The sequence below is a fragment of the Hetaerina americana genome, unplaced genomic scaffold (genome assembly GCF_022747635.1).
Source record: "Hetaerina americana unplaced genomic scaffold, ioHetAmer1.1.p SCAF_3, whole genome shotgun sequence".
Taxonomy (NCBI): Eukaryota; Metazoa; Arthropoda; class Insecta; order Odonata; family Calopterygidae; genus Hetaerina; species Hetaerina americana.
In genome coordinates this window covers 26,334,860-26,406,948 of record NW_027286874.1, presented here as the reverse complement: position 1 = coordinate 26,406,948, position 72,089 = coordinate 26,334,860, and the positions used below count along the sequence as shown (strand labels likewise).

At 41.8% G+C, this 72,089-nt stretch overlaps 1 protein-coding gene across 1 annotated transcript; it reads right to left on the bottom strand.

The window, feature by feature from the left end:
• Nucleotides 1-16,910: 16,910 nt before the first annotated feature.
• Nucleotides 16,911-71,692, bottom strand: LOC139689969 (homeobox protein caupolican-like; the record flags this gene model as incomplete). The annotated part of the gene is made up of 5 exons (XM_071587126.1): nt 16,911-20,069; nt 20,121-20,521; nt 25,088-25,506; nt 69,089-69,198; nt 71,339-71,692. Coding segments are annotated over 5 exons (2,433 nt in total), but the record flags the coding sequence as incomplete, so codon positions are not given.
• Between the last annotated feature and the right edge of the window lie 397 nt (nt 71,693-72,089).

Below are 72,089 nucleotides of genomic sequence, written 5' to 3'. Positions count from 1 at the left end.
TTGAGTATTATTATGCTTCTAAAGTTGATCCTTGAGATATAAAATATTGAGGATAGTACACGTATCTAATAATTATTAATACCGGAGAAATATCAAATTTTGTATCCAAGTGTTTTTGACGAGTGTCTTCCGGTATAGCATTTGCGTCTGTACCAATAGTATGAAAGCAGTGCTGTAATTTATTTGTTTACATATCATTCTCAAAATCATTCTCTAGATTGAAATGTTGTTCAAATATTTACCTCGAACTTACCTGACTCTTTTTTATTCCTCTAACCTACGCACAAAGGGCCTTCAATTCTCTATTAAATTGTTGCGAAGGGTGAAATTGAATAAAAAAGTTTACTTTAAATGTGACGACACTCATTTATCTAGCCTGCAGTGTGCTACCATTATTTATTCAGTGGAAGCATGAATTAACGTAATGTTGTCGATATACCTATATATCTCATGTATAAAACTCTTAAAAAATCATTAAAAAAGTAGCTATTCTTCAATCTAAATATATATAAATCAATTCACTTTATAATTCAGTATTTCTGCTAAAATACTTCCGCAAAAAATATTAATCATAACCTGGTTTTCAGTGTGATGATGACGAAGCTGTAAAATTGATAACTAGGGCGTGAAATATAAACACTTCGTGGAAATGGATGTGAAGGTATTTCCAACAAACATAAACTGAATGGCTTTCAAAAACCAGAAGACATATAAATGTAACTGGAAAATTATTTGTCAGTCTTTGAAAAATGTGTAAAAAATATTTGTCGCAGTCCTCGCTCCTTCCAGACTTTGGAAAAAATTATTAGAACAAGACTGTATAATTAATTTCCTTTTCGGAAAACTACGGCGTCTTCCATTCCTCCGAGGTCTCTCCTGCCGCCACCTCTCTCAAACCTCATAACCCAAAAACGATAAAGTATTTTGCAGCTTATTGTGTTCGCATGCGCTTGACGAGACGGAAAACGAGGAACGAACGAAGCAGGCGACCGCGGCGAGGGCGGTTTTATTAACCGCCGTGTTTATTCCTCACTCGTTTCGGGGCGAAATTTATTTGAGCTCCCTCGCTCCCCGTTTATATTTTTTTGTTTTCCCCAAGACGTCTTCCCCGCAACTGAAACGCATACGTTATTATAAAGAGACTCAACCGGCCGCCCTCTCGTCCTCTCCCCTTCCCATCCGAATCCCCTTTCATGTACGTTTTTACCCCCATCGTTTTACCACAGGGGTGACGTTCTTTCAAACTGTGTCCGCTCTTTTATTTCCCTCCGAAGCATCCATCACCTTCCTCGGTCTCCCTTCCCTTCGGCCGTCCTGCGCCCGCTTTCTCTCTCTCTCTCTCTCTCTTTCTCTCCCTCTCTCTCTGTCTCTCTCCTCCATCTCTCGGATCCTTCCTCTCTCACCCGTGGGATCGCATTCCGCGTCGTCCCCCTCCTCCTCATGCCTCTATGCGGCCCTCCTCCACCATCTCTCCCCACTCTCCTCCCTCCCCACTCTCCCTCCTAACCACTCACCCTCCTCCCCCGACTCTTTCCCGGTGTTGATTCAGCAATTATGGCCGACATTGCATTCTTAAAATAAACTCCGCCCGTCTCCTTCGTCGTCTCCGAAACTCCTTAGCAAGAGGTTAAAGATGTGCGAGGCGTGTGGGCCGAGAGAGGTTGGGCGGTGGGAGATGGAGGTGCGATTGGGGACCAGGGGGTGGGGAGAAATCGGGAGGAACCAGTCCGCGGGGATGGGCAGGAGAGGGACGGCGGCGGCGACCCCCCGAGGCGGTCCCGCGGGTTTGTGTGTGTGCGCGTGTGTATGTGACGCTGGTTAATCTCTCGACTCGCGGCCGCTGCCGTTCATCCCGACCCGGCCTCGACACTATCCTTATCGGTTCCGTGCCTTCCCTCTTCCCCTTCCCCCTTTTTCGGAGTAAGGCCCGATGTCGACAGAATACAACCTATTTCGTCGATGAAAGGAATTCCTAAGGTTTTTCCGCCCTTCGGAAAATAAATAGCCTTTAACACCTTGCCCATTTAAACGTTTTGCTCACCGTGACCTTAAGTAATGCTGAAGCCATGATATATATTTGTTTCTTGTCACAATCAGATTACTGTGAAAATTTGACTGCAGAAAGTTTCATATTTCATTCCTGGTGTTAGGTGAATTTTTTTAAAGAGGGTTTCAAAATCATAGCTGGTTTTGATTAGAATTTGGTCCAGTTTCTCACAAGAACGGTAATACCTCCGAGATGCACCTCAAAAAATTATATGCATTTAAATCCGTGAATTTGAATTATTTACTGTTTTAGATTAGGTATATAGGGGTTATTACTCATAAATAAAGTGTATTTACTGGTAAGTACTTGTATTAAGGTTATTTTTTCGCCAATTCAAAGGGCATGGTAACTAGTATCACTTCCCGGATTTTTATGTACTCTTCGCCCATCAGACTTTTCATTTCCTGAGCGTCTTTCCCGTCAGTTCTGATTTTCCCTCGTGAATTTCAGCTCTCCTCCTCGATCCTTAGTTAAACTCTCAGTTCTCATTCTTCCCTCCTTTCCTTCGGGTTCCCTTTTCTTCCTCTCGCGTTCCCTTATCTTCCCTCTTTTACGCTCTCTTGCCCCTCTCTGTTACCTCCTAACTCTCCCCATCCTTGCCCCTCCTCGGAACCTCTAACCCTAAGCTGTAAACTTCTCTAAATAGCCCTCGCGGATAAATTACCCCTTGGTTTATCCAGCGGTGACACAAAGTGGGATTTCAAAGTGTCAGGCCGTTCGTTAGTCGAACATAATTATCTCGAGCCGTCTGAGTAAGGGAAGGGGCGAGGGTTAGCGGAGATACGAGGGTTGGGGTGAGCAGGGGAGGAGAACGGGTTAAGGAGGAAGGAAGCAGAAACTCGAGGAGAAAAAGGGGAATTGAAGGAATGGAGGATGAAAGTGAAGGATGGAGAAAGGAAAAGCTTGAATAGCATGCATCTCGAAGAGCTCTGAGAGGTAAATATCATTATTTTATGCTAATTAAACGGCCGTACTGATTTCCTATGACATATCCGCAAAAATAATAAATAATGATGCTAAATTTGGTCATTAAATCAATAAGAATTATTTTGTCTAAATAAAAATTTGCCTTTTCCATATTCTGTTTGGGAAAAGGCAAGGAGGAAAGAGATCGATGGCTATTCACACAGTTAGCAATAGTGTAAACGAGTAATATTCCGCTGCAGTTCCTCAGAAAACTCTAATTCCCTCACTTAAAATTTTGCCACTTCTGTTCACTTTATTGCAAATACATTTAGTGACATAGCTTTTGAAGAAAACTCTCCTGGCGGCATTTCATATTATACATCCATCGTAGGAATTACATCTTTTAATACCAAATCTGTATTCCAACCATTTAATTCAACTGCGCGATGAAAAGAGCATGAGGTTAATGGTCCTTAACTCAAATTATTACGAAAATATTACGAAGATAATGATATGTCGGCCCAAAGAAAGAGTGATTATGCCTAGTATTTCAAAATAAATTTCTCAAGACGCTATAGCTGCCAGTTTAGATTACCTCCTTATGTTTGATGAAATATTTAATTGAATTAAATCGGACGCATTCCTGGAAAGTGACTATTCATTGTGTCTCACAAATTCTAAGATATAAATAATTCAGCCAATTAAACTCTTGCAACTGTTTTAGATTTTAATTAGCACCTTGTGCATAAATTATTTTCATATGTTCACGAATTTTATGTGTAAATTAATCTCTTCACTCCTACATCTGGAAATTTACGTAATTGCTCTCCTTTGGCAAGCCAAGATGAGAAACAAAAATATGAACTGGGCCGACAGTTACCATGAGATTACAAAATAACTCCGACCCACCGCAGAGAAATCTGTGATTCAGCGCTGTTTGCTCCTTCAAGATGTTCCAAAGTGGAACGAATACCACAATTCCTGCAGTCAAAATAAAACCGCAGCGTGCAGCATCATCATGCGTGCGTCAATGTTGGAGGGACTTGGAGATTTTCCCGTCGTCATCAAAGCGGGGCCAAATTGGTAGATAAAACACAAATAACGACTGTGTAAATAATCGTCATAAATGAATCAGCTAAGAGTCGTAAAACGCCTCGGTTGACGCACACAAAGCAAGACGAAATGGAAGAGGAAACTCTTTTAGAACGGATTTCGGGACGACTTATGCATAAGTTTAGATTTTTTTTTTGAAAATGAGAGGGTGAGGTAGGGTGGTAATTAATTTGAATGTAGACACAGGAAATACGTCAAGTTAATTGAGTCCCTCTTTTCTCGATCGTCAACGTTAGAATTCTTCTTCAGGCCGAATATCTTTGATCCGAGTTCATTCCCGTCAATTCTTCTCTAGAAATGTACGCTTTAGTTTTTGCAATGCGGGTGAAGTTACGTTATTCTGGTCTTTTAAGTGAGCGTCGTGTGTCGTATACGCTTGACTATCCACGACCGCGTTGTACGCTGGGTAAAAGGGCCGATTCCCTGGTGTTCGCGGGGATTGCTGGCAACCTACAAGAGCGATTGCTTTCTCCTCCCCGCATCCCTCTTGCGTCTTCGTTCCTTACTCTCGGCTTACTCTCCTCATAACATCACCACACGTGTGTCGCCCCTCTCATTTTGCTCTCGCTGTTTCCGAACTGTTTCTTCTGACTTCTCGAAAACGATGCCTCTGGCAAATGCTCCCAGCATGCACAGGGCGAAAGAAACAACCGACTAACTTGGGAATCCATGCCTCTCTCTCCTTCCCTCCTGCCCCGACCCTATTCCCTCCCCACCTTCATCCTCGTTTTTCAAACCGCCCTCCTCTTCCGCCTGCCCCCCTCACCCTTAGTACCGAGGCGGAAAAGTCCTTATAGCCGATTTATACCACCCATTTGCTTTCCCATTCTTCACCACGTATTTACTCCGGATGCTCCGCCTACGCACAAACCACGAGCGTAATCGTTAACTTACTGCAAATGCCTGCGGAGGAAGAGAGAGAGAGAGGGCGCAAAACGGAGGGAGAGAAGACTGAGGGGGTTGTCCCCAGGAGAGAGATGACATGCGGAGAGGCACCCGTTTTTGAATTTACTAATAACTTCTTAACACAAGGAAGTTGATGATGTGGGAATGGAGCAGAGCATACTCCCATGAGGGAGGAGTAATTTTTTCAACGCCTATCATATCCAGCGTGCGACAACCCCTTCCGAGGAATGTCTCACGCTATTGTGTGCTATAAATATTTTCCTTCTCATCTTTATTCATCGTGAATTAGTTTTCTTAGTTCCTATGTTGGAATAAATAACAATTCATTTCCCTTCTGTGCTGGGACTAAAAGAGCCCTCCATATCGTATTCTTTACTTTCATATCATTCAAGGGTATTCTCACTCCGACCTACGATAGCAGGTGTTGAAATTTCATTTCAGCATGGCTAAACATTTTTCTCCTTCTTCCAATAGCCTCCGCCGTATTTTATTAGTGTCCCACAATAATCAACTATTTTTGTCTTTTTGATGCCTTGTTTGTCATCGTATCTCCATCTCCTCTCGGCGCGGAAGACCTTTTTTCCCCTCTCTCTTTTGCTCCCTAATTTTCCTCCCCTGGTCTCACCTCCCCCGTCCCCCATAAAATCAAACGCCTTTATTTACTTTGGTCCCCAAGTTTACTCGGCAAAATTAATCCCCGCCTTCGCCATCAATTCGCCGTCCTCTCCTCCCCATCCTCCCCCTCCCCTTCCCAAAGTCCCTCCCCCTCCCTATTTCCTGCCTCCTCCCGTTCTCACCACCACCGAACTCCGCCACCCTCTTTGTAGACCCGCTTTCGAAAACATTCTCGTTCCCCTCCGGGAGAGGGCGGGCGGCACTTCCTTTTAATTGTTGCCATATGGCCGCCTGTGTGAGATTTAATTTAAATGCTAAAGGGCAGCATCTAAAAGCGGAAACCCGGGTATGATTTCTGAACCAAGTGCGCCATTGCTTCGCTTCATCAAGTGCAATTTGCATCGCCTGGTTGTCGGAACAAGGATCTTTTCTGCTATTTTAATTTTATGTCTCGCCTTTGAGGACTTTGTGTGGGCCCGATAGTAAAATGTGCACTTTTTGTCAACTATAATTCATTCTTACTGCGTCAACTCGTACCTACGAAGCTATCGGGCACACCTCAGAATTAATACTTACATTTTCCTATGGATTGGAAAATGAAAAACTAAATTTCAAGTTAATGTACTCCCATGAATTATACAATTTATCGGTAATTTAAGAATATAATTAGCATTCGGGCTTCGAACGGTTTCCACGACCGCGGTAGAGTCATATTCGGGTCAAAATCAGTCTGGTGTGTATTCATCCCTAGCCACACACTCTAGCGGGGGCTTGCAGGGTGCTCAAATATCATCATAATATCATAACCCCATACATCACGTCATTTTCTCAGGATATTTTTCTGAAGTGTATTTACTCGTCAAGGATATTGGTTTACCAATTCTGATATTTTTAACCGGAATGCATTTGTATATAGGTTTATACACCCACATCACACTGATTTCAATGTCATCAACGTAAATATCTTCAGAATGATGCATTCCATCAGAAGTAAAATCTTTTTTCAATTATTCTGTATATATTTAATTAGAGTTTCAGTCGTTACCTCTGTAAAAGCCTCATATAATATACCACAAACCTTCGCTCTTACAAACCCTGCATTATTTTAAATTGACAATGCATATCTTCCAAGAATCCCATTTATGCTTTAATTTTGAAATTAAGTTCGCACTGCATAAAATTCAGCAGATCTTGTTCATTAATTTTTGTAGAGAGCAAAATAATATTTAATTGCATACATCTTTAAGGAAAACTGGAGCAAAAAGACACCATCTTTTTAAATTAACTATATTTAAATTAATTCAAATATGTGCATAAATATACATAGGTTATTGAGAATAATTGCCCAAAAATCTTTCCAGGTACGAGTATCTTTCCAGGTCGTATATTTCAGTGGACGTTGAAATCAATCTTCTACTAAGATTAACAATCTCTTCCTGATAAATTAATTTACTAATGTTATTAAAATGAAATGCTGCAAAAGCCCTTATCCCTGTATTCATACTGGTAGCTCTTGCAAGTTCTTGGGTCTTTTGATCCACTGTCAATTTGTTTTTTTATTTTAGATTTTAAATGTACATGAAACCAGCCGCGATGCAAAAATGACGAGGTAGATTCGTTATGTCTCTTTAAATCCTGCCGACGCGTTAGGTAGTGGTCCGAGTGTGACGGTCGATTGCCATCATCCTCGATGAATCTTCTCTCGGGTGACTATCTAAAAAGTCGAGTCTGAGACGGTCAAACCTTTTAATTTGAGCCGAAACGGCGGGAGAAGGGTCTCTCAAAGGCACCGGAATACCGTGAGGACACAAAAATACTTTCCCCCCTTATCCTCATCCCTTTCAATCCGCTTCTCCTTATTCGGTCCGTCCTGTCTTGACAGATACCGGCGACTCGCAGCCGTGGAACCCTCGCCGACCGCCGTCCTTGACAAATTAGGCTCCCGAATGACTGACTGAGACTTTTAGCGCGGGGAGGAAGGGTGTGAGTGGTCGATTTTGGAACAAGACGTCCGGAGGGGAAGAAGAGGGTGAGGTGGTGTCCTCCCCTCCGCCACGACTACCGCACTATCGTTCGCTCTCGCCCTTTCTTAATCCCTCTTTTGCGGGCGGCCGGCAAAAAAAAATTGGAATCTGGGGTCGGTCGAGCAAAGAGAATACACACCTATAAGAGAGATGGAGGGAGAGAGAAAGAGAGAGGAAACCGTCAAGTCACGCCACAGTGTAATTTTTCGCGGAAACTGTTCCGCGCAGAATCTTTTCCATGTTAATGAAAAAAACGAGGGAAGGGTTTTGACCGAGAAGGTTCTGATCTTCCCTCTTCCTATCTCTGTAAACATTATTTCCTTGAGACTACTTCTTACGGTCAAAATCCTTCATTCCGATGCACCTTGTCAGATAAAGCTGATAATAAGTTTGCTTTTGGCTGGCGCCTGTTCGCAGCAGATTCTCTAGAGGATATCCAGAAAGAATGAAAATGTGACGAGCGGATAAAAATAAAATATTTTAGGAAACCGTCCTGCCTCTATGAAGCTGGCGGTTCCTGGAACCACTGAAATTACAACTTCGGTTTTGCTTCTTACAATTTTCTGTGTTTTACTCTGAGAAATGTTTGTTGCATCCAACAGCTTGCCTCTTATAGTTAAGATTATTGTAAGACTGGAAATGTTTTTGTATGAATGGAAGGAAGTGGATATCTACAATCGCATTTCTCCACGTACCTCAGATCATCGTCAGCCATGGAAGCTGTCCAGAGCAAACGGTTATCGTCGTCAATAGGGGGGCCCGGCTATCTACCGGAGCTGAGGCTGTTGGAAGATGATTGATTAAAATATCGCGCACCTTTCATTTGATGCTCAGGGAGAAAGAAATGAGATGCAGTCAAAGTTCCTCTGCTACGAGTAGAACTTTGGTATTAGAAATTTGTTATTAACATAATTTACTTGAAGTTATTCTCGATACCAAAACTTACTTGATGCATTGAAGCTAATATTGTAATTAAAGTAATTTGAACTAACAATAAAGGCAGAACCAGGAGGGGATTTAAATTTTCTAATCAGATAAAGCACTCATTTTTTATATATCATTTAACAAATTGTGAATCAAATTCTGTAAGGTTTAAAAATCTAGAGACACACGGTCAGTTCCGACTGATATCCGTTACGCTTCTTGGGACAAATTTCCTTATATTTACGCTAATTTGTTTTATATGATATTCACCATCCTGCAGACAGCTATCGACCGTAAATTAAATAAAAATTTCTCGTGCGACATATTAAAATTGCAGTACTTACTAATACTGTAACCGTGAATGTGAATTTTGCGATATTTGTAGAGGTAACAGATCTTATTTCATATTGAGATATACGGCGTGCCATATTGTGAACTCAAAGAGTAGAATCTATGTCATATATCGGTAAGTTGTGCATGACTCTCATGCCAAGCTAAAGTAGGTACATGTCCTCATGCTGCCTAAGATGAGTTATCAATCAGACTCCAAGCCGTGCCAACAGCCAATCGTCACTAAACTGCGAAGAAGGTACCTATATGTACCCAACTGATTTCGATTTGAGCCCAACGCTGCATGCGCATTATTTATTTATTTCTCATTGTTCACTATTTCGATGAATCCAAAATGATTTATGATCGCATTACCTCCTTTAGAATTAACTCTTTGCACGCTCTGATGAAATTATTAGTGGCCGTGCACGTCGCCAAATCTAGCGAAAAATATCCACGATTACGAACGAGACCACATTATAATGAAGACGAAAAGTCCAGAATTATTACGATCGCGGGAAGTGTGGTAATACATATCTTTTCTTCCCGCGTACAAATGTATATCATCTTTAAAGTTGATCGTGGCATAACAGTTATTACTCGGAAGGAGGGCGTCATTCCTTCACCTCAAACAAGACAAAGAGAGTTTGGAGGGAGTCGAGCAACAAATTACGCCGCGCTCAAGCCAGCCTCTCCAAAGGCTTCGTGACATACTGGGGTCGAATGAGGACATCCTTTTCTTCTGCTCCTCCTCTTACTCTCCTCACCCGCGCCCAAATAAACGCGAGGACGAAGGTGGAATGACAGTAGGGAAAGAAAACTTTGGCACGGGTTGTGAACTAATAGAAGATGAAGTGCAGGACGGAAAACTCCTTGGAGCCTCCCATTACACGGACCAACATATTCGTGACTCGCGAGAACTCATCCGCGTCCCCGCTTTGTAATCTCATTTCTTTATTTTTAACGACTTCCCTCCGGCGACATCCCCCGGGCTTTCCTCTCGAACTAACAAGGGGCTTGCACGTGGTGTAAGAGGCGAAGTCGGTGCGCGCCGACGCTATCGCCCTCTCATTCCCCGCGCGCGAATTTTTCCTTGGCATCAGTCCACTAGCGAGTGGTAGATGCGACATCATGGGATTTACGATAACGGTTGCCAAAATGAGTGTGCCGTTGAATGGTCACACTTTTTTTTAGCCCCATTGTCTCACATCCACACACCCACCACAGAGTTCTCGCGGTGAATTTCAGCACCTCCTGCGTCGAGAGAATCTATACACACGGGCAATAATGCACAGTTTGTGGCGAATGCGGGAGTCTCTTTGGTTAATTTGATCGAATATGTAATCATAAGGATTTTCAACGGTAACCGATGACGACATTTTAAATCTTGCCATTAAACTTAATGGTGTAGGCACCTCTTCTTTTGAGATAAGCTTGAATAACCGTGAAAATATATATTTCCAAATTCTCCGACGGAGAATCTATTATGGAACTGCACACCCTCCATTCTCAAAGTGGTATATCAATCGGTGACTACCCAGCAGAAAGTGCGCTATCGACTATTTTGTGTCGAAAGAAAATTTGAAAAATAGCGGAACCACATGTTTACTTGTTTAATTGACAGTAAGAATTGTACAATTGGTACTTCTGTAAAACTGGTCGTCACTGTGCCAACAAATAATGTATGGTTGCTGCTTACGTGGGAACTTAGGGTATTAATCTATAAATCTTTTCCATTGCAGTTACTCATTAAAATATAACTATTGAATTTAAACTTTTATTTAGATAAACATAGTGTTGTTTGGATAAGAGAAGAAAAAGGAGCCTTTTCCGAATAATGGAAAAAATCATGTGTGCAATTGACATCTATTTCTATTCAAACGAAAAAATGCAGTTTTGTTTCTTGTGATGGTAAAAAAATCTGCCGCGGTGAAAATGAAAATATTTTCAACGAAAATATAATTCATTTATCGAATCAGGAGTAATGTTTTTATTGTACCGGCCAGGAATCTCAAAATCTAAGTCGATCATTTTAAACATTGCCTGCTTTCAAAATCAATCGTAGTATGTACGTATTCCGTGACGCAGACCATGCCTTGAAATACCTGCCGTTAAAATATTTGGTAGTAAAGCGCCAGGCCCCTTATTAAATGAAAGGTAACCTACCTCTATGGCCAACTGTAACCTGACTGACTTCCATTTTATCGCCCATTTATCACTGCGCAGTCTTCATCCCTAGACAGCTGTGTGCAATTTTCTTGTATTATTCTGAGGATCCCAAATAAACTATTAAATAAAATGTTCTGGTCTTGGATATCTAGTATTTTATACTATAACTAAGAGTATTTTATCGACTGTAAGGACATTTCCAGGCCTATGATCAGAAGGGAATCATAGGCTGTTCCTTTGGCTAATCATTGGATTTAACAGTACAACCCGGGACAATGATTTCTCATGTTTTACTCAGCCTCTTAATGAAAGGGCCATTCATTTTGTAATATCTTTATTTGCTGTATGCTTGTTGAAATTGCATACATTTTCAATGCAAAGAATAGCCCTAATATACGCAATTCTCTTCTATGTACACTCATAGTACTTCTCATTCACTTCTAAATCGGTTTCACATTGCCGTAAAATACAAAACAATCTTTTTTTTTCCGAAAATGAAAATACAAATAAAACGATCCAGATTGGTTAAAAATGTATTGAATATAAATTATATTAATTGGATTTTATATCGCATAGAAAAATACCCACTAATACTTAATCCATTATAAATTGATGTGTCAAAGAAAACGGAATTGCATTAAGTGTAACGTTGTAATGCTTCACCTTCATTTTTAATGACCCTGCGTTATCAATAACTCCTTTTCACTCTTAAAGGAATAAAATAATAATCTTACTTAATCCTTTTAAATCTGTATCCCACCGCGGAAGGCTTTGTGCCAGCTAGCCGACTTATCTCGTTTAATGAGAGTATTAAGCCATTGGAGATTTCAGGTTTAAAAAATATTTTTAAACTTTAAAATCATTATTAAATAATTTTCTAAAAATTTTACGCTGCTATTTTTTAAAATTTTCTCATGCAAGTGCAATAAAATAAACTTAAACGATGTTCCTCTATATTTAAATGTATAATTTCATTGGAAGTGGGTTGTAATTGTTGCTACGAAAACATATCAGCTAATACTATTAGAATTGCTTATATTTTAACCGTGAAGCTATTTATTGATTTCATTCTTTCGGTAAGTATCCTTCTTTGTTTGCTAAAAACCTCTTGTAAAACCTTTTGAGAAATTAAATGATCGATTACTTAAGCTAAATCCTTATCACGCATTCCTTGATGAATGGCCCTAATGGCTAAGATCTACAGCCATGTGCCCAATAGAAGCTTGAAAGATCAGTATTAAGTAGATGCAGATTTACTCACACGCATTCCCCTGCTCCCCAGTTTTACAGTCGAGACTGCCATTTTGCCAGGCACCTTTTTCTTTTTGCCTTCCTTCCTCCATCTCCTTTTGCACGTATTATATCTCCCTTCCTTTCTCGCTCACCCTCTTTTCTCCCCGCCCGTGATCATAAGCACCACACGGCGTGAATACAATGACGATAAAACAGATATCACGCGTTTGCGATTCATTTCTTCCTCCTTGTTGCGTTTCCGCTTTCCGTTGGCCCCCTAAGGGGGCATATCCACACCCTTGGTGGTCCAGTAAAGGCCTTTTGTTCGAGATGAAGGGATGACCGAACGTCTGGAGCCCTCCCTCTCACTCATGGGGGAGGTTGAGCGAGAGCAGGGGGAAAAGGTTGAAGGGAATCCCGGTGGGAGGGGTGTGAGGCACTGGCTACTTATCTTTTTGTTCCTTAAACCTTTCCTCGGAGATAAACAGGACGTTAAAAGATGGCGCGTATGGATCGAAGGGTGAGTCGGGGAGGTTACAGGGTGGGAGGTTTGACGAAAAATAATAACATGGATAGACAAGGTTATGATAACCATCGAAAGACTCGTTCGCATTGGAAAGAGAACTTTGATATATATGTGTTTGCGAGCTCTTTTTCTATACAACCGAGCCTTGGGGGTGGGAGAGAATGTTGAGAGAAGCATTGTGGGCACGAGAATGACCACCCGAGGTTTTGCGACGGAATGATGTGGAGTAGAACACTAAATTTGTTGTAGACATGAGACAGCGTGATAGTATCGAGCGATCAAAAAATAAATTATGATACATTACGAAGCATTAGCATTCGTGCACCGACTATTATTGTTCTGCAAACTGATTTTTCAACTTACGTACCTCGCAGTACAATGTGGCAGGTTCTAGGTTTCTCCAAACGATCTAGCTTACTTTTTAAAGCACATTTCCTGTTAGAAAGTTTTAACGTCTGCTTGCGATGCTTTCAGTTTTTTTAACTTACCTTCAATTGTTGGGATGTCTTACTGTAAATCATAGCACCACATATTTTTATAGGGCCCAATTATTTTCTTTGCGGAGGGACGAGAGTTGCCTACTTCAATGCGTTGCTGGATGTTATAATACGATTTTTCATGTGCTAATTAACCAGATTATTATTGTATTTATATCATACCTATCCAATCGCGGGGATCTTGCAGTTTTTTTGCTTAGTCCTCGTCATTCTCTAATATCGTACCTTGTTGACTTATGCACTGCTTCATTGTAAAATGCCAGTGAGAGCGGAGATCATTGTGATCGGATGTACATTACGAATAGCGTAAGAATCTCCGCTTTACGAAGTTTATTTTCAAACCAGTAAAAGGTTGTCAAACCACACCAGTTAATGTGAAGGAAAATAGAGTGAAACATCTGATACTGTAGCTGCTTATGAGGCGATGCTAAGCCTATTTAATATTTCTAAATCAATTATTTCTATACAAATAAGCACCTTATTATTTTTATTTTTTTACGCCGGTACAAGCATTGTAAATGGGAGTGTTTGTATTTTAAAACTTACTGTTTCATGAATTTACTAGTTTTTATAATATGGTATCCAATTCCAAAAATGGAATATCCTAATTACCGATTAACAAAATTATCCTGATTATGGTTTTTATCATAAAAATATGACATGTAATGGGTATTTGTTTTAACAATATATAGTTAACATTAGTATCATATGTTTGTAGAATATTTCTGCTGTTGTTGGCTGGCGTTCATTCGCAATAAGAACGTTTTGAATGAATGGTGATTATATTCAAGCTACCCGCAGATCGAACTCATCTTCTACTTACCATTTTATTACCGCCGGAACACAACCCGCGGTGATACACTTTTGGATATACTTTGAATTTAAGATTAGTATTGCTCTTCAAGAGCTCTACTAAATAAAAACCATAGTTATGAATCCGAAGCTTGTTTTGATGGGCGAAAGTAGACCTCACTTAATACTAAGCGTAACGGCTTGTAAAATCCGCCCATTGGAATAGGTGGGCAAGTTACTTTCCCTGTGTCGCCTATTGTTTCTCAAAGTCTGGTACAGGAAAAATCACAGCTTGGGTAAAACTGAGGGTGTTCTGAGACGTCCACGGAAATTGAACCAGGACCAATCGGTCAATATTGCAACGCTCTACCCCCTAGACTAACACATCTCTATATATTACTATAACGAGAAGAGCGCTTTTTTAAATTTTATAATCCTTTAAAGACAAATTCTATTTTCAGCTTAGATTAGTTTTAATATGAATGGGGCCTTGAAGGCTAGTTCCCAAAGAATAGCATGTATTTTTGGAATTTTGACAGTCATGAAAGAAGAGTGGCGTAATGTTGAAAAGGAAGTGTTATCTCATTCCCTAAATCAAAGTGATTTGTCCAGTGTGATTTCTTTGTGGATGCTTGAGTTGCTTCTTGTGCAAATGAGAGAAAAAGCAACTTAATTTTCGATACCCTATGAAATGTTCACCCGAGGATTATCTCATGCTGCCGCACAGTAGGTGGTCCTCCGGACTTGGCAGGGCATCTTAAAGGGAGTTTTATTGAATGTCGCAGTTTTTCCGTTATATTCATGTTCATGCAGTCACCCTGTCTCGTGAGGTATTGCTTATGATAATGCCCTGTCCGTTCACCTGCCCACTTAATCATTCTCTGGCTCTCCTGCGACATCGCAGAAGAATCCTCCGCGTCTCTCGACTCATCACGAAATCCTCCTTTTCTTTATTCTTCTTTTTCATCTTCTTCCTTTGTTTTCTCCCTCTTCTTTCTAACCATTTTAACCGCATGACTACCCAAGTATTCTTTGGAAGGAACCTAGCAGCACTTTACGTAACACACCTCAAAGAGAGTTAAAGCCTGATGTTCCTTCCTCTGATTTATAAATTATCCTCGTAACTATGAATAGTCAATGCATAAAAATTTGGCAAAATATTAAGGATTATCAGTAGTACTTTACTTTGTTTTAATTGAATTCAATAAACCGCTTTAATTAATTCTGTGACGCTGATCAGTAGGGTGAATTTCCTATTTTGAACCGAGCAACTGGAGGCGAGTCGGTAAAATTGTATGGTCCTTTGACGACATTTTGAAAACTTACTCAAGTTGAGAGTGCAAAGAGTTGCTTATGTGTGCAAAATCAGCCTTAAAGTGTAATTTTCTCTTTTTAATTTTTTTTCGTAGTTTCTTTCAGCAAAGGAATGCTAGAGTTTTTATTGTGTTATGTGGGAAAAATACGTCGCGTGCGTTTCCATTTCCAACCATCCCGTTCATCTCAGTAATTTCTTCTTAGAAGCCTCTGGCCTTCAAATGATTCCTTCTTTCTTGTGATGAGTCCGGTCACGCTTAAGGCGTTCGCTTCTCTGAAACAGAATTGAAAATACATGCTCATTTTATTGTCATGTCTACCATCACGGATACAATGCCGGCATTGTTGATCGAATTAGAATTAAATTCAATATTTGTTATTCGATTGCGAAATAAGTTCATTCTCCTCGACTTTGTGCAACAAACTTAGCGTGCATGCATGATTATGTATACGCAATACTCGAACTGAATCATTGTTCATAGCGAAAAAATAACGTAAATCCGTGAAAATATGAAAATGGAACTTTTGGTTTTTGAATTTGGCATTCTATCAAATAATCACGAGTTCAGACTATCATATGTATCTGGTTGTTGGAAATCCAATTTACGTAGAAGTTAACAAGAACGAGGGAATCGAATTGCCTCTGGAGTTGAGTAAATTTCAAATATTTTGGTGAATCAAATCAAGCGAAATGTCTGCCGATTGGTGAGGGAGCCAAAACCATGAGCACCTATGCTCATATATATTGTAGACATTTTATAGTTATATTTTAGGAATAGGAAATACTGATTTTTTTAATTCTCATTCTGCTTAATATTTATTGCTGTAATATTCGATAATTTCCACAGGCAAAATTTAGAAACATGTTTAAAAGTTATTATCTCCATAAATTACAGTTTTTTTTTGTCAGGATAAGTATTCCTCCGCTGAAATATAGTGAAACTTTCTCTAATATATAAATTGTATTTTCAACTTTAAATTGAGTGTATTTTATATCAACAAATTTCGTATGATTCAAATCAAGGCAAATTGATTTATTTGTAACGCATCATTAGAATTGTAAAAATTAAAAATGTAGAAGATAGTTTGATATTAGAATATATGAGAAAAAATAAATGAAATAAATATTTTTTAACAAAGACTCAAAACCAACCTACAACATGTGTTACATAAATATGTACTCTAAACAAATACCCCTAAGTACGCCCTGTAAAAACTCTTAATAAGGTCCAATTAGTTTACCTTTGAGAATAGTTGCCTATACATAACTTTATCTGAACGGTTCCACCCACTATGAAAGTAAACCCAAATACCGTTTACATATAGGGAAATTTATGTAAGTATTTCAACGTTATCTTGTGAAGGGTGTGTAAAATAATTAGAAAATCCTAATAAGTACATTTGACTTTTCTTAAATATCCATAATATAACATGCTGTAGGTTTAGATCGAGTTTCATACAAAAATAATACAATAAATAAAAATAAGTCACACAATTGAACAATTTTTATTTTATTGTCTCGTCACAGAGTGTCCACACACACAAAGAAGAGTTAATGAAAGAGTCGGACCATTCAGCAGAGTTGTTATGCATGAGAAGCCTCGTCAATATATTCAACTGTTTAATGATATCATTATCACGTTTAAATAGTCATGTAATCGAAGTATGTGTCAACCTCTATAGCGTTTTCATGGATTTCAATTGTTTTGTACGGCTTTTTCAGCGTATATGGCTTAGATATGTTTGCTGTTATTCCACAATATCTATGAGTTTTTAAGTGGTGTTTCAATTGTATAATGACTCTTAGAATTTCAAATAAATTACTCCGGACAGTGTCAGGAAACTATTTCGCAGTAACCTGATTCCAAAAAAGCAACGATTACAGCCATCGCAATTTCAAAATAACAACTTAATTATCTTAAATATATTTTTACTGTCCGAGGAATTGTATATTCAGATTCAGTTATTATTCTGAAAAGTTTTTAATTCACCAATTACTCATTGAAAAAACAAGCACTCTCGTTTTTCACGTCTAAAACCCTACAGGTACACATACATACATACACGGTAGACAGACTTCAATTGGCCAACAATTGCCCTTTAGACAAAAAGAACAATAAGTACAACCAAGATATCTATCTGGAAATTTTTATCGATATTTTCACCATTTAACACAAGAAGGTATTGCAGCTTTACAATTGGTAAATTAAAAATGGCATGAAATTCACTAACAATCATCTGAAAACAAATTTTCAACTCTTCTTCTAACCTTTCAGTTGAGCTAAAAAAATATTTCCAAATAAAGTTATTTAAATGGATAATGCACTTGAGACTATAGAAAGCTCTGCCTAAATTCGGATTACCTATGCCAAATTATCGCCATTGTCTCTTACAAAAAGTATTTCCAGGGAAACCCGAAGATTTTGGATTTATTTTTAAAGATATAGAAAGGTTTTCAAATAGGTGTTAGCACACTGGAAGGCTACTTGGACAGAAGGGTTTGGTTTCTTACGATTTAAACCTTTTTTGGAAATAAAACTGAAGTTATCACATATAATAATTATTTAAGTTAACCTCTATGACTTCCTTCATGCTCACACTTTTTATATTTATATATATATATATATGCCGATACGAAAAACCACTCGAACCTAAATGATCGAGATGTCTGTTACAGTGTCATCGTTACTTTCCTGCGACTATTCAGACATCTTTCGACTGAAACATCGTTCTATATTTTTATACACCCCACAGAGTCGCAAAGTATTTGGTACATTCAATACACACATTTTTTTTTCAATTGTTCGTCAATGTCCGTATCATTTCCCGCCACTGACACTTAAGCTCCTCGTTGTGGGTAACATTCGAATTTCATCATCACAGAGTTCCTTCGTATTTCAGTTGAATGCGAACACAATGTTTAAAATCATGGGTACACCCGTCCGATTTTGAATTATTCCCTCCGCCTTCAATCACTACATCCATGAACTTAGTCCACCACAAGAAACCTGAAAGCATGGGGCGAATTAACGCTTATTAATCCACACTTATTGATTTTACATAATCTTAAAACGTTTGTGAAATATGAAACACTTCCCTTTAGAAGTCCATAATTATGCAAGAATACTAATAAAACCTTTAAGGTCCCATTTGAGTTAACGTGGGAATAACCTTGTGCGTGACCCACGACTGGCTATTTAATACCCAACAAAGTAACACACTCGTCATCTTTCTCGCCGTGGAGGAAACAAACTTCTATCACATACTAAAGCTCACCTGCTTGGCTAATAGGATATTATATTACATTCCAGCCAGCATGTCCATGTTCATGATAATGTAATGGTCTTGCTCCAGTAAGAATACTGCGCACTTCCAAGTGATATGACCGACGTGAAGAATTCCTGTCCGCATGCACACGTCTAAAACTTCAAAGCAGTATAAGTCCCGAGCACCGAAACCGCTTGTCCTATGCAGTGCACTCACTTCAGCCACGGGCGGGGGAGTATGTGGCCGCCAGCAACGGGTCAGGCCTTAGAAGCCGCGGCACCACTGGGCGCCTGGGATGTCGCGGGCACTGCGACCGTTGCCGCACCCTTCCCATCCGATCCCGCGGAAGACGGCGTCAGCCTGACCGCCGTGTGCAGTCCCGCCGATTGCAGCTGCTGCTCGATGGAAGAGGAGGAGCTCGAGGAAGATGAAGATGAAGAGGAAGATGACGACGAAGATGAAACATTAGCGCTGGCGCCACTGGAAGTCGCCACGGCTTGTCCCGTCAGGGACGAAAGAGACGCCAGACATAAACCTCCGCCGCTGGTGCCGTTCTGGGGGAACTGCCCCGAGGGCCCTCCGGCACTAGAGGGTGTTGAGGTGGGAGGCGCCGGTACCACTGAGGACTTGGTGGATGCCGCCGCGGCGGCGGCCGCGGCTTTCGACAGCACGGAGGAAAGAGGGCCTCCGTTGCCTCCACCCCCTCCTCCCGGACTGGTTCCAATACACCCGTTCAGTCCGAAAGTCCTCGTGTACGTTTCTAGGAGGGACACATCTCCGCCACTTCCCCCTCCTAGTCCGTTGCCGGACACCACCAAAGGACCTCCTGGGTTGTTCCCTCCGACCCCGGCCGCGGCCGCCGCTGCAGCCGCACCGTAGAGACTCCGGTAGAAGTCGTGCGCTGGCCGTCCTCCGTAGCCCGCCGCCATTGCCGCAGCGGCCATGGCAGCCGAATGTGGTGGTATAGACTGCGAGGGCATGCCGCTCCTCGCAGCCAGGGGCGCGACAAGTTTTCCCGCCGACGTGGAGTAAAAGGCGGATGAAGAAGCCGAAGTGGGCGGTGAGGATGCGGAAACTATGGCCACTGCGGGATGCTGACCGCGGTCACTCTCCTTGCTCGCCATGTCCGCCAGAGACCATATTCTGGGTTTTGTGCTGCCGTTGGTGCCACCGCTCCCAGTTCCGCCGCCGATGGTCGAATCCCCGGGCGCCGTTGGAGGCGAGCAGGAAGGATCCGGATGGCCCGGTGGGGAGGCCGAGGAGGAGGAAGTGGACGAGGGGGCTCCGGTGACGGGGACTCGATGGAGGTGGAGGGGTCCGAGGGCTTGGTGGTGAGGATTGAGGGCCGCGTGTGGGTGCGCGAGATGGGGGTGGTGGTAGAGGTGGTGGTGGTGCGGTGGGTGCGGTGGGGGTGGGGGAGGGGGTGGCGGAGGGTGCAGGTGTGCTGGGAAGGAGGCAGAGAGGTGGGGGTGGTGGTGAGGGTGAGGATGGTGCGGGTGGGGAGCGGGAGGCTGCAGGTGGGGATGGTGCGGGTGCTGCAGGTGGGAACCCGGGTGCAGAGGGTGGATAGGGTGCGGCTGTCCCGGATGGTGCGGGTGGGGAGCGTGGATGCCCAGGGGGTGGATCGGTTTTTCGAAGAGACACTCCGGGGAGTCCGGTCCGCTTTCGGCCGCCTGCGAATCGCCCCACTCGCCCCCGTCTCCTGGCCTCCGGCCCGGGATCCCACCTCCAGGGTGACCGGCCAGACCCAGTCCGCCGAGCATCGATGCGCGGCGGAGCTCGAGGAGGCCCAGCCGCTGCTCTCTCTCTCCCATTCTTTCACCATCTTCGCTGGAAGCGGTTCCAGAGTCCTTCGAGTCTAAATGTCGTAAAAAAGAAAGTGCATAAGTTGTAAATGCCATCGTTTGAGTCAACGATTTGAAAATTCGTTACATAACATTTTTTTGCCCCCATGTATGGAATGCTGGGGATCTGACCAAGAATATTTACCCTGCCGCACGTATTTGTTACAGATAACTTCAAATTACATAGATATCCTCAATAACTGAGTTATTCCTTCGCCTGCTCTTCATGGACACTGGCTATAAAGTCTTTATTTTTATTTTGTTGATGTTAATTGAATATACAGAATATGAAAAGATATTTCAAATATTTATTGCATGCAAACTTTCATATACCAATGTGTTATATTATATGCAAAAGGTGTAAATTATTTTTCTTGCAATTTCAACAGAATCTCTCGTAGTAAAACTGTTTTACTGGTTAGCAGTCACAATACGGTTTAATAGATTACAAAATCCAATAGTGTTTGGAAGAATAAAAATCCCTCCCGTTGCATGGATGATTAGTATTTCTTTAGTATTTTTTAAGACTCTGCAAGCCACCGCTAGGGTGTGTGGCTGGGGGAGAATAACACCAGACTAATTTTAACCCGAATATTTCTATCCCTACCGATGGTTCTAGAGTTTATTCCAATTATTAACATAATGTTTTGTTTCCTTAATATTCCAGGATATCTGGCATAGAAACTTTGACGGGGTCCCACTCGGATGGACATCAACAGTTACAACAAAACGGGGTGCAGAAAGGAAGCCGGACATAATGAGAATAGAGTGTCCACGGGGAGTGGGGAAGGAGGGAGAATGTCTACAAGCCTCGGAAATCCCTTCTGTAATACCAGGGATTCGAATCATGTCGCAGAAGCCAAGGGACTGCAAGGACGAGGTTGGACAGAAGGGTTTAAGTCGAGGAGATGAGTGTGAGGTAAGGCTTTGTCATGGTGCAAGCCAGGTGGAGTAATGCGCATAAAAGAATTCATGAAAAAGCAGAGAATGAAAGATAAAAAAAAAGCGGTGGGATGTGTTCTTGTAGTGGACGCGTTCCTATGTGACCAATTTTCGAGGTCTGATGTGTTGAACACACAGATACTCTGCGTGAGTTTCGAAAGATCAGTGAACTCATCATTCTAGGTAAATCAGCACTTAGGCGGGGAAAAGAGTTAAATGATATTCATATAAATTATGTGCGAGCATGTACTCTTGTGGCATTTTTCGCACTATTAAATGAAAAATCCGTTAATTTCCTCATCGGAAGTTTTACATAATATAATAATAGACATATACCGAATGAACTGGGAGTTTCAGCGGAGCAATAATGCATGTGGAGAGCAAAGAAACGTTAAAAATAGATGGAGTTGCTCTCTGAGAGTGATTTCTGTGGCGGAAACGGCAAAGAGTTGGGGAACATGAAGCTTTTCCCACGAATTTATATTTTTTACCTGTGTTTTATTCTATCACGTCTCTTTTACCTTCTATATAGTTGTTCAGGTAATTTGGCCATCAGTGCAGTACTTAAGTAGTGTTTCTGTTCTTCGTGGAATTAATATTTTACTACTGTATCCCAATGATGTCCTCTTAGGCAGTCAAATTGGAATCGACGTAAAAGTTATTTTATACTGAAGGAAATACAGGGTATTTATACTTTATTTATTTATTCATTTCATTTCAGGTGAATATTGTTAAAGTAGTTTAATGCACAATGAATAAATGCGACACATTTTGCGTGAATAAATGCAACACAATAAATGCATGTGCCTGATTTATATTTTAAATTTTCAAATTAGGCGATAAACCAAAAGTTCAGGGAACTTAAAGAGTTTTTTTACATAAGATCAAAACACACATCTGGTTTATCCTTGAATCAATAACAATTTGAAATACCAATTTTTCATAAAAGTAAAATATTTCATGCGCAAAAGTCAATCTCCTATATGCACAAAACTCCATATAACCTCCTACAGAAACCGGCATGTACGGCAGATTTAAAATGTCATGCATAATTAATTAAAGGGTACTCCTTCAGCGGGAGATAAATTGTGATATGCTAATAAGTTCAGTATTTCCTTTAGTGTCATACCTGAATGGCTTTAAGAAATACGAAAACCCAAAATACCTAACTAAAGGAATTCCAAAGATACTTTATATATCATATAAAAATCTCCAAAACATAATCAAAACAGTTAATTTTTTGACACCAAGCTGGATTCCATTTCGTTAGGTTTCTTCACATTTCCATTTTACCATGCGCAGGAATTTTTCATTGCTATTTATGATTGATCATGTACACATTCTTTACCAAGATATTATGCCCTTGCGCCATTGTGTCGAAATCGGTAGTAGTGTGACAAACTTTAGCGTGAAAAAATACGAAGTTTATATATTCAGTGATCTTGAATATTCACAAAGTTGAGTCTAAAACCATTGACTTCTTTATGCTCATAATATATGCGATACAGGATCCCACAAAACGCTCCCAAGATGCGAAATATGATGACCAATGAGTGAATTGATTTTAGTGAATAAAATAAATGATTTGGAAGTTTTTTTTTAGCAGGAGAATGAGAACTATTCACTAAACACTGTGCTCATTAGGAAAAAACGAATATAATACTCGTTTTAATTTGAAAGGTATACAGTATCGTTTCCCAAGTATTGAGAGATGACTCAATTTTAATTCCAACTCCGAAAAGATGCTTTGGTTTGATGATGATGTTATGAAATTAACTATCATGCTCTTTGATCTAATCCTGAAACACGTACACCCAGACTTGAAACTTATAGAATTAATGCATGATTCTACTAGATATGGATTTGTTTGTGATACGGGATAGTTTTTGTTTTGGTGTCTCATTAGCCGCAAGAAACATCTATACAATGATAAATTCTCTATCGAATTTGAAAGAATGAGACATAGTTTATGCTGCTTGAACAATTATTTCCAATTTTTTCAATAAACTAAGTTAGTTTTTTTTAAGAAAACCAATACGACGCGTGCATTTGAGCAAACCAAATAAGGCCATTCAGTGCCTAATTCCGACAAATAACCAAATACTAGGCATGAATAAAATTAACTGTTGTCAAAGTGACCCTTGTGAATGCTCTGCTAAATTAGCCGCACGGGTATTGATGGAATGGGCACATTGGAATGGACATTTTTATTATTTCCGCGAAAGATGGTTTTAACATAAACGGCAACACTCTTGAAGAAAAATATGATGCGTTCTTTTCCGGTATCTTTTTTCAAATCCAAGCCTTAAATATATTATCACAGAATTATATGTGTTTGCGGCCTATAATTTTATTATACGTCACTTAAGTAACAATTGAGAGCTCAGTGGTTTCGAAGTTGCACTTATGGGGACCATATTGAGGCATTATATATATATATATACTCCCAATATTTTTGATGAAAATAGCCAAAAATGTCCAATAAGGTATCACCTTTCATTTAGTTTGAATGGGAAATACTACGTTCAGGATACACACAGCCAGTACCTTTTAATAAGAATTACTTGACAGTTTAGTAGTGAAAATATAAAGCATTTATTAAAGTCTCTTAACGTTAAAACGGAAATACTAATATTTTCCCGTTTCATAAAAACAGCTTGAAGTTTTTACAATATTTCTTTTAAATTTTATTTCGGTTGTATGGTTAATTAGACTTCTTTGCATCGCTGCTGAGCAGTACTTAATTTGTGATGCATGGATTTGGATGGCTTAGTCTTTTTTTCCTCCCACTCGTGTATACTTGGAGGCAAGCAGTCATTTCAGACCACCGGGTCGAGTGTTAATCGTATTTAAGGAAGCACCTCATGTTTTCAAAACGTTGTTCAAAAATAGCTAATACACGTGCGATGCCACGAGCGACGTCCGTTGGGTATGCATTAAGTAACCATCTCTTAGGCTACTATCTTTTTCCCGAGAGAAGTCCTTCAAGGAGCGATGTTACTGACCTATGAATATTAATTACCTACCTGGACGACATTAGATCAAAATAATTACCTGAGAACATTTAATCTAGCCATGGAATGAGATATATACCCTGTAATTAGTGAAAATGGCAATGGAGAAGTATAAATATTTGCCAAATGAAAATGGAATATGGTGTACCTGTATATGACATTTCAAGCACTTTAAATTACCTAGAAAGCACAGGAAACTCATAAGTGTCTCTTAATTAAGTTCATGATTCATTTCATGAAAATTAAAATTAACCTCGCCATATAGTGATAGAATATGATTTTATGGATAGATATATAATATACTTGATTGTTCATGTTCCAAAATCAAATTTGCTCACATTAAAAAATTCTTTTAATGTACATTAAAATGAACCTCTTGTGTTGTATAATAGGTAATATTTAGTTTAATGGGTAGATAAAGCATGCAATTGACCAGTTCATCAGTCAAAACCCCCATTCACCTACATTCAGAACCGTATTAGTGAATGAACTGGGATCAATGCAGGGAAAAAAGGAAAACGCGCACGACAAAAAAGTGCGATTTTTTTCCACTACGGATACGAGAACCTTAGTGGGATTTCCCTCAAATGGATAAGGGCGGGCAGGCGTCGTCCCCTTCCTTACCTTGCGACGGATTCTCCTTGCCCAGGAGGGCGTCCTTGCCGTTCGCCCCTTCCGCCTTCCTCGCTCCGACGCCGCCGCCGCCCGGGCCGCCGCCTACGTCAGGGCCACCGCCGCCGCCCATTTCGTCGTCATCGTCGTCGTCATCATCTTCGTGGTGGCTGTTGTTATTGTTGTCCTCATCTTCCACCCGATTCCTTGGTTCCCACGTCATCTTGTTCTCCTTCTTCAGCCGCCGCCTGGCGTTGGCGAACCACGTGGACACTTGCGTAAGCGTCATCTTCGTGATGATGGCCAGCATAATCTTCTCGCCCTTGGTGGGGTAAGGGTTCTTCTTGTGCTCATTCAGCCAGGCCTTCAGGGTGCTTGTGGTCTCCCGCGTGGCGTTCTTACGCCGCGCGCCATTCAGGTCCATGCCATACCTAATGTGTTTCCGGGAGGGGAGAGGAGAGTTAATTAAAGTTGGCGAGGTGGAATGTTGAGTTAATCCATAAGCATGACAAAATTTAATTAAATTTCGGGGAAAACGCACGTTTTCATGCCATTAGCTCGGCGAGGCATTAAAAGTTAAAACTCTGGGAAATTGAAATATTTGAAATATAGGGATAAATATATATGAGAGTCCTTTGCATCACGCCCAATTTTTTGGTGTGATTGTGGAGTATGCATTGTTAAAAACTCTCATCCACTCTGAACTTATATATAGCGGGTGATAGGGATTAGGGATTTGAATCAAATGGCAATCCAAGTATTGGGAAATATTGTACATGAGATCAATTCTAGTTTTCTAGTTTCATTTTCCATCTCTCGCTGCCAACTAATAGAAACCAGAGTAGCGTTCGTGGGATGATATTTGGGTTGGATGGTTCTAACCGCTATTGGATGGCTCTGCTATCACGGTACGGTAAGCTGCGTTGCGAACCACTGCCATGACTACCCAGATAAACCCTTGAACATTTTGTTAGGTCGTGAGTGCATTATTGCTCACCAGTAAAACAGAACGATCATCGGTGTTCAAAGCTAGATTTATTGTATCGCAGACAATCCACCTTCCCACGAATTCAATCGTGAGATCCTCAGAAACATTATCGCGCATGGAATGCGATGACCATAAGTAATGCAATATTTACTGGGTCCTAAAGTAGGAAAGTATTTTCGAAGAGGATAAGGAAATCCGATATGTTATGTGCACTGGCTGCTGAAATGTCATCTATCTAGATGTATTGTGATAAATCTACTTCAATAACGAATATAACAGAATATATTCTATTGTTTCAGGCTCCACTTCGTGGAAGTAATTGATATCCATTACTGAAATAGAAAGAAAGACTCGTACCTTTCCACAGACTTCAAGTAGAAGTCTGTGGAAAGGTACGAGTCTTTCTTTCTATTTCAGTAATGGATATCAATTACTTCCACGAAGTGGAGCCTGAAACAATAGAATATATTCTGTTATATTATAGAAAGAAAGACTCGTACCTTTCCACAGACTTCAAGTAGAAGTCTGTGGAAAGGTACGAGTCTTTCTTTCTATTTCAGTAATGAATATAACAGAGTTTACTTTCCAAAGTAACCTTGTATTGACTAAATTATTATCAGATTCTGGATAAATTTTGGCGAAATCAATTTCCTGTAACAGTGTAGTATCTCCCTCCATTTAAATTATTCAAAATATTCAGAGATATCTGTTCGTCATTTAATTTTAAAATTCAAGTGAGTTTTCAGTCGTTAACCATATCATATTTTGTGTACTTTTATAAATACACGACCTCGTTTTTTAATAAATATAAAATTGTGGGATCTTGTGGTCATTTAATTTTGAGAGAACCTATGGTATTGCCTACCGTGCCCCTCATCTGTCCAACCAACTTTCTCGCCATGCAGTCCTGCGAGTCTTATCTGAATTCCGTCTTTTACCAGAACCTCCAAAAAACTCGCGGGCGTGGTCAGCTCCGCGAGGAACATGCCAAACGCGCGACCTCCTCTGACTTAGTTCGAGACCACGCCTTTCTTCTCTTCACCCATTCGCGATTTCTGCGCCCTCCTTCTTCCCTCATCACGTATCGAATCGTAGAGTGGCGGGATCAATTAAAAATGTTTTCCCAGTCGACGCATGCAGGCGCCGCCATCTTCTTATTACGCCTTTTGTTTACTTCACTGTGTAGCATCCCACACCCTCTCCCCCGCCCCTAATAAACCATCCCTTTCACTCCCCTTTCCCCTTCCACTCGCATCACTCACTCGCCTTCTTTAACCATTTATCTTTCCTTTTCGGTCCTGGTCCCCGTGCTGGGGCCACTATGATCAGAAGTTCCGCCATGTCCAATTAGACCTCCCTTGCGTTTCGCTCCACTGTTTTATTCAGGCCTTGCCTTGTCCTCTACTTTTCGCTTCCCTCATTCGCTGCTCTTCCCTTCCGTCCTCCCACCCAACCTCACCAGTGTGACGCCAATCTTTATTTCCTTTTCTCCCAGTCTATCCTCCAGGTATCTCGGGAGTGGGAGATATATTTTCTCTCTCTCCCTCTCTCTCTCTCTCTCTCCCGAGAATTGTCTGAAAGGCTGGGATGCTTAAATAAAACACGCCTTAGGTGGATTACTTTGCGATGATTCTCCTTTCTTTACCTGATGTATCGGCATGGCTAGGCGGCATTTTCCTTCTTGCTCGTTAGGAAGGAATTTCGTTTGAGCTTCTGTATTATTAATCCAAACTGACTGTTTCTCCCTTGCCCCCAAATTCGACAGATTTCTATAATAGTAAAGAATCGAGGTAGGAGTTTACGTCTCGTATCAACATAATTACTGCAGCAATTCATTTTCAAAGTTAAGATGAAGATGCTTGAGCCCGCTTGCATTAATTATTAGCTTTTCCTCTCCGCCTGAGAAATAAAATGTTGGATGTCTCTCATTAAAACAGTTAATTAAGGAAACTTAATTTGTATAAAATACCCAATGTATTCTTGAGTTCGCTCCACTCTTCTAAAATGTCTACGCGGATTTTTCAAATTTTGCGGCTGGGAAAAATGTAGTGCAAAATTGAAATGAATTAGGAAGGCTTTAAGTACGTTGTGTGTAACCAATATATGACATTTTGAAAACGGCTCGTATGCACAGCTTTATTATTTGCGTATTAATGTTAAATTAAGATTTCCGGTTATAGATGAAGCTATGACCTAGGAGTAAAAGGATTCCCATGCTTGATTATTTTGAAACATAGTAGACCACCACTAAAGTGTGGATCTTAGTAATTCATTGATAAAAGTTTGTCATCTTTGATGTCAAATATTTTTAGACCGGATTATTGGATTTGGAAATAATCTTAGGATAATATTAAGAAAAGTGTTATTGATGGTTACGGAAAAATTATAACTCATTATTAACCAAATATATCAACTTTTACAGGGTGAAAATTTCGATATCTCTCTTTCCCTCCTGACCATCTCTGGCGTTTGAAGTGCACTTTCATAACCAACGTAGAAAACGATCAACGTTCATAACTGCCTGTCCGAGTTCAATTTTTAAGAAACCAATCTTCCTCTCATTATAATCATCCAACTTCTGAGATTTGATAACTTTTCAGGCTTCAAATGAGATATCCTATGGATTTGTGTTCACTCTTTTTCTTCGACCTGGCCCTTCTTACACCTATCTCAGCTTTCAGCAATCATACTTCCGCTCTACAATTCCCGCATTGTTTCCAGCTCCCCGCTCTTTTCTTCTCCATGTCGTCCTCCCCCTGTCCTCTCTCCCACTTGGCCCCACCCTCCCCCGTGCTCCCGTGTGCACCCCTTGCCCCTCTTCCTTCCATCCCTTCTAATTTTATTTTTCCAGAATCTCACCCTCCGCTCCTCCTCCCCCATCTTGTGCCCAGCCTCGCTATTTCTTTTTAAACCCCCCAAAGCCACTCATTCCCCACACTGCCAAACACCCCAATACCTTCCCTCTCGCCCCCCTCCCCTGCCGGTCTCTCTCCTGTTCCTCTCTGCTGCTTCGGCAGGCTTCCTTTCCTCCCTTATAAAAACCCACGTCCCTCCTACTTTAAAATCTTATCAAAGATTAAACTTCTCTTTCCTTCACGGCTCCGCGAACCTGTACCCTTAACTCTCACCCTCTCACCCTCACCCCCTCCCCAACCCGCCCTCCACCCCTTCAGTAACCGAGCCGGGTCCAAACCTCGCCCTTTTCTTCCCTCTCTCCTTCACCCTCCCTCCCACTCTCTCCATTCTACCCTCATTCTCTTCCTCCAGAGAGTTGAATCCCCCACGAGGATCGAAATTAAATTTCCCTCCCCGCTTCCCTTCTTTCCTCCCACCAGCCAACCCGTCTCCGTCTGAACCCCACACCACCACTTCCCAAACCACCCCAGTAGGGGTCTTTACTCCCCCCCCTTCCCTTTCCCCTTCCTATTCGAGAACTGCACTTCCTCCCTCTCTCAGGCGCCAACCCCCTTTCCGCTCGTTCCCTTCGACGTCCCCCGTGCTTAACGAAGGAGCCGCCCGGTCCCCTCCCCCATCAACCCCCTGCGCCTAACCCGCCCGAGTCCCTCCTTTCCTCCCCCACCCCTGTGGCACGCCTCTCCCTCTTTTCCTTACCTCCCCATTGCCCCGCATCCCTCCCCATACAGACTATAATACGCCCCCTCAAGCATTCGTTAAGTGAGGGGAAGAAAAGGGCCCTTTTATATTGGACTAAACGGAGGAAAAACGTTAAGGAGATAGAAGGGCTGAGGCGGGAGCCGCATTTTTGGGGGAAAGGAACGTTTCATTCAATCGGTTTGTTGATGACAGGGCTTTGATGGCCGTGGAGTATGATATGGGAATGGGGCACTTGGGAAAGAAATGAGTGAGACTACGGAGAGGTGCATAGATGGCGCCGTGAGATGGTGAAAGGCCTCTTAAATATGCACTTCGAATCTTTATATTTCGCATCGGTTTCCTTGATTGATAATTTTGTCAGATTTTCATATGCTTCATCGAAGTTAATTTATTACTGAACACCTATAAGTTTTGATATTTGCATGTGCTAAGTACCAGCAAGCAAGATAAAAAACACGTGGCAAATAAATATCCTTTCGCCGAGAAAATGTTCTTGACTTTCTTAAAAATCTTTCGCTCTGCTTTTAAATATTGTCGAGGATTTTAAACGTGCCATGCTTGATTATTTTACTTGAATATAACCTTTTTATGTGTTGTTTATCATTTTACAAGATAAAATATAGAGATCTCTTCAGTCCATATATTATTGCTTCTTTTAGTATGAGAATAAATCGAATGTTTCATATTATTGTGTATTTTAACTATTAGCTGAGCACGTCTTATTTCATTCACCAGCGAAGCTGAAAATGAATTTCAATGAATAATATAAAACGATAGTTCAGCGAAGGAATATGGGCTCAAGGAAAAACTTTGTAGCAACATGAAAAACCTCAAGTTTGATCTACATCAAACTTTCCTCTTCCCCGTCATAAGATAAAAAATATATCATTTTGAACTACCCCAAAATGCATTTTGAATCAAGAATATCACCCTTGATGCCAGGGGAAAAAAACACTCACTTTCGATCGAAGTATGAGAGCCGTTTCGCAAAATAATGCCGCCATTTCCTGCCTGGAAGGTGGGCGTTTTTTTCTGAAAAATACACAGGGACGTGATTTAATTAGGGAAAAAATGGAAATTCTAGGGGGGCGACAGGCGGATGAAGGGAGGAACCTCCTGAAAAGTGCCTAGATATCCGGCTGCAAGGTGAGGAGGAGGATGTAGAAATGAGGGTGGCGGATGGGGTGGAGGTGGGGGGGGGGCACGGGCACCACCGGGTGGGCCCACACAAAGAAATCCGCTTTTTCTGGCGGGGAGATAGGAAGCGTGGGGAGAGGACGAGGGAGCCTTGTGCAGTGTCGAAAGGATTAGAGCTTTGAATGTGTGTGCAGTGGTGCCTCGGGGGTCGGGAATGCGAGGGGGGAGGGAGGGGTGTGGCAGAGTGTGCCAAGGGGTCTGGGTGCGAGTGGGGCATATAATAAGGCCGGAGATTAGTTTCAATTGTGTACGGCAAGGCGTCCGCCGCTGCGCGTTGAGTTGTGGGGAAGGGGAGAAGAGAAGGATGGAAAAAATGGTGTGAATGAAACGGACGAACCCGTCTGGCATGCATGCGCAATATCACGCCAACTCCTCTCCGCTGAACAGCTTGTTCTCCCCACCCCCATCATCCCACACACTCCCTCCCAACTCCCCCCCTCTCTCTTTTTTTTCTCCCTTTCGCCCTCAATTTGCGAATTTTCTCATTCGGTTTGATCTTTTAAAATAAATCCTCAGTTCCTATCACCACTGTTAATTGTATCCCATAAAGCTCTACATTAGATCTGAAAATCGTGGACAAGATTTCGGGTTCTAATTGCTAAAATATGATGATAGGTAATTAGATTAAAATGTGTTATTACCAAGTTCGTTTGAAACATTTCGAATAGCACGAGGATTAATGTCATACATATTACCATCTGGAGAGATATTATACGCAATGTTTCCAAATAGTTGCTGAAACTTTGTTGATAAATGTAAAAAAAACTCGTAATTCTCCTTCCAATTGCTTAATGTTGGAATTTCATGTTTTTATTTCAAATTGATTTTTAAAAAATCCATAAAATAGTTAAATATTTAAGTCTTTAGAGTGAAAAGGACCAGCATATTCAATTAAATTTTTCAACAAAAACATACTTCTTTGCCAGGTGGCGGGGGTTTCAGAGAGCGGTTTTTTCTTTCTCACATGCTCGATTTCAATACTGAGAAGCTATAAATGGATCAAAAAGTAGCATATAAAATTATTACAGAAATTATACAGAAGTGATTCGTACGTCACAGAAATAATTTTCCTCCAAGGTATAGATTAAATTCTGACTGCTATATTTGAATTCCTCATGAATTAGACAGGCTAGTGATAAATTGGAAAAAGAAATATTTTTTTCATCTCACGACTTCCACCATCCCGCATTCACTTCCAAAACAATGCACTGAATGTAATAACCTCCATAGTATTTCCATTTGTTGAAACAGCTTGAAATCCCTCCCACAACTTTCCTCCTCCCCGTACTCGGGTTTCACCGTCGGGCGATCAACACCGCCCACTTATTTCCCTCCTCCACTTTCCTCTCAAACTCAGTTATCTTACGGATCCTTTGCTTTCATTGGATTTCCACCATTCCTCTCCCCCGCTCATCCCCTCCCTCAAACCCTCTCCAACCATTCCACACACTGGATCTCATCCGAAGCGACGGCCACCATAGTGACAGAGGAAGAGGGAGGGAGACGGAGGGGGAGGGGGCGCGGGAGGCATCGGCGGGCGTAAAAGAGAACCGGGGAGGGAAGGGAGCTTTCGAGTTTTTTTTCTCTCCGCCTTCCGCTTACACACACGGGGGTCCTGAGGTTTTGGCGCATTAACGGCTTGTTTCCATGGTGATTGCTAATCGGAGAGCGTTGGATTTTCCAGTGCGAGCGACGGTGGTGGAAAAAAGAAGAGCGAGGGAGAGAGGGAGGGAGGGATGCGGGATGGTTTTTGGGCGATGGGGAGGGGCGAGTGAACCGGCGAGGAGAAAGGAGAGATGGAAGTGCGCAAAGGGGAGGACTGGTGAAAAATAAAAAGGGCGCCAGGGGACGAGCGAGACCGGGGAGATTCAGAGGTGAAATCATATGGGTGGCGTGTGAATGAAAAAACGAATGCGGATTTCACAGATGTTACATTACAAAATGAAACACCAATGGGTGGATATATTTAGTGAACGAACTATGGGGACATTTTATGATTCCATGCGTGTAAGGGTACTCTATGAGTTTCTTGGAGAGAATTTTCGGATCAAGCGTAAAACATAATTCATTTGCGTCAAATTTATGTGCGAAGCCACAAATTCCTTCCCTCTGCATGCAAGTTCAGGCGTCGCCGGGCAACATAGCGAAACGGTGTAGAGGGGATGGGGCTCGTGACAAGGAGGAGGTGAACGATTTCGTTAAACTCAATGTAATTATGAATGACTGGATAGAGGATTAAGCATCCCGAGTTGAGTGCACGCACACCAAAATTCGTCGCCAGCGCTTCAAACGACGAGTAGGTTTACCCAAATTTAGTCTCGTTGGTCGTGGAAGTCGAACAGTCATGGAGGAAGAAAGGTATTACTACAGCTCTCTGCGGATGAGGGTGGATGGTGAGCGGAGAGGGATGGGGTGGAGTTTTAAGGGAAGGAGGCATGGGGAATTAGAGGGTGTATGTGTGGAGGAGTCGCGGGAGGGTGGGAGAAGGCGGAACATCGCGTCACGGGCTTGAAGCTGCTCCTGGCGGTCGGGAGTTTGGATGAGGGCGGAGAGGGAGGGCGGCGCGGCGTTGGCGTGGTGGGGGGCGGAGGGTGTTGGTAAGAAGGCGTTGGTGGGAGGATAGTGGGGAGGTGCGGGGTCGATCTCCGTGGGTGGTGGGGGCGAGGGAGAAAGGACCCTGGGGGGGAGGTGGGCTGGGCGGGGTGGGGCGGAGGGGTTAGGGGGTTGGTGGTGGAAGAGTTGCGCGCGCCATCAGAGCCCCGCCTCTCATCGACGTCCTGGATGCTCCCACTCCCTTCCCCCGCCTTCCTCGCTCCCATCCGACACCCTATATTTCCTCCTCTTTCTTCCTCCTCCTCCCACTCCCTCTCGCTCCATCTTGTACCCACCTCCCAGTCCTATTTATACCTTTCTCCCCTCATTTCGTGTCCCCTCACCCCTTTTGTGATTTCAACTCACCCTCTGATAATTCGTGCTAGTTTCAAATAGTTCCATTATGCTGGTTTCTGCTGAGAACGGCGTTTCCCCTCATCTCATTGTTCCTGATAAAATTATTGCCCGCACTAGGATGCAATTTATTCCTCATTCTGAACAAGCGTTAACTAAGATGGCGTTTTTGTAGGGATGCGCCGTTATGAGATTCGTTTTTTATCTTCATATTTCCCTTCAGTTTTTAAATATTCACTGTCGACAACGATATACTTGATAAATATATTGTTCCAATTCCGAACGCGTGGACAATGTACACTTTTGATGAAATAAAAATAAAATATTTAACGCACTTATGAGTTACAGGATGTCTCGATTAATAATGGTGAATCGTAGAAATTAAAGGTGAGGAACTTTGAATTATGTCTATCAACAGTTGCCTTTAGAGTAATTTTTATGAACGATAATTACAATGCAACAATTTCAAATTGTAAAAATTATTCGCCTTGACCGGCATGATTTTAGCAATTTAAAATGTTTGTATTGTAATGCGCCTAAGTTATTGTTACGGCATCTCCCACATTTTATTTGTATAAACTTTATATTAAACCAGTATATCATACTTCCCTCCACAATTATTGTAATTCCCCATTTTCTATTTTTTAAGTAAAATAGCTTTCAAATGATAAGAGATGGGCATTAAGTCAATTTGTGGACATTAATTAGAGGCACTCTCCGATTTTATGAAAATTGTATAATCGCCGAGAGAAATAAAATGTTGAATCGCAGCACCCCTCTGTCCTTGGATGGCCATTGCGGATAACGAAGTCGCAATAAACAGATCGGACTGACGGAATAAAGTATTAATATTTTCATTTAGATTAAAAAGGATAAATATCGATGATTTTCTCATTTTTTGAAATGCTTATTTTCATATTCTGGTACAAATTTTGTACGAAATTCATCCATGAATACTGAAGATGCGATGATAGAGATAACATGCATTAAAATGCAACAATTTCAATACACATTAGCAGATGACTTCGTCAAAAGGTACCGTCACGGCATCCCCCGCAGTACTTTGATTGCTTATGCATAAAATATAAACGGAGCAGTGTTATAAATCTTGCACTATGTTGTTGATTTTTCCGCCCCCTTTCGGCACTTGAGTCGGACACTCTACAAGAAATCCATTGGCTAGGGCTCCGTCTGAGGGAATAGCGGCAAAGATTCGGCAATCAATCGGTGATATCTTCGATTTGTACTTATATGCCCGGTTGTTCTTGGAAAACTGGCAGTAGAACTTGAAGAGCGAAAAATATGGGGTATCTTCAGACTCATATTCTAGATATATTTCCACTAACTCTGACGTTATATTTAATCCTTTCGAGAACAATGGAAGATAATGAATTCTATTTCCTTACACTAATCTCAGAAAATCTGTTTTTCTAGACTCGCACACAAGCATCTCACACGTAAAATCGGTCTGATGACTTGCTCTACTGTTTCGTTGACCTCATTCAATCCATACGCTAAAAATGAACTCTCCCACAATGCAGTTTAGAATAAAATACGAAAGGAAAGACTATGAAAAATGCAATTTGTGTCATAAATAATATTGCGTCAATCATGGTTAATACAATTGCCCTGCTAACAAGTTTCTCAAAATAACGGAAATTTGAATCTGTAGTAAATTAGTATACGAAAATGTTTACCCGTAATCTGTTTGATTAAGTTGTCAATTGCAGTATATCATCCATATCAAAATATACTATTCATTGAAGTGATAACTTGAAGCCCTAGTGAATGGAAATGAATAACATTTAAGTGTGGACATTAAAATAGTCAAATTAGTAGCATCTCATTGGGAAAAATTATTTTTCAGAATCCTTATAACGCAACTCGAAGTGAATAAGTATTAAATCCCAGAAAATGATACAAGAATACACTTTCTCACCCTCAAAGTTCGAGTAAAAATTGCGAATAAGCGACCAATAGGAATAAATTATGCTGGGGAAATTAGGAGTTTGCATAGTCAGAGAAGAATGGGAGGAAATTAGGAGAAGATATGCGGCACCGATTTTTTTCATCGCATGAGCAAACAAATCTCCACCCCCCCCCCCTCACTCACATCCAACTCTCCCTTCCTCCAAGTCTTCCATTGCCCATTCCCACCTACTCCCCCGCTTTTTATCCGTCCTACTCACACTCCACCACATTCACCTTGTTAGTAGAGTTTACTCAGACACAAAGAGCTCGCGGGGTCGGTGAGAATAATTAGTTTTCAAAGTGGAACGCTAGCTAGCTTTCAAGCAGTTCGCATCCTCTTCTTCCTTCAAGCCTCACCCTTTCTGCCGACTCCTCAACCCCCACCCACTCCCCCCCTCGCCGCCTCATCTGCCGAACCTTCTCCTTCAACTCCACCGTCGCGGGAGAAAATAAAATCATCCGTCACATTCCCCGTCTCGCCGCTGTAACCAGATGGGTCTCCTCCGTACCATTCCGTAGAACACCCAGTTCTCATTCCTGCCTGCCCCCTTTGTTCGTTCTCATAACAGTCACAGCCTTTCCACCCACACCGCCTTAGGCGGTCCCCGAAACTTTTCGTGCTCTCTTTCTCTGGACTTCATCATTATTTGTCGCTGCAGTGCCATCGGACGTCTACTACCAGGTGCATTTGCCTTCTTCCTCGGGAGCACGACGAAACACGGACCGAGTTGATGATTGACTCCAATGTACGGATATTGGTTGTTGAACTAAGCGTTAACAATATAAAAATTAAATTGCATACATTTATTTTAGTGAATCGGCCTCAGTTAGCTCAATAGTTTCGATGGAAATACTTCTTGTGGGCGTATTTTTCGGCGAAGTACGAAAGTTTGTTCATTAGGATGATTTTGGAAATAATAATATATTAGGATAATGCGGAAATATTTTACCGAAAATCAAAATCTAATGAATTTTATTTCCTCTTTCCTTGGAAATACTTTTAGGTACTATTGGATGGTAAGTTTCTTATAACTGGAATACATATATTCATTACGATGTAAATAATCTTAGCAATATACTCTTCGAATAAAATTAAAAGATAATTAGGAAAAAATGATGAAAGTAATAAATGCAATTTTTCAGCAACAGATATTGGAACAGGTTTGGACCTATCTTGTATTTTACTCGAGTTATATCCCTATCGATTATCACATCTGATCAATGTTTTCTTCGATTAACAGCGGGAGACCACTTGGCAATCAACCCAGAACTTTCATAGTGGCTATGTCAAAATTCAGCTTGGAAATGATGTAAAGGGGTATGAGAAACGGCTTGGAGAATGGAGTTGTGGATGGAGGTTGATTTGGGAAGCTGCCGAGAGAAAAAGAGAGGGAAGGTGGGAGTCTGGAGTCGGAAGAAGAGCAGGGGGGAGGGGGAGAAGAGGTGGGGAGGGGCGAGGGTGGTGAGAGTTTGGAAACCTCTAGCGAAGAACAAGAGGTGAAAATGGCAGCGAATGGGGAAAAGGAATTTTCCGTGGAAATCACATCAGGTCGACGAATCTTCGGAAGGAGTTCCGAACGGTTGGGAAAGGCGTGTCGGGGCGAAAGAACAAAAGATAAGACTGGGGAAATTATGAGATTTTCGAAGTTGTGACCTTAGAGGGTGGAATGTTATGGGAGAGACAGCGGGTAGGGAAAGAGAGAGAAAGGCAGGCAACGGAGGAGAGGGATGAAAGGGATGGAGTGTAAGGGTGTATGTATAAGGTCAGGGTGTGAGGGCCTGGGGGATTCTGGAAGGGGGAGGGGACTCGGAATAATCCCGACCGAGCGCTCCTCACCGGTGGCGGCGTGGAAGACTTCACGGGAGAGTGCTAGGGGGTGGGGAGTGGTTGTGGGTGGAGAGAAAGAAAGAGGCTCCGCGGAGGAGGAGGGGTCGCGGGGGTGTGTGGGAGAGGAGCTGAAGACATTACGGTGGAGGTCGGTGTTCTTCGGTTGGAGCATCTTTGAAAGAGGTTGTTGTAGAAAGAGGGCAGGTTAAAAAAGGGGCGAGGGATGGAAATGGGGGGAATCAAAAAGGGAGCGAAGAGCGGATGGAACAGGAGTTTTGCTGGAGACGGGGGAAGAAATGCGGGGGAGGAGGCGGGGAGTGTGGAAGAGTTTTGGCGCGGGGGTGGAGGCGTCGCATGAAAGATGGCGGAGTGATGAAAGGGAATCTCCGAGTCGAGGGCTTGAGGGCCTCATTGGTCCCGTTTTTTTCTTTGTTTATATCTAACTCGCTTTTATTCGCCCAACAAACAAAGTTGGTGATCTCAGAGCGTTTTTATTCTGCTAAAAGGAGAAAAGGATGAGGAAAGGTTCACATCGTCGTGATTTCTGTATAGGTAGATAGGTGGGGTAAGTATCATAAGGGGCCTCATTTTACTCGAAAGCTTTGGAGACCAAGGATCTGTCGGACTGGGGTTCTCAAGTGTTTTTGGTAAAGTGTCCGAGAAATATTATAGCTTCCTGATCAGAAAAATAGGCTACTCAAGAAAACTTCATCGATTATCTTCGAGTATTTGGAAAATACGTTCGCTGGTAATAGTTGGTTACTCCTATGCTCCAAAGAATAGTTTTACATTCTATATTCCGAACTGGTTTCTAGTTTTTATTATTACAATAGAAACATGACATTACCTGGTATTCACGTCAATAGTTTTAGTAAAGTGTTAGCAAAATAGTATTTTCAATGCCAGTGTGAAATTTGAAAAATATAATTACGAGGAAACCAAATGGGCTTAACCGTTTCGTCTCCACCCATCGGTGGAGGGTTGCTTGACCGTGAGGTATTTTGGACTAAATGAATCGGTTGGGGGAACGGAAACATTTCAACTCTACAGTGCGTGAATCCCGCATTTGTAATTCCGTACCTTAACTTTCAGTAGAATTGATTGGGTTCCCGGAGTTGAAATATATTTATGATTTTATCCACCTCCTTGTAATTATTATACACTTTTCTTGCGAAAATGAATTAGAAAATTTTGCATTCATCCATGTTTTGCTTTCTTCTGAGAGTTTCTCTATGTGCAAATGATCCACATCGACACTCTCTGTCCTGCCTGCCATGGCGGATTATTTTTAGGTGATTAAGGAACTTAAAGAATGAGGTTGGCGCTTCCAGAAGAATTAAAAAAAGATAGGAAAAGAGTCGATGGGAAAGAGGTACGAGAAGTCAGTGGGATCCGGCGAGGTGACGCCGGGGTACCGTGCATCGTCATCCCAGGCCCTCCAGGTGAATAAGGGAAGAGAGTGAGTAGGGGGGAAGTTTTCAGAATCCCATCGCGGTTCCAAGAGAGAAAAGAGATATTCAAAGAGGGAAGGCAGTGTGCGCCTTTATGATCACTCGGTAGCACAGCCACCACCGCGAGATCTGGAATACACAAAGCGTGGGAGTGAATGCACGAGATGAGGCGCGCGCTCGCTTGCGCGTGTGTGTGTGTGTGTGGTATCTGGGGACGAGTGGGACAAAAGAAGGTTGAGAAGCGAGGAGGCGAGGAAGATTCCCTGGAGTTAACGCGACCGAGCGGGGTGAGTTGGGGTGGGACCGTTGTCGGACGGGGGTGGCGGATTGGGCAAAGAAGAGCAGGACCTGGGATTTAAGGAGAGTGGGCTGCCTCCTCTCCTACTCATCCTTTCGGCTCGTTTCAGGGGTTCGCGCATCTGTGAAGGAAAACGACGAATTCACTTCATGAATGTAATGCCAACTCCACCTCCCTCCCCACTCCCTCGCAACCTCAAAACTACCGCCTCCATTTTCTAAGACAACTCTTTTCCAACACCCGCCGGTAACATGGGCGGGCGCAACTTTCTTCAACTCCTGTGTCATCTCGCTGGGGCAAAATTTCCAACAAGCGGGTCTAGTATTTTAAGATGACTCCGTCCCATCCATCTCATTCTTTATTTGCAAACGATGGCATCTTCCTAATGCGCTCTATGTTGGTTGAGGTGATGGAGATGACACCTTTAAATATTCAAAATCCATAGATTCACAACCTAAACGTGATATTTTATTCTCTAGAATGGTATAGTACGTGTATATAGCGTATTATGGTAATTTTTGGAGCCGATTTTTGGTAACATTCAGAGATTTTATTTTTATTATTGATTACACTAGTTGCTCTTTACTGAAACAATGAACATCAAACACCTTTTCATGAAATATAAAGAGGCACGTAAACAGAATAAACATGTTCGCGGCTAACTGTACTTTGAGAGATTTGCTGGACGTTTCCCACGATCCGACTGCCGTTTCTCCTTCAAAAGATTTTCACTTACAGATATGCGATACATGCTGTTCCCAAAGGCCTCGCGTGTGACAAAGCAAGATGGTATGTATACATTTTCCCGTCTTAATTTCTTGGGAGAATCTAGTGCGATTCATGTTTGGAAGGTATTACTCTAAGAAAGCTATTTCACATTCAAAGACACAATTTGGATGATTCTTCAAATTCTCTGAAGCAATCTGCCACATAAATGTTAATAATGGAGCAAGTTTGTTGAAACTTAAAGTTCCTATTTCCAATAATGTGTGTGTTTTATCGAAGAGATTATTCTTAAGATCTTATGCTTATCTCTGCGGAAATGATGATGTTTTTGGCATCATTTTATTTTTATAATCTGTAATTGGAGCAATTAAATGTAAATTGTGAAAGACTATCTAGATTTGACAAGTAAAATACAGTTAGAAACACGAGTGAGACCCGTGTGATGCTTGTATGAAACCTCTCAACTGTAACTTCATCGAGTGGCTACGACTCCCTTACTCTTCTTATGGTAATTGTTGTGATTTGTTTCCAGATTGAAATCTCTATTCACGGACGTACTTAGCTTTAACTGTACCGCCTACGTGCCTAGAAAAGTTGCTCCAGCAAGTGAACACCTAATTAAAAAACCAGTACGCCTTCGAAATGCGGCTTCCGAGGAAAGCAGACACCGGGTCATTACATATTCACAAGATATCATCGAGCTTCTCTTCACACAAATCTTTTATAGTCCCTCTCTCATCAAGGCGACATCGAACGCCATAAGGAAATAAACTCCGTTTTTATTGCAACCTCACGTCGCTGCTTTAAATTCCCCAAAAACCTCCGCCCGTCCCCCTTTAGACATTTTTACCCTTCGCCATCCTCCTCCAATATCCTTGTCTATCTTAATCCTTATACGACAATTCCTTCCCACGTCCGACCCTTGCACATTCCGTCTCACTCTTCTATCCCAGGCGGTCTTCCTCCAACCCCCCTCCCCTCCGCCACACGGAACCGCCCCTCACTCCCCTCCCCAATGCCATCAGAGGGCGAGAATCGATTTTCACCTCAACCCCTTTCTTGAGTCGTCTCGCTGAGGGGACGCTCAGGGCAAGGAGGGAGATAAAGCGGAGGGAAGGGGGCCGCGTGTGCTCGGATAGGAGGAAGGAGCACGGGAGGAGAAGATGTGGATGAGGGGATGCATATCGGGGCGGCTAAGATTGGGAGTAAAAAAATGACATAAATCTTCAGGGAGCACCCCTAACTCTTATTCCCTTCCACCACCTCACGGTTACTTCCCTCCCCCTTCCTCCCTACCCACCAACATCCACAAAAGGGTTCCAGCTATTCCGCAAACCCCATCCCTACCCGCATATCCCTCTCCCCTCACCTTGATGCCCCTCTTCCTTCTCTCCCCATCTTCCCTACGCGCCCTTCTTCTTCCTTATTTTAACATTCTTTTCGCCTTTCGGAGGAGCAAGACCCTAGCAGATACCTCTTCCCTCCGCCCGCCCTCCCCCTTCGGTCGACACCTCCCCGCAAATCCCCCAAGAGAAATTCGCTCTGATTTAAATTTCAATTCCTCCCGTCTCTTCTTCGCCTCCGCGCGCCCTCTCGCCACCCCCTCTCGCCCCCTCCTCCCTTATCCATGTCCCCGTGCACACACTTTCATGCGAAGTAGATCTCATCCTCCTCCTCTCCCAACGCCGCCCTACTCAGCATTCCTACTCCAACCCCCCCCCCCACACACCAACCGCCCCACCACCGATGCCACCGATTCTGAAAGAGTCCCAGTGCGCGCCTTCGGTTTCCCCCTATCACAGATTTCAACGCCAACACACGCGCCTTTCTTGGCATTTCTTCTCCCGCTATTTAGGGCTACCTTCCGTTCTCAAGGCTTTTTCAGTTCGATTATATGATTAAGAAATAGAAAGCGCAACTTTTGAATTAGTTTCTAATGCGGCTTTATCATTCTAACATTTATTCATTGTTAGTATTTGAACTTTTTCCATCGGTTAAAATGTATAAAGTATGGAATTTATTAACCTATGGAATTTCCATCAAAAAATGAATTGACTAGCAATGGAAATTTCACTTTGGAATCTCATTTTTTATAACGGTAGAGATAATTAGTTCTTAGAAATTTTTTTATTTCAAAATGTAATGGTATCTATCTAATAAGTTTATGTAGAGGGTGAGCATAGCAAAAATAGTGTTTTCCTCATACCCCACGACACAGCCCACTCATTGGAGAAGTATATATAGTATATTCGAATTTCGACAATATGAATAATGGGAAATACCCAAACGGTCGGAAAAGCATTGCATATTTCTGTCCATTTCAAGAAATGCCATAGGAATCCACCGGTTTGTAATAAAAAAACTCTCCGGTCCTGTCATGCAAACTTATTGCGGCGACATCACCATAGCGCATCCCGTCTAATACAGTGAGCCAAAACCTCAATCGGAGCAATGGCGTCTATCCGGGTGTACACACTCATATCCGCCCACTTGCTCCGCTTGTCGTAGGCGGAGTCTTCGTTCTTATCTGCTGCTTCGTCGTGTGTGGCATGGAAGTACTCTTTTCGCAAGATAATGGAATGGGGGAGTTGGGTAGGAGAGGGCATTGCGAACGTCTCTCTCGTCGGAAGGCGCAAGTGAAAGAGGGGATCGCGGGAGATAAATGGTGGCGGAGGAGGGAAAAATTTAGACAAGGGGGCAGGAAAGAAAAGGAAGCGGGTAGATGCTCGAATAAGAACGCTGTGGCTATCTCTAAATAGAGGCGTTTGCTTATAGGCCGCAAATGTCGAAGGAGGTGTGGAGGGAGAGAGAGATACATATATATATATATATATGAGGCCTGAAAGAAAGTGAAGAACAAAACAGTGCCTTCGTCTCAATCCTTATCTTTATCTCCCTTGCTACGCCTCTCAGTTTTTTCGACTATCTCTTGCCCCTTCATGACGCACTTCCCATGCGCCATGCTACTCAACATCCTTTCACCAACGCATTCCGTCACTGCTCTTCCATCGTTGCTTTCCCCACCCTCCTCCCCCGCCCCCATAGCTCCGCTATCTTAGGGGCGAGCTCTCCTCCCACGTCAGTCTCACTCCCTTCCGCCTGCCACGGCGTCGTTTCCCCCCCCCCCCCCTCCCCCACATCCCTTCACGTTTTGAAGAAAAAAGAACTCACTCACCTCATTGTGGAATCCGCCATGATTCCGGCATTGCCCCCCACCCCTCGCTCCTGCCCCCAACTGCCCTACCTTTCGTCCCCTCAGCGTTTTTTTTATTCTCTCCCTTCTCCTATCGACACTCGATTCTGTTCTTGCCGCGACTCCCTTTTATTTCACCAAAGGCTCCTCTTCCTCCCACCAAATGCCTCCTCCACCCCTTCCCCTTTCCCGCCTACCATTCCTCCACCTCTCCGCGGACCCCTTCATTCTCTCGCCAGATCCATCTTTCCCTCACGACGCTTCTCTCTCCCGCTAACGTCCCTCCCCTCACTCTCCTTCGCCTCCACTCAGGTCTCCCAACTCGTCGCCATCTTGTAATTCACGACCCGGTGAGCAGAAACAAGTGGAAAGGATGTGATCGGACCGCAAGCAAAACCGGCCTCGCGGCGTCCCGAGAACTTCTCCCATCCCTCAGTCCTTCGCTCCAACTCCTCGCTATCTGGGGTCTCCGCCTCCCCTCCCTCCTTCTCCCACCCACACCCCTCCTCCCGCCGGCAATCCCTCCCTACCCTTCTGTCGCTGCTCCCTACATTTCCTACGCCCGCTCAACATCAGCACCCACCGACTTCCTCTCGACCCCTTCCTCCTTCTCTTCTTCTGTCTTTCCCTTTCTCTCTTCCTCTTCGTCTTCTCGAGTCATTTTCGATCCTTTAGCCTCCGAGAGATACAGAGGCTGAGAGGAATAGGATCTCGTGAGCCCATTGGACATTTCACAGGAATGGCACGTGTTGTCGACGGCGTAGCTGCTCTTACGGCTTATGTATTGAGAACAAGGTTGAGAGACGGCGTTGTTATCTGCAAAAAGACCGAGCATCGAGGAGAGGAAGCTGATCTGCCAAAACGGAGATGGTTTCCGAGAAAAGCGGATGCGAGCCATAATTGTGGGTTGCTGGAAGATGGCCACGTTTAAAGTTTGGCGTATCAGCCAAACTGCCACTGGCAGTCTAGCGCCCGAATGATTCGCGATTTCTCGAAATAAAATGGTCGTGAATTTACCGTAAAAGTGCTTTTCATTAGAAAATTAATTTTTAAAAAATTCATAATTATTCCCTAACAAAAGCAACTCGTTTCCTCCTCACTCTAGTTTGAACAATAGCTAAGCTATTTCCTATTAACATATAATATTTTGCTTTTGCTACCTGTCTTGCCTGGATATGCACAAAATATCAGTCACGTAATTAATTTGCTAAAGAGTTAATTGAATGTAGAGTATAAATAGAATCAATACACAACGAGTAGCTAGGGGCTTATTTCCTTCCGAACCTAAATTTCTGATTAAAAAAGTTCCAAATCGTTTATTAAGTGTTTAACTCCGTTAATATTTGAGCATAGATCCCGTAATCATTCTTGTTAAATGTGCAGATTTTTATAATGTCCACAAATTGATAGATTCCATGAGACTGTAGAGAAATACTCCTCAGTGACGAAAGTTATTGTATCTAGTGCATTAGATTAATTTTCTACTTCGTGAATTACATTTATCCACTAGTGTCATTACATTAAATATATAGGAGAGATGATGACTCAAACCATAATAAACGGAATGGTGTATTACCGATTTGCTAGGCTTGCCTTTGTTGACAAGTTCTCAAGTTATTTACAAGGGCATTTATGATTCTATATATCATTTACTCGCTGTCTTTATTAATTTTTTTATTATAATAATAGTTTCGAAAGTAATAAAGGATGTAAAATTTTAATGTTATTCCACTGTTCGATTAGAACATCCCTATGTTCACATTGACGTCAAATAATTTTTCATCAATATTAATGCAAGTGCTTGCTATATCACCTTCTTGCAAGCTAATTATCTCATCTTTGAAATACGGACGGCGAGCAAGTAAACTGTTTCTCTTATCATCAATTATTGCCACAGGCATGGAAGCATTTTCTTTAGAAAGAGTACTTATTACAAACATTGCAGTTAAGATTTATATGGCAGCGGCTACTATGATCGTGAGTAAATAAGAAAACTTTTAGAGAGTGCTTTTGTGTTACAAAAATCTCTCTTTCGGTAATTGGAGCTATCTTATTATGAATACAAGTTGGGACGAGAGTATAATTGGGAGATCGAAGGTAGAGGAGGAGAGCCATTTCATTAGGATCCGTCAAAGCCACCATCAAGGCGCCGCTAGCGTCCATATCAAGCGGGAAGGACTTTGAGATGCAGATATGAAAGTGGCAGCAACCTTACAAGGGACAAAGAAGCCAGTATAGGGGAAGCCGGTACATCGAGAAACACGGAGACGAATGCACGGCCGTTGAAATCACCCCACGCTCAGCGTGGCATGCCGCCTACCACCAGCTTACATTCATTCTGGGATCGAAGTTAACTCGTGGGTCATCATGTCGGGGATTAATATTTTATTTCATTATTAAATCAATACACTTCACTGAGGTTAATTGCTGGTATCATATTTATTTGTTCCCGCTCATCAACCTCGATCACTTACAGGCAGGTTTATTGAAAGGCTATAAATTCAGCGAGTGAGTGGATGCCAGGATAATAAAGCCAGTGTTGAGCAGCCTTCTGAACTCAATATCTCTCGGCACTCAACCGAAGGAAATCAATCCTACTTCATCCGCTTGCCACAGAATTAACCGCATAAAGCGCATATACGTCATGCTGTATGAAAGAGTATATATCCAAGTTCTCCAATAACAGAAAATATGATATTTTTCTCTTAAGTAGAACATATTAGCTCTCAAATTTTATATTATTCAATTGAAACTTGTTTTGATCAATCAGGTTTTGAGCATAAGTGATAGAAAATACAAAATGGTGGATATTATTGTTTACATTTGAGTATGTAAGAATTTTCACACATAGAAAGGGTGTTAAGAAACCGTTTTGAAGAAATAAGTATGTAAAATGTAAGCTTTAGTATGCACTTTTACTTCTTAAATAATGCTCATAAGTGTTGATGCATAGAGGAATACATTTTTTTAAATGATGATAAAATGCATCTCACGTTAGTCATTGGTGATCGATTTTAAATAATTACACACACTTATTTATCCTATTTAATGCTAAAAATTTTCAATTTTTTTGTTTGGAATGTTGGTTGCGTAATTGTGTTTCTAAATTGTACTATTTTCCGCTCTTCAATCTTTATCAAATACTGAAATGAGCTACCCTACGCCTCTCCCTCCCTCATTTTTCAAAACGATACGTCGATGGCTATTTAAATGGTGACGATAAAAAGCATCCTGTGTCTCGAGCGAGGAGGAAAACGGAGCTTCATCTGTGCAACACGGTGGATTCAAATGAGCACTTGTGCTCTGGGATAGAAGGATGATATTTATGTCTCATTCAGCTGCCTTCTGCGAATTTGTTTGGTCCTCATTATCTGAAGCTTTTCTTTTAAGCCCAGTCACATAGAGAATCCATTCTTGAATCTGTTTTGATAATGATTTTGCTGCAAACAATTCATGGACTCCTTCCCTATAGACTACCTGATGTGGTGGAAGAGCACGTACGTTCTTATGACCCATAGAGCTATGCTGGTTGGAACAATGATTTGATGAAATTATGAGCAATGAGTAGATTGGAGCAACAAGCGACTTATCCGTAAACTTGTACGTGCTTCAAACTCCTATTAGGTACGAGTGGGAGGTGGAGAGTCAGGATGCGCTGTGGTAGGAAGAAGACTTAAGGAGTAAGACACATTCCATTATCACCTGTGCTTTTCGATGATTTCTTTTTTTGTAAAATACTAACAGAGTCATGGGAAGCGCTGCAGGTAGGAATTAAAATAGATAGGGCATCCACTGAATCAGTTAGGTTTGATGATCAAGATTTAGTTTTCCAGTCAGCCAAGGGTTTACAAACATCACAGAGCGCATTGGGAAGCCCGTACGAGAGGCATGGGATGAGAATAAATGCAAGCAAAACAAAGGCTATGGGGTTTTCGAGAAAAAGGAAGGCTTAGTTAAATATTAAAATAGGAGTTCATAAAATGGAGCAGGTGGAACACTATAATTAGCTAGGAGGTGTTCTGGACCAAAATGGTCAAAATAGGGGAAGAAATGTGTCTAGCAAAGATTTTTCACAAGTAGGAGATAATCGATGACAGAGACCTAAGGAGGTTAAGAAACGGGTTGTCAAAACTTTAATATGGAACGTGGTTTTGTAAGACGTGGAAGCATGGTCAAAGAAACAAAATGATAAGCGTGAATCGTCGTCTATAGGGTGGGCAATAATAATACTACTTCAGGGACTGCTAAGATGGAGCAGCGGAAATGCGGGAGGATGGGTCGGTCATAAGGAGGATGGGTAAGGAGTGAGCTAAGAAAGGACTCCATCAAGTGAATGGCTCCCCTTTTTTGAGCAGTGTGGGTGGTCAGAGCCGATGCGCATTCAAACACGCTCTCAGCCGTCCTCGCTCCGTTAACGGCTCTCTAGTTGCGAGGAAAGAACTCAACGCGTGGGCTGCTCATGAAGATAAGCTCAGCTGCAGGTTGCTGTTTTGACTGAATAGGCAAAACTTCAAAGGATTAGGCAGGGTAGGCTATTAATTTTCGTTGTTAACAATCTGCCGTCGAAAATGGTTTTGCTTATTTTTGGAGTATGACCAAGAATTATGGGATTGGCTAACTAGTAATGTTTTTTACCAGTACCATTTGATTCATTAATATGAATTCGTTGATTCCCCATGATGGGGTAAAGAGACCCACATCGCATTTACCATAGCCTTAGGTAAAATATAATGTAGATGGTTAGTTTCTTAATATGCATCAAATCTCATTTTACTCCCGCTTTCCCATGAAAATAAAAGCGAGTCAAACTCAATACATATATTCCACATGCATGGCAGGGCAATCCATCTTGAGTGTTTGTTCATCGAGTGCCACTTTGGTATTTGCTTTCTTTTATCCCTGTGAGGAAACGGAACTCTTTATTATATAGTTGTTGAAGAGAAATTTGATAGGAGGATAGGTGAAAAGGAATTTACTCAGGTGGCATATTTAGTCACCAACTGAAGGTTGTCATACGATTCCTATGCATGTTGTTGCAAAACAACAGAGGTTTCGTTAAACGAAAAAGACATCATCAATTGAGATCAACCTTCATTTTAATAGACAAAACATTTTAAATAAGACGAAGGTACATATTGCTTATAGCATTACTTTGAAATTCATATACCTTTTGCCTTATTGCACTTCATATATTTTTCTTTTGGTCACTAAATAATGTGTCCATACATTGAATTTTTAATCGCAAATCTAAATGAAGAAAAACTGTATATTCTGATCAATTTCTTGTTTTACTGACAGCTTATGAATTGTAAAAGATGAGCTGAAATATGACCCTCGAGCAATAATTTAAATTTCTTGGATTTAGTATAGGTAAGGCCACGCATTCACCAAGTAGACATAAGTTGCGCATTTACCCCTCAAAATAGAAAGGGATATTCTTTCTACCTCTCCGCTGCTCGAGGAGATGAACCGTCAAGAAAGGCAGAAGGCATAACGCCGTTTTTGTCCGATATCTGTCCATCCAATCCGTGAGGTTCAACCATTACTGCCCGTGAAACATTGATGCTGTTAGGAGACGGAGGTGAAGCATAGCGGAGGCGCGGATATGCGGAGGGAACGAAGAAAAAGAACCGAGTAAATAACTCGCGTGCCTCGAAGAACTTATGCAGCAAGCGAGCAGGCGAGAACGAGGCGAGAAATAGCAACATGACATAAAAGGCGCGATCGATTGCCATGATCGGAAGAACTAAATTGGAAGAAACGGCAGGAAAGTGATACATGAGAAGAGGGAACTTGATAGAAGGCTCGGGGGGAAAATATGCATTAACAAACAACTCCCATCCTCACCCTCCCGTTCCCCTTGTTAACCGTTGAGAAATGGTAACGCGCAGACTTAAGGGCGTCCGTGAAGTCAAGTCACCATCTTGCATATGCACAGCTTCGACGCCATCGGCAATGGAAAACAAGCGAGGAAAGAGAGAGAGAGAGGCAGTGAGAGAGTGAGAAAGATAGAAGTCGCCGACGCCGGAAAACGCCTTAGAGACATCCAGTGCAAGCGCGAACGTGCAACATGCGCACGGATAAACTCACACACGTCCCCGGTACCCCCCCTCCTCCGCCCATTGCCCGCGCCCAAGGAGGAGGAAGATCTCCACCGGGAGGGCGTGCGCCTGGCAATCCCTCTCTCCATGCGTGTTTTCGTGCGTGTGTGCGCGAGTTTTGTTCGTGCGCTGCCGTTAATATTTTTTTTCTGTCTCTCCCACTCTCTCGCTCTCTCAGCGAAGCGCGCAAATGATATCATCCTCCGTGGGTGGGACGGCAGCCGGGAGGTATGTGGCGACGATCGAAGGGTAGGTGGCGGCGAGGGAGAGGAAGAAAGAGGGGCAAACGAACTAGAGGCGGGGGGGGGGGATATGCAGCAACAGAGAGGAGGTCGAAGTTGAAAGCGGGAGAGGAAGAAGATTCGCCAGCAGGCCTGTTTGCGGGTGGGTGGGTTGTAGGGGTTAGAGGGGATGGATGGTGGTGTGGGAGGAGGGGGAGAAGAGAGCGAGACGGGGGCGTGGGTGGCTTATTCGTGAGAAGGGACAGAGGGAGAGGAGGAGGAACGAGTCGGTGGGTGGATGGGAGAGGTTTCTGCTGCCGCCGAGCGGATATCCCTCTCGTTCTCTTCTTCCCTCCTCCGTTAGCGCCCACCACTTCCCCCAATTTACCTCCTTCCCCGACCGGTTCCAGACGATCTCCTTTATTTCATTTATGGCATTTGGTAAATTAGTGGTGTCCAACTCATTCGTCAATGGCCGTGTGTGGCGGGTGGGCAAGTATATCGTGACTAATGCACCGGCATTATTGAAATTCGTCGAAAAAAGTAATCGTGATTATTGGTTTTGGCTAAGTCGAACGACGTGTTCAAAGTGCACATGTCTCTTGAATATACCTTTTCTGAAGTAAAACTAATTAGACTCGTTTTAGATAGAGGGTAACAGGTATATATCTGGATTTGGAATTGAAGTTGGCGGCCAGAGTGCAGGCTGTGCAATTTATAACCGCTATAGTACCCATAAAAATAGCACTCAAGTGTTGGCTTAATATCACATCATCTTCGGATTGATGGAATGTTCTAAGCAATTTTAATGATGAGGAAGAAAATTGAAATAAGAAAATTACAGGCGTGGTTAGCATCGCACGTACGAGTCTTACTATCGGACATGAATTTGCTATGCACTTGGCAATAACGGGAAAGGCAAAAAAAATATGAAGCTTGCGGCTGAGGTAGGTAAGAAGGCTCTGTGATATTTTTTTCTGAAAAGTGTGGATCTAAGGGAGAAATGAGAGGAGGGTGTGGGGGGAGGGGAAAAAAATAGTAGCTCGTGCGCTTGACTTTTCTGCCTTTCGGACACGCGTTGGAAGTGTGGTGTGAGGGTGCGGGGTGTGGGTGCGGGGGACTGATTCACGGCACGGGGTCGCGGCAGTCGGAAAATACGCGTAGGATGGGGGGAGGAGGCGTGTGGGGAGTGGGATTGAGGAGAGTCGGCTGGTGTGAGAAGTTAATTGCAGAGAATCATCATCATCAATGCGAGGTTGTTTACGCCTTCCAATTTTTTTCATGCAGTTGTGCACAAATTCGAGCGCCTGGCTGAGAAGGGAGTGGCACGTGCAACGAGAGATGGCGGACGTGCGAGCGCCATTTTGATGCAGATGCATCGAGGTTATTCTACCTGTCGCCCTCGGGAGGCTGACGCAATCCAACGACGTTTGTGTAAGTATCCAGTCGGCATTTTCACATTTCTGCGGGACGATACTCTTAAACAATTTGCTGTTACTGGCGTTCCTGGCGTACAAGGAAATTACATTTGCATCACTAGCGTGACCAAAGGTGTTTTTTGAACTATGCCCTCGCACGGTAGAGTTATAAGATAGTGAAAAATATTCCTCTCTTAAAGAAGATTTTATTTCCCACACTTGAATTCTTAGTATCAACGCTTGCAGTGAAATTTTATTTGGAGATTACGTAGACGCAATTCCTTGCTTTTTTATATTAATATCTCGATATAATATGATATTCTTTTTATAAAATTATATCCGTTAAATCAAGTTCTCTTAGTTAACAATAACGAGAACAGCGTGGGTAAAAGAGAACTAAATTGCAAATGGAATTTTTCAGCAATTTCAAAACATAAAATGTTTTACATCGGGAAAATACTATCATTAATCAGGTAAGTTATTCATAACAACTGTTTCCATTGTCTTACAGACCAGGAGTAACTATTTAAAACGATGAAAAGATATATTTTCCATACAATTAAAAAAATACTACTTTACGTCACCATTTCCTTAAATATGACCTCAATTTCATTCAATGAAAATGTAATTCTCCTTAATGGAAAATGTCATCACTTCGAGTGTGATGTTGAATAAATACGTTCCCCTCTCGTTTATCTCTTGTTTCCTCAACGCGTATTTTCTTAATTATCGATATCTTCCGGACCCTGATCGGGCTTACTTCTCCCTTTCCCCCCGGGGGGGGGGCATCATCATTAAGACAGCTATCCCCTTTACTCCGAAATGGTAGTTGACGAGATGTTTCAATACCCAATGACTGAAACCGATGCGGAAATCCGGCATATCGGAAAGCATGAGAATACCAAGAAAACCAAAGCCCCGGCTTTGTTTGCACCACATCATCTCGTCGGAAGCATTGGGGTACACATGTGCTTAGGTGTATAAGATCCAAGATTCGGCTTCGAGAAAAAGGAGATATTGGACATCACATCGATGACACACGAAAAGCGCCAATTCGATAGAAAAACCTTTTTTTTGTCATCCGATTCCTTCGCGATGAGAATCAATATATTGAGTTACCAGAACAGAGAACAAGGAGTTGCGACTTCACGTCGGTTATTATCGGTTATGCCGGATCAAATCGGAAATTTCGACGGGAAAAAATAAACAGAGTTGTTGATCAATGGTTGAAACTGACGCCTCTTCCGGAATTATCAGTGTTTCATTTTCCTGAGAGCGAAGCAAAAGACAAGCGCCTATTATATGATGATGACGTGACTTTGATTTGGTCATTCGTGACTCGCGAGTGAAAACTAAGGAGCCAGATGGTATAAGCTGATATTTTTCGTATAATTTATTTGAGGGTCTTCTCAGAAATATTCCCCGAAATAAATTCAACTAATTTGAGAATAAAATGCTTTGCAGTGGAATCAATGAAGTTTTTTCAAAAATGTATACAATGATATGACAAAATTTATGGAATTTAATTCAGTACATCCATTAAGAGGACTTTGATTATAAATCATGGCCGTTTCCGTTTCCAAACACCTCTATTCGTCATTGTTCTTCATTGCGATTATAATAATCTACTTTTGTATTCTTTATTCCGAGAATTTATTTTTCTGCTCAATAGTGAACATATATCGGTTAAACCTACAAGTCACTTCACAATGCGGCTGAAATTTTAGCTCTAGTCTTTTTCATATTTCTAGAGCACTCTTGGACTATTCGTCTTAGTTTGGGCTCTTATTGGAACATGAGGCACACATTTTGAGCCTTTTACGCTATTAATTATGCATTCTCCCTGCATAATTTCCCATTCACTCCTTAAATGTAATGTCTACATCTGACGTTTGGAATCCTCAAAAATGATATATTTTGTATTTAGTGCCACTCTTCTGAAAATACGTTTTTTTTCATTCTCTTTTGCGAAAATGGATTATGGAATGAAGACTGACGTCTTACACGGAAACGCAAAAAGAATTCCGGGACCTCATAGATGCAGATGGGTTCTGAAAAGAGCAAATCTTTTGATGGGTGTCAGAATTAATGCAGTTTAGAGAAAATACATGAATAAATTCGGGGTGTGAATTACACTTTCAAATATACCGTAATGAAGGCAATTCCGGAAGCTGCCAATCTTAATCGATGTGGCTTTATTCAGCAAGCCAACTAAGGGAATTTGAAAACGTTTTGTTTCACATATTTCCTCCCCTTCAACACGCTGCCACGTCCTTATATATGAGAAAATAATTTTAGAAGCTTCTAATGTATTAGTTAAAAATATGCCTATGAAAATAATGTAAATTGGTAATTGATTTACCATCGTCTCAAATCTGCAATGAGCAGAAAATGTAAGATTTATAAGTAAAACACTTAGAGAAAAATTTATGGGTACTATGAGTTCTCATGGTCGATATTATTGATTTCTTTTCCGGTAAATGACAGCAAATAAATTTAAAATGGGATAGTACTTGTAAATACCCTAAATAATACCTTTCTATGGCTGTAGTTTATTGCCTAATCTTTTCTTATTCTATTATTTCGCCTGTCATCATTTTTTCTAAAAATATTTTTATTTTAACTGGTTACGTGCTAGCATAAGGGTTTCGAATTATGCATGAAGTAGCTAAGAGTTTTTTTAGGGAATTAAAATCTTAATCGTAAATCCGTGTGGAAACATTTATTATGCAATGCATTTTATATGTATATTTGACACGTATATGCTTTATGCACCTTAGTCTGACTCAAGATTAGTGATGGATTGTTTGAACAAAGTTAAATGCTAAATTGATACTATGTAAGCTCATGTTGTTTTGTCAACTCACACGTTAATACCAATGTAGCGTTACGGCTAGAGTAAAATAATTTCATAGCATTGGAACCAAACATATCTTTAATGGGTTCTTTTTGGGTATTGACTGAAAAACGTATATTTTTATAAATTGATAACTTTTTTCAATTTGATATTTAAATTTTACTCATTATTAGGGTATTCCCTACATGATAAGTAGAATAAGTACAGATAAATATAAGCGTGAGTCTCTAAAATATATTAAAACCAATTTTTAAACGAGTAATTCTTATTCGATGGTATCGGGCTAAACCTTGTAAAATAACATATTTAGGTACATTTTCCGGGGGTCTTATTTTAAATTTGATAACATTGTTTAATATATATCGATAATAGCAAGCAAATTAGATTTATTTTGATCGTTTATCGACATTTTCAAGGATTCGGTTTTAGCAATAGAAATTTCTTGGAAAGCGTAGACCGGATATTGAGGGAAAAGAATTCTTCACTCAATTGGAACAAACCATTGATCAGTTCCATCAATATTCGACCTTTTACAGGATAGGCGCCTTGTCGCGATACGCTAGGGATCTGACAAGGTGTATGATTTATCAGCCCAAGGGTGTTGCAATTTTCATGCGGGCGGGAAAATAAACAGTAAACCAGGTCTCCGTCGACGCCATTCTTCGAAACACGCCTCTTATGGGAGTGTGTGTAAGATTTGGGAGCTTCAGAAGTTGCCATGGAACCCACAAAAGCACCGGTGGAATCCCTTCTCTCCACTATTGCCTTTCGCTTGCCTAACCCTCGTCCTTTTGCCTTTTCCTCGACTTCAATCTCCTTCTTACCGCGCCCCGATTTCTGTCCCCCTTGCACTCTCCCTTAGCCTGTCGCCTCCATTATATCCTTCCTTCCTTCGGCACCTCCTCGTTTCTCTTCCATGGTAAATTCATTTCGGTATTTAGTTTTTCGTTTCTCGGGTATACTAATTGATATTCCGAAGAATAAATATCCTCTCATAAAATATCTTTATGCTCGCCTAAACATTATAAATCATTTATTTTTTTATTTTAATACAGATATAGCCGTTGTCGTAAATTGTGATAATTCATAATTTGTTTTGACAAATGGGTAAATGTTTCCCCAGTTTTCCAAACGTGTCAAACATGGGATCCGCGACACAAATTTTTCGGCAGCAGTCGGACTTAAATTACTTGCCACTAAAGCACTATGGATGTAAATTCCGATTGAGGACAAAAGCAATGAAAGAAATTACCTCCCATTTGCCAATATTGAACTCCAAATAATGCGTCTTATGATACGCAGTATGACCACCTCTTATCAAGCTGGGTATCGTGATTCCATTGCCAACCGCCTCCTTATCTCTCTTCACCTCATAAACTATCGAATTATGTGGCTATATAGGCTAACCATTTCATGGCATTTCACATATGTGCCTCTGGTACTCCATCTAATATTTTTCTATCCATTTTCACCTCCTACTAAAGCCATCTTATCCGCTTGCAAAAAATTAAACGCTGCTAGCATTAAGCACAGCTCTAAGAATTCCAATTTTATGCGTTTTTCTTCAATCCATTTCCTCCTACCTGTAGTTTAAGTCATTCGCCATCTCTTTAACTCTTCCCTTTTCTTCAACTTTGCATCTCATCTTACTTGCTTCTATTCCTCTCTCTTTCTCACCCTGCATCCACAAAAACCCCTTTCCCTTTATTCCAATGGAACAGCTACTCCTTCGGGAGTGACACATGTAAATTTGTTCCCCTGAAGCGACACAGGGGCGCGTGTGTCTGGTTTTTGATGCAAGAGACGTGTGTGGGGGTAAGCGAGGATGCAAGAAGGAAGCAAAAGAGATTCCCTGTGCCGGGGAGGGGTTTAGGTGTTAAAAAGAGTGGGGTTGTTTGGGGAGGCTGGAAGAGGCGTGGAGGATACGCGCACTTCGGAGAGCAGAGGTAAGGAAGAGGAAAGTGAGAAAGAGGGAGTTAGGTATAGGAGGAGGTGAAGAATGAGTAATGGGCACGCGAAGTATGAGACTTGAAAACAATAAGGTACCTACGTTTCTTCCTGAGGAAAACCCCAATGGTGGATGGGGTTAAGCTCTTTGTCTCCTCTCTCGTCCAAGGTTAGAAGACTATGAGCTGGAAACACAATGTCGAGACGTGTTTCCCAGTTGAATTTGAAGGCGTGAGGCATTCTACAAAACTCAGCACTATATTTGTGATTCAAATGCGCATGTTTAAGAATATGTATAAGACCAAGGGAATTGACACACATTTCCAGGAGAAAAAGGCAGTACGTTCCATCTAAGAGGCCCTTTGGGTTTCGAGAATTAGGTAAATTTTGTTTTATCCATTGCACATTTGATCCAGATTTTAATCGGATTTGTAATTAAAGCAAAGCACTACTTTAGCTTAGGTTAATTTGGGCGAATCCGAGGCATTATTAATACTCACTGCAAGTAGAATGGCATTGAAGTATTATCTATGATCCTACATATGCTGAGTACTAGTATTAAGGGCGACTTTTGTTGTCTACTTTGAGACCATTATAAACGGTTTCACTATATCACATTGTACGTAATTATTTGTTTCTTAGAATTTAGTTCAACTTTATCAACGTTTTTTTTCAACAAATGGCGAAAAATTTGAAATTGGGAAAAGTTTTCACTGGATATTAGAAGAAGAAAATGAAAAGTTCTTACAACTGTTAAGAAGCACTCATGCACATATGCTAATTAGGATTAATAGTATATTATGTAGCCATTGCTTTTTCCTTGCATTTTGTGATCCATCTTTCGTAGGGTCAATGCTTTCATATTATACTAAAGGCAGAATATTTCCTATTCTACTCTTCTCAAATTATAGTGTCTCTTCCTATGAAAATTGACATCTGAAGCTAAACGTATGGAAGCCCATTATGTGGGTAAATTGATTCAAAATTGAGCATAAATTTACACTACGGATCGATTTTCTGAAAAGTATTTCATGTCTTTGGTATCAAATCTTAGACACGCATCTTCCACGCCCAAAATTAAGGAATTCGTGAAAAAATTAGAATTGACGTAGGACTTGGAGGGATTATACAGTTTCTAATGCGGTGATCGGGTTGCAGGATGGAGAAGAGAGAACCGTCAGCAAAAGGGGCTTAACTGAAAAAAAAAGATCTTTTGGCTGTTGAGAGGAGAAGGATTGTCAAATGAGCAGTAGCAGGGGGGGAAAATAGGCGTATCGGGGCGTTGAATGGCCGAAAGGGGCTGCTAGATGAAAAGAAGGGCGAGGAGAGCAATATCCCAGATGCTTCCAGCCTTCCTTCCTTCAGTTTCCAGCCCAACACCCTCTCTACCCGAAACCCCCTTTCCTTCCCGACGCTGTAAGACCACCGCCTCCTTTCCTCGTGATGTATGGGTTTTTAATTACTTTTTAAAGCGCCCAAGTCTTTTTCCAAATATCCTTCCCCCAGCGTCTCCCCTACTACACCCTCGAAACATTCGAACTCCCTCGGTCAGTGCTTTGCCTCTCACCCTTCCCCTTTCCTGGCTGTGGAAGTCTTTTTTTATGCGTATATACATCCACCTAATCTCATTGCTAGTCCCTTCAAATTCATCCTCCCATTCGGGTAAATTATTTCGCTGAGGGAGAAATTATTCTAGAATAAAAGTCAACATACGCGGGCACACCGTTCTCCTTATTTTCGTAATGACTTAAAACGATTCGCATCAAGATATCTTTTCACGATTTGGCTTACTCCACGTTTCTTTTGGCAATTAGTGAAACTAACCTACTGATAATTCAGACGCATAAATACACTTAAAGCTTATTGCTGGCATGGGAGACATTTAAATCTTTCTGTTAACTCTTATTAAGATGACGATTTGATAGCGACCGTTTTCCAACATTAGAGTCCATAAGGTGCGATACAGTGATTATTATAATTTTTCTGTCTCAAAGTAATCAGGTATCAATTAAATTTTTTATTTTAATTTTTCATTTGGAATTATTTCCATTAATATATTTAACAGAATGATTTCCTGCTCAAGCAATGCATAAGAATAAGCTTTAGCATGGATTAGAGATAAAAAATCCACGGAACTCTGAGGATTTTTTAGTTAATGTGGTTTCCTTATTACTTTAACTCCTATGATATTAAAATAAACCATCTTCAGCAGGCGTTTTGCACTGATCAATAAAAAAATGCTCTAAAAAACTTTGATTTACTACTTGGCTGCATATCTTTATACAATACGTGTCATTACAGTCATGTAAAAAGAAAATAAAATCTTGCGATGAAGCAAATTTACTTCAAATTTATGGAATCGTCATATAATTAAAATAATTTAAATAGAAAAACCGTTCTGTTCCCTTTGCGCGTAGGATGACGCTATTTCATTGATGTATTTTATCTTGAATTTCCATTTGAAATCTACATTAAATCCTGATGATAGTGAAATGATGCGCAAATCAAATATGCCATACCCTTCAGTGTTCTATAATGAAAAAGGAATGTATCAAGTGCTTCTTAATACTTTTTTAAAGGCATATAATGCATACACGATTCATTTTCTCTACATAATTTTGATAGTCACGATGTGCGGGTTTGGCACAATGGTGAGTAAGACGACATTTACATATACTCCAATATTATAATAGTTAACACATCAGTATCTTTGGATAATGTTTACAAATCAGAGATAATATAGGCATACATGAGTTCAATCATGAAAGAGTCGTGAGGTGGTCCAAAATGGGAGTATTTCCTGCCACATATTATTACAGGGCCTCATTTTTCTTGCGGCGGACAACTTTGGGACAAATCTATTTTAACTGGCCCGGAAAAGGCGCCGCAGATCACGGAACTCGATATAAAGAGACTTAACCCCATCATGTCAGGCTAAACTAAAAAATATGGATTCAAGACGATGACGACGGGCAGACAGACTTAATGACGTCGTGTGGGATGAAAGACTTTCCAGTCTTTCTTTTTACAGGCATCAAATTTGCTGATTCCGCGTCGCACAACCTCCATTGTTGTCCGGAGGGATATTGGGACCCCATGAGGCCTATAGAGACGCCGCTGCCTCTGTGGAAAAAAGGGTCCTTAAGTGAGTTAGCTTCCCCGGTATAAAAAAATCGAGCCACCTTCCCTCCTCCTCCTTTCTAACTTTCTCGCGCCTCGCCCTTAGACTTGCCAGCCTTCTTACGCTTCATCCCCCCTGTCACTCAAAATTCCTCCCTGCCAAGCATTGTCACCCGCTGCTTTAAAATGATTTCACCCCGGAACTTTACACTCCTCCCTCACCCCCCGCTTCTTCAGTCTCCCCAGTCCAGGCTCCCCCGGACTCCTTCCTCGCAGCTTCCTCTTTGCCCACGCGTGAGCATTGGAAGCAGGGAAAGGAGAAGGGGAAAAAAAACTCTGCTTTGCACTCTAAAAAAAAATTCCACGTCAACTTAGTGTTTCCTAAGTTCCACGGCGCATTAACATGCAATCAATCCCCCAGTTCCGTTCATAGTCGGCTTGCCATTTCCCCTCGCCCCCCCTCGTCGCCCTTTTCCCGCTGCTTAACTACCAACGACGTTTCGGGGGATGCCCGAGGAGAAGGAAGACATTTGACGATTGCTATTTTTAATCTTCCCCTTCCCTCTCCTCTGCTTGTCGAACCGAAAAGTCTTTTTTATCCTGTTTATAATTTTTTCACAGTTTTCTCCCTTTTCCTCTCTCCTGGCGTTTGAGGCCGGAGTGAACTTCTTTCCGATAGGATTTCCGTATCGATTCGACCGTTAATGGTTATTTTAAGCCCCGGAGGCGGGAAAAAATTGCGGACAAATTTGAGCAGAGAGTAAGTTTGGGTAGGAGTCACTTGAATAAAAATGGAAAGAAGGAACTTGGGCTATACATTCTTGGGTATAAAAAGGAGGGAGAGAGAAAGATGTTAATTGAAAATGATTTTTACTCAACCATTTTTCCCGTTGTTGCCTACGGTTAAGAAAATATCTAATAGCTCCACGCTTACCGTCTTCTCTTTTCTTTCTGATGTAACGCTACAGCTATGATTCCACCAATTTCCTATTATGCATAACAGCTTAATCTCACGAATTTTTAACAATGTCGTGTCGAAAAACAATATTTTGATAAAATAATGTAATTGAACCATTATATCTCAGATTAATTTGAGCTGTTAGAGCAGAACCGGAAAATGTAAAACTCAACTTAATTTGAGTCAAAGGATAAAGGCCTGAGGATATATTTATTTTCTGAGAGGTGAGGATTACTGTTCACACCTAATATATACCTGTTTAGCATGTGTTAAAATTAAAATGGACAACCGTTAGAGAGAGACCTATCGTCAGATACAATCGCTTTTCTATAAAATAAAAAGCCCCGTCGTTTTTGTCCCAACTGACGACCGTTTTGCTGCCCTCATATGATTTTCACTACTGCGCTAAATTAAGGAACTAGATTGAAACGAACAAAAACACCGCTGTATTATGAAACAACCCTGTTCTCAGTTATGGAAAAAAATAATTATCTTTCACTCCTAAAAGATAACAATTTAGTGAACCTTCTTCTACGTGTAATTGTAATAAAACTTATTTCAAATACTCCAGGTTTTTTACTCTACAGATAAGGGTATAATTAGGAAAGAAAATGAAAAAGTCAATTATTTTAAATCTCAAATCCTCAAATGCTCCGCACCTTCAGAGATTCGTAATTGGAAATCTAGGAAATTTAATTTCAACTTCGATTCAAAATAATTTGCTGATTTATGGAACTGCATTGCAGTTTTTTTTTCATTTTCGTTTCACTGGAATTTACGCCCTTGAAATAAATAATTTCCTCAGTTCCAATGTTCTCGGGTAAGGGGAGAACATATTAAAAGAAATTATATTATGTGTTAAATTTTCTGGTTATTATGAATAAATTTGGAAAGCTTCAATCATTTTTCCTACTTGTCATTCATAATTTGATATGTACAGAGTGCGAATAGAGATTTCCTCGCGTCTTCAATTTTACTCTCGTACTTAGCTTTCCTAGCCCTAGATGGGTGATACCTAAAACAGTGGCAGCTACATTTCACCCACCAACCACCGTCTATTCTCCCCTGACATTACCACAAACTGCGACATCCCAGTAATCGCGAAAAAAATAAGTAATCTTCAAAACATTGGCTCCTCATTTAAAAAAAATGTGTTGAGTGACTTGGCCTTGGCGACTCAACTCAGAAATATTCTATTGCTGCGTTCCGAGGGTTAAAAATAAAATCTTATCTGTGATTGAGACCCTATCCATGTAAATTGTTAATGCTGAGTGATAAGATGGAGGGAAAATTTCTGCTATCATAAAATACCATCACAAGCATAGAGAACAGCCGAAATGTCAGTTAAATATCATGATCTGGTCCATTTGCTTGATTTTTTTATCATCTCATAAAAAATTTTCGGGAACAGTTTTTAATAACTTGGTTACGTATATAATGTGTCTATGAATGTCATTGATAATCAGTCAGATTTAGTGCTTTGGAAAACGCTCGTTTTTAAAGAATTCGCTGATCAAAGTTGACCTACACTACTTATTCTATTTTACTTTAACCATTTAAAATGTGATAAGTAACAAATTTTGAAAGTGAAATAAGACCTCCGCCTAATATATTTTCATTCTATTTGTAAAAAAAAACTCAGGATCAATTAATTTCCCTTAACTCCTATTTTTTAATATTCTGCGGGTGTTTTGCAGTTGAAGAAACTACGGCATACTCCAAATTTATATTGATCCGTGATATGTTATGACATCAACAAAAATGCCTTAGTTTGTCAAATATTTCTCCAGACACCAGGGAAACTTCCAATAACTACTAATACCAATACCAATTATTAGTATACTGTATTTTTTGGAGATTTACTTCAGAAAAAAGGAATATTTTTGTTTTGCTTTATGTATAAAACTCCAGAATTCCATATGAGAGAACGTGCGCTTTGATAATTTCCCGCAAGGAAACCAACCAAAATCACTTAACGCAGCTGGCACCTTCAACAATTGCAGGAAAACACATGCCTACCTAAGGACACACTTTACCGACCAAGAGTCGACCATTGTGAAATGAGCTTCACATGAACCTGCATCCTTCCTTTTTTTGAGCGATACGAGGAGAGGAGAGGGAGGAGGGAAGAAGGTGAGAAATGAAGGGATCCGAGAAAGACAGGCGGGTCGGGAGAAGGGGAGTGAAGGCATCGTGGCAGGGCTCACGACGGCCATCCCGCGAAGACCTCCAGGGGGAAAATAGGAAGGTGGGCCGGGGGGTCAGTGGGGAGGGCGACGGGGGTGGATAGGCTCTGTATAGGGAGGGTGGGGGAGTGAAATGGTGGAAGGGCAGCAGTCGCCGTCTTACGACGCGACGCTGCCGCTCTATTGAAATTGATCGACAGACTTGGGATATCCGTGACCTCTTCCCATACCCCGCTCTTCCTCCCATGGACATACACACAAATCTACCGTCTCCCTCACCCCCGCATCCACCCCTCCCCTCATCTTCATAGCACGTTCTGATCCTTTGAATCGTGATCCTCGTTCCACGAGGAATCGAAGCTCCCTGTGTTTTTTGTTTTGACCTTCCCTACCCCCCTTCTTCACTCCCCCACTCCGTCGCCCCGGACCCTCCACGCCTCAATGTCCTCAACACACGGCCCCCTCCACGGCCGACCACCCTTTGCCCCGGCACCGCGAGCGCGAGAAAAAAGAGGATATTTCTGGGGAGACGTGGATCGCCGACACGCAAACGACTTCTCCGCCTCCTCTCTCCCACTTGACCATATTCTAACTTCGCATACCCCTTTCTTCCGCGAAGCGCGCCAGATCCCATGTGGAACCTCCTTTGCCTCCCTTCCTACTTACATTATTTACTGAATTTAAAAAAATATTCCCCTCCCCCCCGTTGGGCCCACCTTCCTCCTCCACTCCGGGGTCCATTCCCTCCTCGACAATCCCCTCGCACAGGCATCGTATCCCCCGTCTCCTCCTCCTCCGTCTTATTCTTCCGCCCCCCTCCCCCATCTTATCCCTCCGCCTTGCCGTGGGCCCCCCATCCTCCGGCTCCTCCCGGTCTCCCTCATACTCTTCCTCTTTCGCGCCTCGCCTGCGTTGCATACAAATCCACACAGGATGTGCGTCACCGGAGCGTAAGGGGATAATGGTGTTTGGGAAACAACGGGGCGATGAGGATCCCTAAATGGGTGGAACTGATTGTCGGAGTGAGCCGAGTTGGAGTAAGGGAAATGGAAGAGAAGGCGAGGTGGAGGCGGACTCAAGGTGTCGGTTGAGGTGATGGGTGTACCTATCTAAACCGCAAATCGCATGCGTGCATAATTACATGCATTCAAGAGGTTGTTTTTCGCGCGATGACAAATATTTGCGCCGGCAATTTCGGTGACCAAGATCGCATGACCAGCAAGTCATGTTATTAAGTAGAGCTCAGGGTTGATCGAGCTTGTGCAATCAAATATGGCCCTCGTTGATACCCTTTGAGAAAGTTGTCGATGATTTTGTTCCCATTAGTTAGAAATATTTTTTCGAACCGTGATCAATGTATTTGATAACAATAAAAGTTTAAAACAGTTTTGTCACAAGCTTGAACACTGGGCACATGTTACCATAATACTCTTTAAGTTTGAATTCAAAATTCAGCGTTAATTTTTATCCTTAATTAGTCTCAAGAAAGAGGAAATATCCGGATCAACTCCTTGTTCCCAATTAATGCCATATAGGAACAGTTAATGTTACTGGAATCAGGTAAAATCGAAACAGATTATCTCTACCCCTGCCGCATATCTTCCGGCTACAGCCGCGGTAGCTCAAAATGAAAGAAATTTGAAAATGGATTGGTAGATATTTTTAAAACGATTGTAGGAAGTCAATATAAGAGAACAGTATTATATTGATGATCTCACCGGAGGGCGAATAAAAAGTATTTAAATTACGTATCGTTAAAGGAATTACGTGGAATCTTAGAGCGGCACCAAAGAATTTCCATTTGAAGCAGCCTTGCAAAGAACGAGGGGATCAGACAAGACTTTGCGAAGGCAAAGACTATGCAGAGACCTGAGGATTTCGTTAACATTCGCCAGCCATTATTATCGCATAGATTCCGACGGGTGATTCATCGGTATGCTATGCCGCTCTCGACGATTTTCCGAGCCCTCGGCACGACCCGTCTGCCCGCAGCTGCTGTGATGTCCGAACACGTCAGGGTCTTTACCGACTGCAAACACGCTAGTGCTCCCAGTTCCGGTTGCAAAGGTGTTTTGGAATGCGCTTTTTCCTGCCCACGAGTTAGTTAGTTAGGGCAATTCCAACAAACATTAATCAACTCTACCCTAGTTATTGCTTTTGATGCTCCTGAATATCCAATGTAATACCTTTCGCTTTTTATTAGTTAGGATTATATTTTCAGGATATTTGGATTGAATAATAATTTTCTGTAAATAATAACATATTTTAAATAATTTTAATGCTTGGCTATATGATTTAAAGTTAAAACAAAAACGTTGCAGTTATCATGCTTAACTCAAAGAAACTCCAGTGTGCTAATAGTAATCCCTCTTAAATGGAATAGTCACCTGAGTACCGTAATACATAAGAGAGCATTTACGTAGCATTTTGCATGGCATTCATATCAGATACTTACTATTTCCTATTTCAGTATTAATCACGTTTCATCGGTCAATAATCTACTGGGTGAAATCTAGCTTTTCTAATGTAATAATTCTTCTCACTGGCATGGGTTCATAATATTTCTGGAATTAAATTTACCTTTTCAAGTACACTCCTTTCAACGAAAGTTACGCCTCGTAATATTTACTTTTCAGTCATAAAACGAACGTGTCGCGAAGATATTTTCGCCGCTGTCCTTTTTATGGAGCTATAAAGTATTTTTATTTGTTTGCCGCAGTCAGAGTGAGTTTGGAGGTGGACCTCCAGCCTACCAGGGTGTTGTCGTCGGAGGAGAATGGGCGTGATTGTCATCCCGAATGTCCACTTTTTATAAGAAGACTCCACCCCGAAAACTATGAGGAGACAGACTCATTGTCGTGGAGTTAGCCACGTGCCCCTCACTATATGACCATTGTCATTTTTCAACCATCGCCTGAGTCGCATGCGAGAATCGGACGGGCGGCCGTAGTGGGATTGGGGTGAGACGCACGGAGGAAAGGGAGAAGAGAGGGTTGTGAGGTGTGGGAAGGCCAAGGGGTTGGGGGTGGAACCACGATACTTCCTTTGAAGGACCCCGCCAAAAAAATAAATAAATACCCCTACGGAGAAACGGGCATCGACAGTGCGCCCGAGTCGCTGTTGCCGTCTGTCACTCTTCGCGCATAGCAACGGAGGCGGTTGGAGTGAGGCAGAGGGAGGTGCGAAGGAATGCGAAATAAAATAAAAACTTCGGAGCAATTTCTAAAGGAGCGGAATGGGTATTAAAGACATTCGGTACTCTAATATATATGCGATGATAATATGCTGACAGAATGGACCGTTCAAAATACTAAATTAAATAATCACCGACGATAAGGGACAAATGATTAATTATGGCATCCATTTTAACATTAGCCGTGAAAAATCATTTAGCGGTGTCGTAGTTGGATAGGGCGCGGTACGGGAGCCTATAGGTTTCGTCAATGCCGCTGATGGTGTCTGGAAGGGGGGCATTAAATGCAAATGGTTTATTAGCTGACGAGATTTCGTCATGTAGCGAACAAGTGAGTGCGAGATTGGCATCACGCCTGTGCGATTGAGAAATGCGGCAACAGCTAATCGTTGCGATTCTAGTCACGCCATGTTATGACTCTCCTGAAGCATATTCGTCTTACAAGCTCGTTTATTGTTTGATATCATTAAATCATGCATTAGTGCCATAATGGCAATACCTATGATTATGGTTTCGAAAGCGGTTGATTTCGTAGTGCTATGCATGAAAATATTTAACACCTTTTCATGCATAGAATGTATGGAAGCCATATAATGTATGGAAACAATAACCCCTAGAGAATTATGCGGTGAATTTAATGAATTACTGCGCCACTTGTCACAATTTGAAAGTATTGCATTCATCAGTGATGGACTTAAATGTGTTGGCACCAAGTCTTGGAAAGCTATACCTTAACTTAAGAGCCGCTCTATCAATCTCGGACGAATTAAAATACATGCTGGAATACTGAAATTAAGCAAATTCCCTTTCCCGACTCGTAAACCAAAACGTTTTTTCATGAGACAACTTTTTCCTATGAACAAATACTTTTCTCCTCCTATCGACGAAGCTGTTCCCGTAACCCTCCGCCTGTATTCGGAAGCTTTTTTCTGACCGTTCTGATCGCGTAGTGCCTCTCTTCATCCCCTCCCAAATGGGGTACTTCTGCCATACATATGTGCATAATACACATATATGTGTGTGTGTGCATATATATATATATATATATATATATATATATATATATATATATATATATATACATATACACACACACACACGATTCCATTTTTTCCTGCCACGCTTGTTTTCCCTACTCGTCCCTTTTCCGTCGGCATGTCGCCCGCCTTGCCCTTCCCCCTCCATCCATCCCCTCTGACTCCGGAATCGGGAATAAATAAGTTGGGGCCGCAAATGGGTGAGAAGGATCGGCGAAGGGTCAGCCGCGGTTAGCCCAGCTCTGCTGCCTTCATTTATTATTTAAAGAGCTCTCGCCCCCGGATAAGCTCGCCCCCATCTCTGCTTCGAGGGGGGAGGGGGCGGGAGGGCGAGACAAATGGCATAATGGATGAGGACCCATTGGAACAGGGAACCAATGCACTGGTGGTGGCTTTCGGCTTGCACGGCGAGGGAAAGAGAGGGGAATAACTGGATTGCCGTCGAAGGAAGAAGGTGAGAGGGGAGAATGGGGGGGAGAGGCGGTAGAGGACGGATGGGCCCACAGTCACTCCATATTCTCGGATAGTCTCTCATCGACGTAAGTGGTAGTGGCACGCTGGGCGAGAATGTGTGGTCATGGGGTATTTTTCTCTAATCATGTTGGCACTGTGATTTTTTAAAACCTCATTTGTTCCGCTTAGTTCGCTTTTACTTCATCGACTCTGATATTTTCTAATTACATCGATTCATTGACAATGTAATACACTGTCTCCAGCGTTACTTTTAGGAAGTCTTACATAGTAAATGAATGAAGGCTAACTTTGCAAATTCCATTGGACTTTTATTTTTCACGACAATGGTTTCATCGCAAGGCATCGAAATCGAGGTTGTGAAAAATAGAAGTCCAATGGACTTTGCAAAGTTAGTCTTCATTCATTTACATTGGCAATAATTAGAACCTATGAAATATTTTCTACCTGAGCCACCTTCTCAAGAACCAGGAACCAAAGCCATTTCCATTGTTGGATAGTTTCAATCAAATTTAGTGATAATACGATATTATGGCCATGATCAATCTTTCAGTCAGGTTAGCTAAACCTCAACTAACTTCAAGGGTGCTGAATACAGATTATATTTTTTACTAGACCCTCTGAGATAGTCGAAGAGTTCAAATATGACTCCGTTAAAAATTACTGATGCGGCATCTAAGGCAGTTTCTTTGAAAATTTCATTGGCTTATGCACGTTTTCTGTTTATAAAAATGTTTTAGCAACCATTTGTAAGTTTTTAACTCTAATTCTCTACTCTTTTCAATATTAATTAGACCTTTTGTCATTATTTTATCATATAATGTTTATGTGCTACCATCCTACATGAGATGTACATGAAGACATATATCAATTTTATCCCTAAAAATTAAGAGCAAGGTATCTTTCTTATAACCAGAAAAAAGAAAATTTAATAGTCATGAAATAGAGATTATTTTATGAGGTCCAACTTATTTTATAAGTTCCAGAAGGTCGTGATTAACATGATAAATACAAATTGGATCACACATTTACAGATTTTTACCCTGGCTTAGACTTGATCAGTCGGAGCGGAATTGGTATAACGTTGACAGATAGACAGGTCACTATGAATTGGCCCGAGCTGTCCTTGAATTCCGAAATGAAAGTGGTTTTAAATTTGTTCCCAGATTAACGAAAGATATGACCCACTCTGAGCGCAATTTATAAATTTTATTTAGAGAACGCAATGGTAGAGCCCAGTGAACCGATTCCCTATCTCGTATAACTGATGCTTCAAGTAACTTAGTTTTGAATTTCAAAGGATTTATCGGCACGTCTCGCGTTGCGGATTACCTAATTGATTATGCTTACAGTACATACAGGTATAAAGCATTAATGTCTAACTGCAACTTAATATTCCTACTATTTGCCTAATCATTACTGATCATGCGTGTTACTGTGACATCTAGAATTAGTAAGCCGCAGACTACTGCTGAAGGAATGCATTGACCCGATCCGAGAGTACGTACTCTCATCACCACCATTCCATCATTCCCTTTTACGCCTTGAGATACAAGTAATTGAAAACCAAAAAGTGCTAAATATTAAGTGATTTAACCATGGTGTTGACCCGATCATAAACTTCTCCAATGGAAGTCACACAATGTTGAATATCTTAAACTAATATTTAACGGTAGTTTTAGAAACCCATTCCCTTAGGACTAAAAACTACTGTAAAATTTCAGTCTATTTGCGATTATTACTTTAACGCCTTTTTCAGGAGATGCTATCCGTAATTATCGCCTGCAGTAATTATACTTCTTTTGTGATGATTAAGTTACATCGCGGTAAGCAATCCTGAGATTAACTATAAATATTGCAATTGGAAACTCTTTTTTTTTAATTGATTAATCAAAATGACATCAACTAAAGATATCCAAAATTCTTTCTTTTTTTTCGGAAAGTAATAGTTCTGGGTACTAAGTTACAGATTTAATGTCGGTAAAAATATTTTGCCATCTCGGAAAATCCCAAGGCTTAAAGATAGTTGAGATGAAAGCCGATCAGTTAGGTTGGACAGCCGCACTAGATTGAGGACCTCAAAAGCGACGGTAGAAATACTGGAGCAATTAATTACCCAGTCGTCACGAACGCTGGACCAATAACGGTGGAGCACGGAGTGGTTCATTCTATCTGGTCACGTTCCTTTGATTACCGCGCCATCGTCATTCAGCGTAACTTTATATTCTGCGAGGTTTCATAAATAAAGTGATTTCGATGGAAAAGATAAAATGTTGCTGTAAAGGACTTACCCGTTGAAGGCATATCCCGCGAACGCGGTGTCATATGGATGGTACATGGAGGGATAGGGCCACGCTCCGGCTCCTCCCGCTAAGTTGTCCTTCAGCTCGAGACCCGCCGCCTGTACCGCAAGCAAGCGCAGCATTCCACACACACATACATATGATGAAAAGAACAGAGCGGGGATAGTATCAGTTATCAGAACAAAGACATCGGAAAAAACCTATTCCACGGCTTCCAATGGCTGTGCATATAAACTGAACAGGCATTGATAGTTATCCGACACGGAGCCAATTTGCTCTCGGTAGTGAGACCCATTGCTGACAAGAAGTGGAGCAGAGAAGAGTGCGAAGTAAATCATCTTGACTGAGCGTTCACCGTATTCAATTTCCTCGGTTATCATTATTGAACCTTAACTGAAAGAGTATTATTCAATTGTATTGCTCGATTGCCAAGTGATAAAACTTTAGTAGTCATGATCAGGTTTCACAGAGCTCTACTGGAAAGTAATTGATTGTGAAATAACCTTTGACAATTCAGCGTTTGAATAATTCAAATACTTACAACGACGTGGCCAAGGATCATTAGTCCGACAGAATTTGTTATGTCTACTGAAAACACTCGGACATTTAACCACTAAAGCATTTGAATAGTGACATTTCCGCAGTTTACTCAAAATATAAATTTAAGATATGAATGACAATGCTAAAACATAAAGAGAGAAGAAGCTCTATAAACAAGGATAGCGTCGACATGTCTTCCAAATTATATTGCATTAAAGGTTACACAGGTTGACGAGTAAGTTATGAAAAATATACCATGAATAAAAATTTAAAAGAACATTGATGTAACATAGCGCTAGCGTGTAATGTTAAAAAAAACTGTGGTGAGATATGAAATGCGAAACAATGTTGTGAACTAGTGATAGCCTAGGCGTCCATCTTGCGATTTCGAAGGCCACGTGGAAGACATATTCATCAACTCCGTACTTTCATAGTTATCTTTCTCCATCTTACCGAATTTTTCACGCTCAATTTAGGCTGTTATTTGGGATTCAGTATTTGGTCAGGGATAATTCTGACGTGGAGAACTACGCTCCGAGTCCTCTTTATATATACATTAAAATTTGGAGAACATGAAAGGAGTTGAAGGAAAGAGACACTATTTCAAAGCAGTGGACGGAAGAACACACGATAATTCGCAAGTGGAATCGACGGATGTAGCAAGGGGAAGGACAGATAATGTCTGGGGAAGTCCCAACTCCCTTTCTGGATGGACTTATGGCTCGTGCTACCAGTTAAAACTCTATCGCCAAGAAAGATTGACTCAGGAAAGAAGACAATGATTTCCATGTGAATTGAATTGCATATCTTTTATACACGTCATAGTACTACAGCTGAAGAGTTTTATGAGTGATTAGGTATTCGTTTTAGAATATACTTTGGTTACCTATTAGTGTTCTATGTTGACGCTAATAATTGGTGAGAATTTTCCAGCTATCTACTTTTATATATAATGCGATATAGCTTTTGTAAAAAATGAAAGCTTAATAATACTCTTTGATCAATTAGGGAAACTTATGGCGTAATTGCAAAGGGATGTACTCAAATTTATTCCTAATAATGGAGAGGTTAGTTTGAAAATAGCATGAACCAAACAAAATAAATAAAGGTATAAAAGCACCGCGCGCACCTACCATAGGCATATTTTTGCTCTGTAATGGAAGTAATAGAAATACAGTGTCTGATTACCAACTGTTTTCATAGACAGCTAATATTGAAGATGACATAGTTTTGGGAATTCTTTTTTTATAGAGGTATCTTATTTATTACTTTGAAAAATTGTGGTATTGCCATTAGATAATGGAGCCATAAGATAAACGAATTATTATTAACGTACATCATATAATTCTGGCAAAATTACCATTTAAAATTTGATTACCCAAATTCAATGAGTTTCCAGTGTTTTGGGGGTCAAAAGTGTTATTCGGGGTGAGCTTTAATCATCCTAATTTTTAGTATCAATCATAATCAAAAACCCACTGCATAACTAAACAAATATTAAGGAATATTTATACGCTATTGTTGAATGTCATTTACGAATGTTTTACGAATTATACAATTTAGAGCCATGAAACTTTTTACCATACAGAAGATAAATATAATCATGCTGCGGGTAATTTATGTTTAAACATTGAAAAAGAATAGGCTCGAACAAATTAAGAAGAGAGAAATAATGGATTTTGTGCGCGAGCTGCTCACCGTTGGTGTGTAAAATGGCGACTGGTCCGCGCCGAGGGCGGCGGGGAAGTATGCTGCTGCTGCCATCTGATCTCCATAGGGACCAGCGGCCGCCGCAGCCGCAGCGGCAGCCGCCGCGGCTCCATAGACCGCAGACAGCGGAAGCCCTGCAGTCGCCAGCCTCTGGTATCCCAGCATGTGCTGCTGCTGCTGATGTTGGTGCGCTGCCGCCACGGCCGCCATCGATTGAGGATCAGTCGCGTACTGGCACGAACAAACGGTCTGCCCGGTGAGGGGATCGGTGAATATAGGTCTGCCCGTGTCGCAGCAGCGAACGCCTCCGAGGCCGTGCGGGACGGCCCCTCCGGGGCCGCCGCCTTCGACGCCCGGGGGCCCCACTCCCGCCCCGCCCCCGCCTGTGGGCGTGGCGGGGGCGGCGGGGGCAGATGCGGCCACCGCAGCCGCCGCCACCGCCGCCGCCGCCGTGAGGGAGGGTGCGGGTGGGGGCGAGGGAAGGGCGGATGAGGCCGCCGCCGCCGTGCTGCCCGCCGGGGGGCCGACGCACGGCGCCCCGTCGCCGCCCCGCGTCGCGGTCGTGGCGCGGCCGGAAGGAGAGGCCGCGGTCGCCCAGGGAGAGGAGCGTCGGTCCGGCGGCGGTCTTTCTGCTCCTGGTCGATTAGCGGGTGCCGACGCCAACTGTAGGGAAAGGAAATCGGGCATCTGAAACATGTCGGCGAGTAAGTAATTCGGTCAGTCAAAGGTGATATCGGGG